The sequence below is a fragment of the Drosophila mojavensis genome, unplaced genomic scaffold (assembly GCF_018153725.1).
Source record: "Drosophila mojavensis isolate 15081-1352.22 unplaced genomic scaffold, ASM1815372v1 contig_136, whole genome shotgun sequence".
Lineage (NCBI taxonomy): Eukaryota > Metazoa > Arthropoda > Insecta > Diptera > Drosophilidae > Drosophila > Drosophila mojavensis.
In genome coordinates this window covers 29784480-29853739 of record NW_025318667.1, presented here as the reverse complement: position 1 = coordinate 29853739, position 69260 = coordinate 29784480, and the positions used below count along the sequence as shown (strand labels likewise).

At 40.4% G+C, this 69260-nt stretch overlaps 4 protein-coding genes and 2 long non-coding RNA genes across 7 annotated transcripts; all 6 read right to left on the bottom strand.

Moving 5' to 3' along the window:
• Positions 1-26644: 26644 nt before the first annotated feature.
• Positions 26645-28176, bottom strand: LOC122757885. 2 transcript variants are annotated; one of them, XR_006358066.1, is made up of 4 exons: positions 27869-28171; positions 27724-27780; positions 26737-26957; positions 26645-26664 (listed from the first exon to the last, which is right to left on the bottom strand). It is a non-coding gene; the product is annotated as an uncharacterized LOC122757885 (long non-coding RNA). The 2 variants fall into 2 exon arrangements; XR_006358065.1 differs by having other exon boundaries at positions 26737-27780; positions 27869-28176.
• Positions 28177-33282: 5106 nt separating this feature from the next.
• LOC122757849 lies at positions 33283-33990 on the bottom strand (the record flags this gene model as incomplete). The annotated part of the gene is made up of 1 exon (XM_044011414.1): positions 33283-33990. A coding segment is annotated over one exon (708 nt), but the record flags the coding sequence as incomplete, so codon positions are not given.
• Positions 33991-37077: 3087 nt separating this feature from the next.
• LOC122757444 lies at positions 37078-37288 on the bottom strand. The gene is made up of 2 exons (XR_006357476.1): positions 37254-37288; positions 37078-37195 (listed from the first exon to the last, which is right to left on the bottom strand). It is a non-coding gene; the product is annotated as an uncharacterized LOC122757444 (long non-coding RNA).
• A 10507-nt stretch (positions 37289-47795) lies between these two features.
• On the bottom strand, positions 47796-61156 carry LOC116804652. The gene is made up of 2 exons (XM_032733225.2): positions 60697-61156; positions 47796-48934 (listed from the first exon to the last, which is right to left on the bottom strand). The coding sequence occupies exon 2, from the start codon at positions 48930-48932 to the stop codon at positions 48066-48068; it is 867 nt and encodes a 288-aa protein (XP_032589116.2). The 5' UTR covers positions 48933-48934; positions 60697-61156; the 3' UTR covers positions 47796-48065.
• On the bottom strand, positions 48992-51439 carry LOC122757848. Its single transcript, XM_044011413.1, has one exon. It carries the CDS (start codon positions 51437-51439, stop codon positions 48992-48994), a length of 2448 nt encoding a protein of 815 aa, XP_043867348.1.
• LOC122757749 lies at positions 51412-54504 on the bottom strand. Its single transcript, XM_044011089.1, has 2 exons — positions 51619-54504; positions 51412-51584 (listed from the first exon to the last, which is right to left on the bottom strand). Exons 1-2 carry the CDS (start codon positions 54335-54337, stop codon positions 51514-51516), a joined length of 2790 nt encoding a protein of 929 aa, XP_043867024.1. The 5' UTR covers positions 54338-54504; the 3' UTR covers positions 51412-51513.
• Positions 61157-69260: the final 8104 nt, after the last annotated feature.

Sequence of the window (69260 nt, the reverse complement as noted above, 5' to 3'; positions counted from 1 at the left end):
AATTTGTGTGGCACTCCAAACATATCTTGAAGTGGTTACAAGGCAGAAGTACCACATCTCTCGGTTTGTCAACACAAATTATGCATTTTAATACATCAGTCATTTGACTGAAGTGCAAATTGCTATCAATATCCTCCTCTTCAGAATCGGAAGATAACTCTTAATTTTCGAAGCTGGTGGCCCACTTAATTGGGTCATTATTTTCGTTTAAGAGACAACTAAAAAATTCTATTTCGGAAATGTTTTTGCTCTCCAAATCCTTGAGAAGGTCTTCAATTTTATTTTCCTTTGCTTTTTGTTTTTTGCGCTTTGTGCTAAGAGCGGTTATATCGCCATCAATAGCACTAGCTAGCATAACGGACGAAGCATAGTCCTCATCTCGAATAACTTCGAGAAATTTGATAAATATATGACACTCTTCAATTGTGTCGTAGCGCCCTCGGGCGCTATTTCGCTTTTGGAGTGGGCGCTAGTTCACTATACTATAATACTGGTATTTTTTTTGGCAATCTGTAGACATAAAAAACCAGTTAAAATAACTTAAATAAATGACTTCCATAAATACCTTTTCTTTAGTGGATTTATCAACTCAATTATAAAGTTGGCACATGCATTTTTTATTACACTTTCTTTTTGCGATTCAACAATAAGTTTCTTTAACCAAATTTTTATTTACATACTCCTCAAAATCCACTTCCAATACATTTATATCCATATCAGGTGGAATTACTTTAAGTGTCTCGCTTGCCAAAATGATGTTGTTTAAAAGTTTTGTTAGATTGGCATCGTTAGCTTAAAGTTTTTTGTTTTATTGCCGCATATCGCCAAATATGGGTGTGAAAAATACCAGAAACAGTTGGTTAACGCCGTCACAATAAAATTCGTAAAGCAATCTTTCATTTGTGCACTTTTCTGAACAAACGTTACACCAAAATGAACTGTCAGTTCCAGCCAGTGATCTAATATCCGTGACACTGCGGTTTCCACAGATAGACATCCGCTCTCGCATGCTCTCTGAGGGAACAATAAATGTTTAATTTAAAATACTGTATTAGTTTCACTCAGATTTCCTAAAACATAGATCCTTAGTAATTATAATACCAAACAAGTTCTTCAATACATCTTGGGTGAGCCAGTCATTCATCGTTTGCGCTCAATGAGAGTCTCAGTGCAGTTATGCGTTCTCGCTGCATTTGCGTGAGTTCTGTTGTGCTTAGTGTCGCTCTGCGCTCTTAACTCTGCTCCGCTGCGTTGAGTCGTATGCGCTTTGCTGTGCGCTCCCTTTGTTTCGGCTGCGCTGCTGTAGAGAGGCGCCATTAGACTTCCAGCGTCGTTTCTGTCGCTAACCGTTTTTGCTGTCAAATGCTGCGCGTTTCGCTTTGTTGCTCGCCGTTGTTGTTGTTTATATGCGCAACTGTGTACATTGTCAGTCGAGTAGTGCAGACTCTTCTACACAGTGATGCTTAGAACTATTATAATATGTGGGGAGTGAAATCCGGTCCTGGGGAGTAATGTGATACTTCACACCTCCCGTTTATTGCCGAAGGGGTTCGTCGTATGCGCTTCGCAGCTCCAGCATCTCGAGCGCCTCGAGGTCTCGGGGCGGACTGGCCTCGTCCGGGAGCCATCCCTCGGGCGCGGCGATCCAGCACTCCGGCAGCGTCCGGCCTGGGGTACTAGGGGGTTGACTGGTTGGCTCCTCTTCCGGCGGGTTAGGGTCCACGAGACGTTCTACCTACTCGTGGCGTCACAGCTATATGTGGTGATCCTCTCCCTGACGGCTACTGGGTCCTCGAGGATGGTTTGTGGGGGGAGGAGGTGTGGGCTGTGGGTGTCCTTTCTTGTCCGGTAAACTCTGCTCTGGTTTTGCCTCCTCACCACCGTCCAGGCCACTGTCGTCAGACTGGGTCCAGACGGGCGTGACTCCTTCGAAAGTGGGTGGGTTGCAGGAACAGGAGCTGCTGTCTTCGGGTCGGTCAGTAATAGGGACGGGCTCTGCAAGGGTTGTGGTTTCCATCGTCGGGGCTTCAAGAATGTGAGTCTTGGGTCGAAGACCGACCGTCTCGTCCGCCTCATATGCCCCAGATACGTGATTTTTCTTTTGAAAAATGCACACTTGTCGGGATTGAGTCTAAGTTTGGACTCTCGGAGGCGACGGAATACCTCCCTCAAGACTCGCATGTGCTGCTAGAGATTCTCTGCCACCACCACGATGTCGTCCAGGTAGGCGAACGCGTAGGGCTCCATCTCTGGCCGGATGATGCTGTCCAGCGTTGACCATAGAGAGTTCGTTCTCTAAAAATGTCATCCCTCTTAAAACGGGGGTCCCTGAGTGGTGCTATTTGCGAATTCGAGCGCGACTCGTATTTAAGTAGTCTGTCTGTCCCTCCTCTGTAGCTAGCTTGCATTTGAGATTTTCAAGATTATGAAGACGGCCACAGCATATAGGAATGACCATCGACACGGTAACCCAGTTGCTCGATGATGTGGTCCCAGTCTCATGTTCAAAAGGAGACATAACCTTTTCCAGGTCTTCCAGAATGGCAATTTCATCAGCAGATAAGGGCGATAATGCCTTTGGAGTTTTGAGTAAAAACTTACAAATGAAATCTTTGGTTTGCAAAAATCTTTGCAACATGTGATACGCACAGTTCCATATTGTTGGGGATTCCTGTTTTAAGCTTAGTGGGTTATCCCTGAATTTAGTATAAGCAATGGTACTGCTCTTAAAAGAAGCCACAATTTTTTGCATTTTCCCAATAAAAGCTTTATAGGCTTTAATAATTCATTTGCCATCTCAAACTCGTCAGTATGAAATGGCAAGTGTTTGTTATATAACCTTTACTCGCTCTTGAGGTCTAGTTATCAGTTATAATAGCGCAGAGCTCAATCCGTCAAGGATCTCGCGTAATTTCTGCTTCATTCCCATAAACAATGTTCTTCGCGATGGTAACTGGTAGCGTGGATCTTGTTCTCATCTACACAATATGGACGAAGATCTGATGTTATGCAGAATCCATGCGCACTGTCCAGTGATTTTTTTCTGGCTGATGAGGCACCATATTTTTTTTTGTTTTTAAAAAAGCGTTAGGATAGGGCCTGCAGCCTTCGGCTCCTCAGTGGGGCTCAAATTTGGATGCTTTCGTTTCAAGTGAGCAGACAAATTTGTAATATTTCCACTTGTTTGGCATATTTCACCACATTGGCAGAAATGCCATCCGCAGACTTCTTAAAATAATCCCACACATACCATATTTTGTCTCTTACATTAGATTAAAACTCAAAAGCTGCATCTTACTTGTGTGGCCACAAGCAGTGGAATAATATTTACTTTCGCCATTGCCCTTTAAAAACTTCTTCATTTCCACAGCACTGCTAACACCAAAATCCTAAATGAAAGATGAGTTATATTAGTATTTTATTTATATTGTTAAAGTGAATTTGCAAGTTACCTTACAGCTTTATCCCGCGCTTTTATTTCAAATGATGTGAAAATATTGATCTAGTGATGGCGATATATGGAGTATCGAAGTTAGCAACACTAAGGAAAACAAGTAAGAAGGCTCCAGCCGAGACTGCTCGACTGGGAGATACCCTGAGCCCTCCAAGCTGATATTCTAATCATTCTGCACTTCTTTTATGCACACATGCATACACACGAATCCACACGCACGTATATCACACGCTCTGCTGACTGCGCAGTTAGCAGCGACAGCGCTGCAGTGTGGGCAATATTATGAGAACTTATTAGTTGAATAATTTATCTTTCAGGGCGTGTTCATATGGTTAAGTCTCCAGTACTTGAAATGCGTTTTTTACAAATGGGTGGCGAAGGGGGCGTGGTATCAAAAATCTGTAAATTACAAGATCTTTGTATCTATTAACTTTATATACAACGCAAATTTGAAGTCTCCAGGTCTAAAAGTGCTCAAATTATGCTGAAAAAACTATGTCGATCTTTCGATTATTCTCGATAAAAAGTTATCGGATGAGTTATCGAAAAAATAAGATAAACTTGCACTGCCTATGGTATACACGAGTATGGCTGCCAAATTTCAGCTCTCTAGCTCGTATATCTTCTGATATCGGTTTGCTCAACGGACGGACAGACGGACAGGGCTATATCGACTCAGCTCGTCGTCCTAATCAAGAATATATATACTTTATGGGGTCTGCGATGATTCCTTCTGCCTGTTACATACATTTCACAAAACCATTATACCCTGATTTCCCATTTTCAATGGGTTCAGGGTATAACAAGTAAAAAAAACTCTAGTCGAGAGTGCTTGACTAGATACTGCCCTTAACCAAACTAATAAAAATGCACACGGGCGTTACCGACTGCGGAATACTCATTCACATCCTATCAGCAATTTAATAGTTAAGTTTCGCTCTAACAATGTAGAAAATACAGCTTTTCAGGATTTGCCACGGCCCTACTGGGCGTAGACACCTCATTTTTGGTCAGTTCTTAGAACGTGATAACGGTATCGGAAAATGCATTTTCCGATTTGCCACGCTCCTAGTGGGCGGATCGGGAAAATTTTAATACTTCATAAATCGGAGATATACACGAGTATATGTTCCAAATTTCAAGTCTCTAGCTTCAATAGCGCCGAAATAGATTGCGTTCATACGGACAGACGGACAGACGGACGGACAGCAAGACGGACATTGCACAAAACCAATATACTGATTCACTTTCGTGAATGAGTATAACAATGAATGGAAGCTGGCTCATATTTCCTATATTGGAAGTTTCGAACTATTTTCTGAATTGGGGTCCATGAAGGTTCTGTACGATGTGTACACTTTAAGCGAGCAAGAACTCCTACACTATCCTCTGCAAATTTCATCCATAAAACATTCCTGCCTCCCCATTAACTAACCCATCCTCAGTATCTACGTTGACCGTAATTTATAGTATTATATGTATCTGTCGCCGCATTTGTGCTAAACAGATGAATTGCATCGACGGGAACATCCGATGGCTGACAAATGCGGGATCGGATAAGGGTAATATCATCGGGTGTCATATTTCCCGATGCCATATTATTTAAAGCCGAAAACTTTGATCCTCCCGTTGTCGCATTATTTCTGTGAGCTCAAAATACTTAAAGGGATCCCAGAGCGAAGAAGCGTATATTGCACTGTAAGGATCATGGGAGTTGGATTCGAAAATCCAACGATCGCCTACTGGTGACAACTCTCGTAGATCCCCAAACACTATGACAGATATACCACCAAATGGAGAAGTATTTTTGAAAGTTTGTTACAGACGGGACTCTAGCTGGGAAAACATTTTGGAGCCTACCATAGATATTTCATCTATTATAAGTTTAAGGTCTATTAACCTAGAATATAAGCTATTGACTAAGTCATAAAGCTCTCAAATCAGAACCAGATTGGTTAACTGGTAGAGAGAACATGGAATGTAGTGTCGAACCACTAATTCCGATTGCAGCTTTACCTGTTTAGGCACAGAGTAAAATTTTTGCTGAATCATTATTCCCAGGCCTACTATTAAACATTTGGGATAATGCTTGAAAAATGTAGGTGATCAGTCGGGTCTTTCCGTCACCAGAACCACCTCCAACGAATTCGTAAAATGTTGACTTACTTTTCACTTTGTGCAGTACATGTGTAAAGCAAGTCTTCTGCTTTAAATTTAAAGATCTGACTAGATCTTGGATTCTATCGGACGAAAACAAAGGTGGAAGATTAATTAGACGGATATTGTTATTATCTACATCCTGATTCTCATCCCTGCCATTGATGTTTAAGACATTCAATCTTGAATCTATTTCTGGCAATCCTAACACTCTAAAGCTATCATCTACTACCTCTCCATATTCAATATTGCCCTCATTCTCTTCCTGAACTGCGTCGTTAAGAGCATTCTGAAGCTCACTATCATCTAAGCTATTATACTTCCTATGGTTTGTTTCGACTAACTCCTGATTATGGCTACAAAACAATTCTCTCTTCTCACTAGTTCTACCTCCTCGTCTCTCCACGGAACATATAACATTACTAATTCACTAAAATATTGGCTTCTCCCAGTATTAATATTAAATCTTCTATATCTAATAATACTGGGAGAGTGTCTTTTCCTAAAAAACCACTACCATTGCGAAGTGCAGAAACTATTGAATCGGATGTTGGTGCTTCTGAGTCATCCAGATCTACTGACTCTTGGCGGGCTCCACCTTGCTGTTTGCTAAAACTATAAAAAGCAGCAAAATCAGCTAGACATATATTATCTAAAGCGTCTGGGCGCTGAACATAATGCTCTAAGAGCCCTAATAAAAATATGTCTGTAGAGCCATCGGGTAAATTTTCTAACTGCTGTCTAGATTTAAGCATCCTAACCCGATGCTCTAGCAAGAAAGTATTGATATATACTTCAGCGTTACTGCTTTCGGACAAATGCATACCGAAACAGCAGTAAACGGTTTGCTGGGCAGATATATCAGTGCCCGAAATGAATTTGTGGCCTATGTGATTTAACTTTTGTTTGATGGTTACATTGCCCCTACTAATCTCACTAACTGCTTCACGCATTAATTTTGAAATTCCTCTCTGGGACTTGTTAACAAGTCACAGGATCGGCTCTAATAAGACGGGCTTTATCGTCAAAACTTAAGCAGCCTGCTGCTTCCTCTGAAATTTCTGCTTTATCTACATTTCTAGAAAGTATAACTAATAGCTCCGTCCACCTAGTTTCTGCTGCCGAAAATGTGATAAAAAAAGGTCGGAAGACCAAACTTTTTTTTTTCTCTGCTTCCCAGTGAGCAGGCGAAGTCCTAATGCCTTTTAAAACTCTATAGGCATCATCGTGGCGAACTAATTGATCTATATGCTCTTCATTAAGAGCGTTGGCTGCAGTGATACCGTGAGTGGCGCTGTGCTTACGTAAGCAAATAGAAGTATTGTTTCTAATATTAATCATTTCTAATTTCTTATAGTTAAGAAATAATTTGTCTGTTCTACAACCTCTTCTATCAAAATTCCTAAGCTCTGATCCAACAATGGTTGTAAAACTTTCCTTACATTTTCTTTTTACGCCTGCAAAGATAGTTGGGAAGGCCAGCCCTCTGAGTCACAATCTTCGATCATATCTAATGAACGCTGACCTTTTCCTAGAGCTATAACTATTCTTTTCATCGCAATATTTTCTATAGGGACATTTTTTAAAAGTATTTCCTGGCCTCCTGGGTTGATTTTTTCTGACTCTACTGTTCTGCTCGTTTGTTGAGGCTTGAGCAGATCTTTGTACTAATTCGAATACTAAGTCCCTTAAGCCTAAGTCTTCAGCTGACGCAACGAATGCAATTTCGTCAGACGAAAAGGAAGACAGCCACTGTTCATTAACAGTAACCTGGTGCTTCCTGTAAAGCTCAGTGTCGACTAAAAATCGAATTGCATCAGCCACTTTTGAGGGCCTAATGATTTCAGACAGGAAATCATGACTGTATTCCATCATACGCTTCAGGTGAATCTGTACTACCTCAGCATCGCTAAAGGCCCTTGGAAGGGATGTTACAACATTGGCCACAGGAATAGGTACATTGATCACAGCTCCTTTTATAGCATTTTGGCGACCATAACCTAAAGACTTAATTATCATAAAAGGAAGGCGTGGAGAGATAAGCCTTACCACAAGCGGCGTTAGGCCCTTTAAGCTATTAGGAAGCTCTGGAAAATCTAAGCCATTTGTAATGGAAGCTTTAGGTTTTTTACCTAACTTGATACTATACTACATGTCTTGCAAAAGTTATATTTATCGTTTTCGGTTGGAAAACGAGATGAAAGATATAAAATATCTGAAGCAACTTCTGTACTACGCTTGCTTTCAATGTGTGGTAACCATAAACCTTTGCAACAAATGCAGACCTGATCAGGTCCCTGTTTCACTGTACTTTTAAAAGCTGTTATGAGATCCAGAGGAGTAATACTATTATATTGAGATTTACTTGCTGTAAAGGCATTAGAGCGTTCTATCCTGTTCCTAGCTGCGTTACGCCTATTCTCAATATTTGGATCTAAAGGTTCTTGATCTACAGTTGAATTCGTGGCACACTGCTCGTGAAATACTGATAGGTTAGATCCGCTATCCTTTATTATATTAGCTAACATGAGATCTTCATCTGGAATACAATTTCCAGATAAAGAAGCAGATGTCAAAATTTTCATTGAAAGCATTTTAGATATAATAGTATTAAATTCAAAAACTGTTGGGTTAGTATTGGTTGCTCCTCGACTTCTAATTAAATAAAATAAATTTTCTAAAGGGTCTTGGTTTAGCTTGGATGTGGGAGCAAAGAAAGTATCACTGCTGTTATTCCAAATGTTTTCCGCTAAAGCAATTATAGATGAGATTGTAATAATCATCCCATCAATACAATATACTTTTTGTGGATACTTCAGGTCATGAAAATAATCTCTCATTTCCTGAAGATACTCATGGACATTATTGTTTTTCCTAAGTGCGCATCTATATGGATTACTATCAAATAGTACATGACTGTTTAAACAATCAAAAAGGTTATTAATTTTTTCAATAAAGATAGCTGCTGCAAGAGCACTATCTTTACAATCAGTAGACCTGAATCTACAACTGTGCGTATCGCAGCAGCTACACTGTGGCTAAAAACTTGGGTGGCAAATTTGACTTTCATTTTCTCAAAACAATTTGGACTGACATGTTTTGGAGTCAATTTCGGACATAAGCGCGTCAAATTTTTAGTTTCAATTTCATATAATTTTCTTATTATACTCCATGAAACTGTGCCCTGAGGTGTGGAAATATTATGTTTTAAGAGAATATTTCTTAGCGATTTAACAAGATGTGGTACATCGAATATCGCAAATATTTCTTTATCGTTAACAGAAAAACTAGGATTGTTGATGCCTATGCCCCATCTATCAAAAACGGCCCTATTATTGGATCCCTGATCGCAAACAACGGCTTTGACATTAAGCTCCAATGCTTGCGATAGTCCAATATTTTCTTCAAATTTTTTTTTTTAGGTCAGTATGATTTATGCCACGAGCTGAAATCGTATAGCTTAAAACATACTTCCAGTTGTCAAACAGCCCCCTAACAAGGAAAACACAGACTTGCTGTCGTAAAAATGTAGTTCTTTTTATGCCATCGTTTTCAGATCCCTGTATCTCGTCAAGAGATGAATTATACTGAACACCTCTCTTTACTTTCATTTCATCGCAAACTAATACGGTATATTTTTCTTTGGCGTTCATTTTGTCGACAATGCCCTTCAAGTTTTCTAATAGCTCTGGATTAAATCCAGGAACTAAATTTTTTAAAATCGCCTAGCGATTTAATTGTTTCTTACATGGGAGTCTTAAATTAAAAACATCCCTAAGGTAATCATATGTCCTAGCTGAGTAGAAATGAATATTTTGCGAAATAACTCTTTCAGCGCTGCTATAAACCTGTTTTTTTTAAAGCATTTTAAATAAGACCTTTGATTGGTCTGAAACGTGAGGTAAATTGTTAATTGTCGTGAAGATATTAACATGCCTTTTATCCTTTCTGGTAAATGTTTCTTTGCCTATGAGCATTTCTTAAAGATGAATACCCTTTTTTTCAAATTAGAGTTCTCTTTCTGTACATTCTGAAGAGCTTTCATTTCATAATATTTTTTCCGATAATATACCTCGTTTTGCTCTCTTTTTAAACAATTTGAACAAAACGAAGACCCAGCGGAGCTTCAATCTTGCCACAATTGATTTTTTAAGCTATTGTCAAAGCACAAAAAATTCTCCAAACTTTCTTCCTCGTCACTTTGATTTTGAATGTTGCTTATCTGATGCTGCTGTTCTGGGTCAGATGGCTTCGCAAAGTCATCCCCTAATTTGTCTGAACTTTTCCTTGGATAGCTATAAGGAGTAATATATTCTTCCTGAATGTCTATCGTATAAATGTCATCACTTACGTGAGCATTATTTTTTGAAAGAAAATTTGACTTGCACAAATTTAAGGTTGGGACTGCATTAACGCCTAATTTAAATTTACCAACGTATTTCCTTCCGAAATGCTTGTTGCAAATTTTAGCTTTTTTCCAGTCGATATTACTGGGTAAATTACAAGCTTTGATCCACTTTTTTAAATTAATCTCCTTTGATGGAAATGAAAATAATCCAACCGGAAAATTAATAGAGCTTTTTCTATAGCTCGCACCACACGTTTCAATAATGCATTTATCTCCACGTGATTTCTTTAAAATATTTGTTTTAGCCATAGTTTTGTAAAAAAAAAACTTATATAAATATTGGCACGATTCTTAACAATAGTAAAATCACTTAAATAATAATTAAATACCGTTTAACACTCCCTTCTGCTCGCACAATTAAAGGCCCGGTGCAGTTACAAGCCAATATTCACGTATTATGAGCATACACACTTACAAAATTCCTAAGGCAGCAAGAATAGTTTCCCATACTAGCACATAATAGTTCAGAATTGACTTTCGCGCCGCAAGCACACAAAAGCCCATAAAAGCCCATAGCAAGGGACTGTAAATGTGTGTGTACATGCTCGTCGCGAAGATGTATTCCTTATGTGCACTACAGCCTGTGCGTGCAAACATAAATTATAAATTTATTATACCCTGAACCCATTTTCAATGGGAAATCAGGGTATAATGGTTTTGTTGAAATGTATGTAACAGGCAGAAGGAGGCGTGGCAGACCCCACAAAGTACATATATTCTTGATCAGGGCGACGAGCTGAGTTGATATGGATTCAATAACATTGGAAAATAAATTTATAAATGTAATGCGTACAAAAATTAAAGTTTCTTGGCGACGAATCCATTTCCCTTCATTGCACTTCTTCTTGAAGAGTACATATACCAGACTGTTGAAAGAGTTTACAATGATAATGTAAGATTTTAAGATTATTGTTATTATTTGTATGAAGGATATACGAATGTTCCGTGCTTAATGAACATGTGTTTACTTACATGTATACATATCTAATTACATATGTACATATCTGAGAATCGCTATGCTGCTTGAAATATTCCTATGAAATATTGTAAGTACGTATATATGTATGTACATGCATATATACATATGTATGTATATACATATATATACGTACTTTCTTACATACATATGTATGTATGTTTATAATAAGGTTTGTACCTGCCAAGGGCTTTAAATTGTGCAAACGATTTTGGATTAAATTTGCAGAGGGAGTGTTAACGACCTTTCATTAAAACCTCACTGGTTTCTACTTGAGAATTGTGCCAAAATTAATATAAAGTCAAGTTCCCTATTGATGTATTATTTTTAATTTCATTTTACTTATGCTGGTTTTACCAACAATTTTCTCAGTTTGCCATTTACAATTCTTCCTAATTAGAATTAAGACAAACTGATTAAGAACCAATTTCCTATGCTCAAAACAAGGGTGGGTGGGAGAAAACCATTCAGTATCTAAAGAGGATTCTGCTGTAGCGTGCATGCAGTACAGAACAATTATCATATTATAAAAAAGGTCAGAAAGGGCTTTCAACTTAAGATATTTATTTATATAATGATAATATTTATTGAGTATTAAATACTCAGAAGAACACTGCATTTCATCTGATGACTTTAAAAGATTTGTACATACTTCACAATCTGTTTTTTGCAACAGCTTGTGTAGAAGATAGCCAGCAAAATATCGCAATGCATATATATTAGCAATCGTGGCATCTAATGACAGTTCTATTTCTAAATCAGCATCAGGTTCAATATCTGTAGCAATATGACGTGAATTACATTGGGCATGAAATACAGATAGTTGAGACCCACTATCTTCTAGGATATTGGCCAACATGAGATCTTCATCTGGAATGCAATTTCCAGACACAGATGCTGATGTTAACATTTTCATAGATAACATTTTTGATATTATAGAATTAAATTCATAAATGGTGGGATTGGTATTTGTCGCTCCCCGACTTCTAATTAAATAAAATAAATTTTCTAATGGGTCTTGGTTCAATTTGGATGTGGCAACAAGAACAGATAATTGTTGTCACTCCAAATATTTTCTGCCAAAGCAATTACCGATGAGATTGTAATTATCATCCCATCAATGCAATACACTTTGTGTGGATAATGCAGATTTTGGAAATAATCACACATTTCCAGAAGGTATTCGTTAATATTATTTTTCTCCCTAAGCGCACATCTATAAGGATTGCTATCAAATAGCACATGACTATTTAAGCAATCAAAGAGGTTATTAATTATTTCAATAAATATTGCCGTTGCAACTGCACTGTCTTTGCAATCAGCAAACCCACCTGAATCTACAACAGTGCGTATCGCAGAAGCTGCACTGCAATGTGGCTAAGGCTTTGTTTGGCAAATTTAACTTTCATTTTTTCAAAACAATTCGGACTGACATGTTTTAAGGTTAATTTCGGACATAAACAAGTTACATTTTTGGTTTCAGTTTCATATAATTTTCTAATTATTCCCCATGAAACGGTGACATCAGGTGTTAAAATATTATTCTTTAAAAGAATATTTCGAAGAGATTTTATTAGATGCGGTGCATCAAGTATTGCAAAAATGTCTACGCCATTAACTTCAAATGTAGAATTATTTAAATTAATACCCCATCTATTGAAAACTGCTCTATTATTGGATCCCTGATCGCAAACAACGGCTTTGACATTAAGCCCCAATGCTTGCGATAGTCCAATATTTTCTTCTACTTTATTTTTCAGGTCAGTATGATTTATGCCACGGGCTGAAACCGTATAGCTTAAAACATACTTCCGGTTATCAAAAAGACCCCTAACAAGAAAAACACAGACTTGCTGTCCTAAAAACTTACTCCTTTTAACACCATCGTCCTCAAATCCCTGTATCTCGTCAAGAGATTAATTGTATTGAAGACCTTTTTATACCCTGAACCCATTTTCAATGGGAAATCAGGGTATAATGGTTTTGTTGAAATGTATGTAACAGGCAGAAGGAGGCGTGGCAGACCCCACAAAGTATATATATTCTTGATCAGGGTGACGAGCTGAGTTGATTTGGCCCTGTCCGTCTGTCTGTCCGTCTCTCCGTCTGTCCGTCTGTCCGTATGTATGAACGCGTCGATTTCAGAAGATATAAGAGCTAGAGACTTCAAATTTTTTTTAAAATGTCCGTAATTACAGCGCGCATATCAAGTTTATCATTAAAAATCGATAACTCATTTCGATCTTTTTTTATCGATAAAAAACCTTATCGAAACCCAGTTATAAAATTATATCTTCTACACCTTTATTGCTAGAGTCTCCAAATTTTTAATGTATGCTTATATGCAATTTATACAATTTCGGTTTTTGTTAAAATTTACCCCCCACCTCTAAATTCACCCCCCTCACCCTCACTTTTGTAAAAAGCGTATTTCAAATACTAGAGACTTGTGCTTTGGCAATTACATGCATATTCATGTTATAATCATAATCTAAAAGTTTCATGAAGGTCGTACGTCCATAAAAAAAGTTATTAAACAATTAAGTTCTCATAGTAAGCGCACACTGCAGCCCATGCGTGTTTATGCGTGGTTGCTTGTGTGTGTATGTGTTTGTGTATGTGTGTGTGTATGTGTGTGTGTGTGATGCGTTTGTGTATGTATGCCTGTGTGTGCGTACGTGCGTGTGTGTGTGTGTGCGTGTTTCTTGGGTAAGCTGAAAGTCGCGAGAAAGTATTGAAATATCTATTGCTCCAAGGGTTCAGGGGATCTCGTAGTCGAGCAGTCTCGACTAGAGCTTTCTTACTTGTTTTATTTTGAGCTCATCGCAAACTAATACGGCATATTTTCCTTGGCGCTCATTTTTGCAACAATGCCCTGCAGATTTTCTAATAACTCTTGATTAAATCCAGGAACTAAATTTTTCAAAATCGCCCATCGATTTAATGATTTCTTAAATTAAGAACATCTCTAAGATAATCATATGTCCTAGCTGAATAAAAATTAATATTTTGGGCAACTGCGCTTTCAGCACAATTATAGACATGATTATTTTTCAAAAGCATTCTACATAATACTTTTGAATTTTTAGAAACATGAGGTAAATTGTTAATTGTCGTGAAGACATTAACATGCTTTTTTACCTTTCTAATTCTATAATAAATGTTTCTGTGTCTAGAGGCATTTTTTAAAGCTAAATATTTCTTCTTTAATTTAAGGAATTCTTGCTAAGATTTTTTGAGGTCTACTCCCATATCATAGTATTTGTTCCTATAATATAGCTCATTTTGCTCTCTTTTTAAACAATTTGAGCAAAAAGAAGACCTACCGGCACTTAAACCTTGCCACAATTGATTTTTTAAGCTATTGTCAAAGCTCAAAAAATTCTCTAAATTTCCTTTCTCGTCACTTGGATTTGGAATGTTGCTGATCTGATGCTGCTGTTCTGTGTCAGATGGCTTCACAAAGCCATCCACTACTTTGTCTAAACTTTTCTTTGTATAGCTATAAGGAATAATATCTTCTTCCTGAAAGTCTATTGAATAAATGTCATCACTTACGTCAGCATTATTACTTGAGAGCAAATTTGAACTGCCCAAATGTAAAGTTGGAACTGCATTAACTCTTAAAAAACGTTTACCAATATATTTCCGTTCAAAATGCCTGTTACATATTCTAGACCTTTTTGGGTCGAAATTATTTGGTACTTGTTTAACTTGTTTAACTGAAATTCTTTAGACGGAAACGAAAATAATCTAACCGGAAAATTAATGGAACTTTGCCTGTAACTCGCACCACACGTTTCAATTATGCATTTCCCGCCATTTCTTCGTGAACATTTTTTGACACCATCAGTTGATTTTTTTATAACACTTGTCTCAGCCATAGTTTTAAAAAAAAACTTTAATAATTTTGGCACGATTCTTAGCAATAAAAAGCACACAAAGTAATAAAAAAGGTCGTTTAACACTCCCTTCTGCAGATTTAATTCGAAATCGCTCACACAATTAAAAGCCCGGGGCAGGCACAAGCCAATTATTTATTATTATTTTTCTCCCTAAGCGCACATCTATAAGGATTGCTATCAAATAGCACATGACTATTTAAGCAATCAAAGAGGTTATTAATTATTTCAATAAATATTGCCGTTGCAACTGCACTGTCTTTGCAATCAGCAAACCCACCTGAATCTACAACAGTGCGTATCGCAGAAGCTGCACTGCAATGTGGCTAAGGCTTTGTTTGGCAAATTTAACTTTCATTTTTTCAAAACAATTCGGACTGACATGTTTTAAGGTTAATTTCGGACATAAACAAGTTACATTTTTGGTTTCAGTTTCATATAATTTTCTAATTATTCCCCATGAAACGGTGACATCAGGTGTTAAAATATTATTCTTTAAAAGAATATTTCGAAGAGATTTTATTAGATGCGGTGCATCAAGTATTGCAAAAATTTCTACGCCATTAACTTCAAATGTAGAATTATTTAAATTAATACCCCATCTATTGAAAACTGCTCTATTATTGGATCCCTGATCGCAAACAACGGCTTTGACATTAAGCCCCAATGCTTGCGATAGTCCAATATTTTCTTCTACTTTATTTTTCAGGTCAGTATGATTTATGCCACGGGCTGAAACCGTATAGCTTAAAACATACTTCCGGTTATCAAAAAGACCCCTAACAAGAAAAACACAGACTTGCTGTCCTAAAAACTTACTCCTTTTAACACCATCGTCCTCAAATCCCTGTATCTCGTCAAGAGATTAATTGTATTGAAGACCTTTTTTTATTTTGAGCTCATCGCAAACTAATACGGCATATTTTCCCTTGGCGCTCATTTTCTCAACAATGCCCTGCAGATTTTCTAATAACTCTTGATTAAATCCAGGAACTACATTTTTCAAAATCGCCCATCGATTTAATGATTTTTTAAATTAAGAACATCCCTAAGATAATCATATGTCCTAGCTGAATAAAAATTAATATTTTGGGCAATTGCCCTTTCAGCACTATTATAGACATGATTATTTTTCAAAAGCATTCTACATAATACTTTTGAATTTTTAGAAACATGAGGTAAATTGTTAATTGTCGTGAAGACATTAACATGCTTTTTTACCTTTCTAATTCTATAATAAATGTTTCTGTGTCTAGAGGCATTTTTTAAAGCTAAATATTTCTTCTTTAATTTAAGGAATTCTTGCTAAGATTTTTTGAGGTCTACTCCCATATCATAGTATTTGTTCCTATAATATAGCTCATTTTGCTCTCTTTTTAAACAATTTGAGCAAAAAGAAGACCTACCGGCACTTAAACCTTGCCACAATTGATTTTTTAAGCTATTGTCAAAGCTCAAAAAATTCTCTAAATTTCCTTCCTCGTCACTTGGATTTGGAATGTTGCTGATCTGATGCTGCTGTTCTGTGTCAGATGGCTTCACAAAGCCATCCACTACTTTGTCTAAACTTTTCTTTGTATAGCTATAAGGAGTAATATCTTCTTCCTGAAAGTCTATTGAATAATGTCATCACTTACGTTAGCATTATTATTTGAGAGCAAATTTGAACTGCCCAAATGTAAAGTTGGAACTGCATTAACTCTTAAAAAACGTTTACCAATATATTTCCGTTCAAAATGCCTGTTACATATTCTAGACCTTTTTGGGTCGAAATTATTTGGTACTTGTTTAACTTGTTTAACTGAAATTCTTTAGACGGAAACGAAAATAATCTAACCGGAAAATTAATGGAACTTTGCCTATAACACGCACCAGTTTTTTTAAAAAAAACTTTAATAATTTTGGCACGATTCTTAGCAATAAAAAGCACACAAAGTAATAAAAAAGGTCGTTTAACACTCCCTTCTGCAGATTTAATTCGAAATCGCTCACACAATTAAAAGCCCGGGGCAGGCACAAGCCAATGTTCACGTATTATGAACACACATACATACAATATTCCACAGGCAGCAAGAATAGTTTCCCATACTAACACATAAGGGCTCATACATGCATGTAAAACGGGACTGTAACTGATGATTGACGAAAATACTGAGTTTCGCGACGCACGCACACAAAAGCACATACACGTAGCAAGGATGTAAATGTGTGTGTGCATGCTCGTCGCGAAAATGTATTCTTTCTGTGCACAACAGCCTGTGCAAATTGTAAAGCCCAAAATTTGCCGTTGGTCTGCCTTGTGAAGTGAGCACATGCATACATACATTTGTGTATGTGTATGCTTGTATGGGATGGCAAGCTAATTGTCTCTGATTTAGTAGTTTGTAAATTTTGTATGATTTGAATTAGAGGTGGGCACGGGCCGACTTTTTTGCACCCGGCCCGATCCGCCCACGGTCAGAATTTCAAAATTTTATCCGCACCCATTTTGAATCGTAGGGTGACTATCAAATGGGCCATTATGACTTAATTAGAAATTTTTGACAATAATGAGTAAAGCTTGAGTATAATATGACATGTGTATTTCATATATTGCAAAGCATTTAATAAAGTTAGTAGTGTTTTACGATATTTTTTTCGGTTGAAAATGTGTATAAAATAATTTTAATTATATATAATTATTTACGGATATAAACACATTTGTAAACATTGTTTTGTCGCGTAGCGTCCAGTTTAGTAAAGAAAACACAATGTCGTAAAAAATATGTGTGATATATTTTATTAGAACAATGATGGCGGTATAAAGTTCACTTGGAAGGTAGAAAAAAGAGAGTGAGAGTCAGTCGGTCCTTGGCGGAGCGCCAAGCACCGCGAGCAAGCGGCTATGCTATTAACAGAAGTTTGTTAATAGCATAATCAGGCTATGTGGGGGAGGAGCAATCCTGTTAACGGGATCTGGCATTAACAAACATGATTAGCAATAATAATATATAAAAATACTTATGTACATATGTATGTTCATACATAGTACATCTGTGTAAAGTGGTTATGACAGTTCGTAAGACCGACCAAATGCAAATGCTGGTCTTTAAAAGCAAGAGTAACGCACGCAGGTCACAAATGCTCATACATGTAGCAAGGAACTACAAGTGTGTGTGTGCATGCCCGTCGCGAGATCATAATCTTTATGCGCCACAACGCATTCATACCCTTCCCATAAATATATATCATAACGCTAACATTTTGTTTGCATGAATGTCGCAAATGATTTTAAGATTTCGGTATACTCTTCACTCAAAACGAAAGAGCTGGGAAACTTTCTGGAAGACTCGACAGCAAAATAATACTGCGCAATTCGTCGCATAGCTCAATTCCTACTGTCCCAAGGGCATCCAGAATTCCCATAAATTCATTTATGTAACTCGAAATGCTTTGCCCTTGCTCCATGCGCTTGAAAAGCAATTTCTTGTAGAGCTTACGTGTTGCTCCAGTTGGCTGATGGACATCTTTCAACCGATTCCATGCCTCGGACGACGTCTTGCAATCCTTCAAATAGCCCAATTGTGAAGCCTTCACACTCAATGTGATCACTGCCAGCGCCTTCTCATCTATGGCCTGCCAACTCACATTCTCCGGGGCATCCGTTGGTAGCACTTCACCTGATGCTACACTCCATAGCTCCTGGTGTACCAACACACTCCGCATTTGCACGCGCCAAGTGTCATAATTGCCTTCGTCCAACTTTTCTATTTGATAAATCCCGCTCATAGCTTATTATCAATTAGTTCTGACTCAAACCGATGTCAATAGCTAATATCTAACAAGTAAGAAAACTCTAGTCGAGAGTGCTCGACTAGATACTACCCTGAATCCAACTAATAAAAATGCCCATTTAGTATGGCTAAAATTTCAATTTCGATGTATTTAAATATATAAATGAAGTACAAACCTCATTTAATAAAATATAAAAATATTTTGAAACAATTTAAACAAGTAAGAACGTTGTAGTCGGGCGTTACCGACTGCGGAATACTCATTCACATCCCATCAACAATTTAGTAGTTAAGTTTCGCTCTAATACTGTAGAATATACAGGTTTTTCCGACTTGCCACGCCGCAACTGGGCGTAGACACCTCATTTTTGGTCAGTGTTTAGAAAGAGATAACGGTATCCTAACTGCAAAGTTTGAATGCTTACCCTCAAAAAATGTGAAAATTACAGGGTATTTTTCGATATGCCACGCCCCTAAAGAGGCGTAAAAATTATTTTTGGGGAATCGATAGAGGAGGCTACCAGTAACTCAACTATCCAAATTTGAAGCTTCTAGCTATTATACTTTAGGAGATATAAACTTTTGCGGTTTGCCACGCCCCCTGTGGGCGGACATATATCCGACAAAACTTTTTGGTCTTGGGTGATCAGTCCGAGTATATATACAAAATTTGAGGTTTCTGCCATCAATAGTGTCCAACATATAGGAGAATTTTAAAAATCACTATATCTTCAGGTCCGATTTGCCACGCCCCTAATGGGCGTAGACTTATAATTTATCTTCAGACTTTATAGAATCATACCATTAGCTGACGTGCAAAATTTCAGCATTCTAGGTTTACAACTTTAGGAGATACAGTTTTATCCGATTTGCCACGCCCCCAATGAGCGTAGATATATCCGCCATAGCTCGTGATCTTGGGTGGTCAACGCGGACCTACATACAAAATTTCAGCTTTCTAGCTCTTCAACAAACATGATTTCTGGTATATCGGAAAATGCATTTTCCGATTTGCCACGCCCCTAGTGGGCGGAAGTATCGCAATCAGTTTTTTGTAATAATTTGTACAGAAGATACCCCGCAAAATATCGTAATGCATTTTCATTAAAAACATTTTGAATATTTGCAATGGTTGCATCTAATGACAATTCAACCTCAACGTCTGGATCTAAGGGTTCTTGCTCTACAGATGAATTTGTGGCACACTGCTCGTGAAATACTGATAGGTTAGATCCACTATCCTTTATTATATTCGCTAACATTAGATCTTCATCTGGAATACAATTTCCAGAAATAGAAGCCGATGTTAAATTTTTCATTGAGAGCATTTTAGACAAAATAGTATTAAATTCAAAAACAGTTGGATTTGTATTCGTTGCTCCCCGACTTCTAATTAAATAAAATAAATTTTCTAAAGGGTCTTGGTTTAATTTGGATGTGGCAACAAAGAAATTATCACTGCTTTCATTCCAAATACTTTCCGCTAAAGCAATTACAGATGAGATTGTAATAATCATCCCATCAATGCAATATACTTTTTGTGGATACTTCAGGTTATGAAAATAATCTCTCATTTCCTGAAGATATTCATGGACATTATTGTTTTTCCTTAATGCGCATCTATAAGGATTACTATCAAATAGTACATGACTGTTTAAACAATCGAAAAGGTTATTAATTTTTTCAATAAAGATAGCTGCTGCAAGAGTACTATCTTTACAATCAGTAGACCTGAATCTACAACTGTGCGTATCGCAGCAGCTACACTGTGACTAAAAACTTGGGTGGCAAATTTGACCTTCATTTTCTCAAAACAATTTGGACTGACATGTTTTGGAGTCAATTTCGGACAAAGGCGCGTTAAATTTTTGGTTTCAATTTCATATAATTTTCTAATTATATTCCATGAAACTGTGCCCTGAGGTGTGGATATATTATGTCTTAAAAGAATATTTCTTAGCGATTTTACAAGATGTGGTGCATCGAATATCGCAAATATTTCTTTCTCATTAATAGAAAAACTAGGGTTGTTGCTGCCTATGCCCCATCTATCAAAAACGGCCCTATTATTGGAACCCTGATCACAAACAATGGCTTTGACCTTAAGCCCCAATGCTTGTGACAGTCCAATGTTTGCCTCAACTTTAGACTTAAGGTCAGAGTGTTTTATGCCATTAGCTGAAACAGTATAGCTTAAAACATACTTCCAATTTTCAAAGAGACCCCTAATAAGGAAAACACAAACCTGCTGACCTAAAAACCTACTTCTCTTCTCGCCATCATTTTCAAACCCTTGTATCTCGTCAAGAGATGAATTATACTGCAGTCCTTTCTTAATTTTGACTTCATCAAAAACTAAAACTGCGTGTTTTCCTTTATCACTCATTTTTTCAACTATGCTCTGCAGATTCTCTAATAACTCTGGATTAAATCCAGGTGTTAAGTTGTTAAATAGTGCCCATCGATTTAACGATTTCTTAGATGGGAGTCTTAAATGAAGAACGTCTCTAAGATAATCGTATGCTCTGGCAGAGTAAAAATTAATATTTTGTGCGAGAACCCTTTCAGCACTATTATAAAAATGGCTATTCTTCAAAAGCATTTTGCATAATACTTTTGATTGTTCAGAAATATGGGACACATTGTTAATTACCGTGAAGACATTTGCAGGTTTCTTGACCTTGCGAATTCTACGTGAAACCCGCCTGTATGCAGAAGCCCGCCTAAACGCAATAAACCTTTTCTTTAACTTAATATACCTTTCCTGTACTTTTTTCAGATCTATTCCACTATCATAACATTTTTTCCTATAATATACTTCATTTTGTTCCCTCTTTATACAATTTAAACAGAAGGAACTCCTATTTACGGCTAAATCGTGCCACAATTCGTTTCTTAAATTGTTGTTGAAGCTCAAGAAATTCTCTACATTTTCTTCCTCGTCAGACTCGTAAGTTATAATTTCATTCTGTTGTTCTACTTCTTCACTGTCAATTAATTCAATCTGATCATTGAAAGCTGCACTATTTAAAAGGAAGTTTGGGTCACCCAAATGTAAGGAAGGGACAGCGTTGGCTTTTAATTTACGCTTACCAATATAGTTTTCTTCGAAATGCCTGTTACATATTTTTGCTCTTTTCCGGTTGACGTTATTGGGTAAATTGCATGCTTTTATCCATTTGTTAAAAAGAATTTCATTTGATGGAAACGAAAATAACTTAACTGGAAAATTTACTGAACTTTTTCTATAACTCGCACCACACGTTTGTATTATACATTTTTCACTACCTCTTCGTAAATCTTTTGCGCCTAAATTTTGTATAGCAACACTGGAATTCATTGTAGCACTTGTTTCAGCCATAGTCTTAAAAAAAACTTTTATAAATTTTGGCTCTTTTCGCAACAATATAATAAACACTGAAGATAGCACCGATTGTTTCGGAAGTTGAGTGTCAACTAAAGTGACAAGTGCACTTCCCACTACTTTTTATAGGTATTTGGAAATCTTACGACATCTAACGGATGCCTCTTTTTAAAAAGGGTCAATTTGGGCTGTATACGTATGCAATTTTAGTAAAAAGGGTCAATTTGACCTGCTTACGTATTCATATTTTTAAAAATTGATAATATTTACCTGCATATGTATGCACAAGTGCAAGTGTTAAAAAAAAAAAAACATATCCCATTTCGCCCACTGGGTTTGATCAGGTACTATATTTAAAAAAAAATGCATTCTGATAGGCAAGCCCAAGATCATTGAAATAAAATCAGGTACTTAAATATAAGGGCGCCTTTGCAATTCGAACCCAAAATCGTTCACATAATTCTAAGTTGTGGTAGGCACACGCCAATGTTCATCTCCCATTCATACAAACAAAGCATACACACACGCACACACACAAAGGCAGGCACACAGGCATACAAATGCTTCTACAAGTGATATCCCATAATTGTGAGCATCGCCTCCCATGCGTACACACAATCAAACGCATATATGTATGTAAGTGTGAGCAGCTCACAAGATCGACCAAATGCAAATGCTGGGCTTTAAAATTGCTACAGGCAGCTAGAGCTTCAAACCCACGCATACAAATAATGCTCACACATGTAGCAAGGGGTTGTAGTGTGTGTATGTGCACGGTCGTTGTGAAAACATTGCCAATATGCGCACCAACGCATACCCTTCCCAAAAATAATCATGAAAAAGCTAACATTTTGCATGAGCATGTCAAACGGTTTGAAGAGTCCGGTATACTCTTCACACAGAAGGGAAGACATTTGGTTCTTGCTGCGAAGAAATTTCAATTTTTGTGGGCTGCTGCTTGTGCTCACATGCACACATACATATATACATTTGAGAGAGTAAAAAGCAGAGAGAGAGAGAGAGAGCAAGAAAAAAAATTGAGCATAGACGGTTCTTTTGTTCAATAGTCGACCATCTCGGTCGAGCGCATGAAGACGAATGATTTTGACCTCCCATATTTTCGTAGCCTGAACCCTAAAAGCGAAGAGCCGAGCAAATACGAAGTGTCTGGGAGATTACGCTCGAAAATAAGTGTGCAAAACGCTTTACACTAGTTGTCTCATCTATGTGCTCTCTGGTTAGTGATAGCGCGTACGTTCCCCTACTATCATATTTTTATGTTCATGCATGTTCATGAACATTCTGCGGGGGGCCAGAGAAGGTTATAGCTAACAATTGCTGTCTCTGGTTTCTCTTCTTGATTAGATACACGACAAATAGCGATATTATAATTATAACTAGTCCCAACGAAATATGTCCATTCATTGTGTGGAAGACAAGATCTTCAATATGTACCTTTTGCCGGTGCAGGTCTTCTATGCTTTGTTGAACTCGTTGTAGCTCTGCTGAGTTAGTTACGACAATGTGTTGAAGTGGTGTTGAATCCCATGTTACGTTCTGGTCGATTATTTTGAGGAAAAGTGGCGAGTACCTTGCAGTATTTGTAGATACTAGATCCTGCGGAGTAATAATGTTAATTTTATCTATTCTGGCTGAGCATCCAGCATATAGCTCGATTATGCCTTAGTTTGGTAGCTGGACTATCTCCTCGTAGTTTCCGCATATAATGTGGGCAGACTTCTCCTTAAATACTTTAAAGAGCCATCGGTTTTTTCCATTGAGTTTCTTGACGAACGTATCTCCCTCGTATTCCATCATCTTGCATTCTTTATGTTCGTGCCTGAACATTCTGCAGGGCCCAGAGAATGTGACATCCAGATAAACCGAGTATGCCACAATCACCTTGGTCTTTTGCTCAGGTGGCGGTTCCCATGCCAAGTGAAGTCGTGCCTCTTTAAAGAACTTCTGCGGCTTATAGATGTCATCGTTTGTTGCATTAATACAGCTGATTGCATCTGTTGAGGAAGTTGTCGATCGCTTCATTATTGCTGAGGCCAAAGCCTCCAAGTGATAGACGTCCTTCTGTTGATTCAGATGCCTTATTGTGCTTATTGTTTCGCTTGTAGATGTTATTGTTGTTTCCTTTAATATGTTGCTGCTACTTCCAATTGACTCCTTTTCTGATGTAATTGTACTTGTAGCTTTAGTTTCCGTTGTTGGTGGCGCTGCTGTGGTCACCACTGAAGAGTTTGAGTCGGTATTGTCGCTTTTCTCTTCAGCTGCACTTCCAGTCGCTGTTGCAGTCTCCGCAGAAGTTTGCTCTTCCGTCGTGCTGCCAACTGTGCAAATATCATCCATTGGTCGAACTTCCAATTGGATATCTGTTGATGTATCTTCAGTGATACTCAACGTTGATGTCAAAGTTGTGGCAGAAATTCCATTCTCGTCCGCATCTTCTATGTGCTCCGGATCCTTTGTCGGAGTTGGTGGAGCCCAGATCTTTTTTATCGATCTCTTGTCTTCACCTATATTTGGTTTTGTTGTTACCACTTGAACCTTATTACGTTGTTCAGTAGCTTTATTTATATTTCCTCCCACGTGGAGGCTTGCTGGCGGGTTGTAATCCCACTTTTTGAACACTATTGCATCCAAAGCAGCCTAATATGCGGTCATCTCATCAGCTGTGACGTTGTCACTGTTATCAGAGGTGCTCACGCAATTGCGGATACTGCCTTCATCGTTATCCTTCAGCAGTTCCATGTCCACAGGCAAATAACGTTTGTAGCGTTTGCATAAATAGTCCCACGCTGAACTGTAGTTACCCACTCCAATTGAGAAATGGCTTATAACTCGTTGACCTTCTCCTTTGAGATACATTTTGATGTATATCAGTTTCGTCTTGTCGCTGATATCCTTTCTGTTGTGAATTATTTTGGTGAACTGCTCGAAGAACGTTGGCCACGCCTTAGGACTTCCATTAAAGTGAGGAAGTGTCGGTTTCGGTCGCTTTGGAGTGTCTTCTTTTACGATTTGCAGTGCACTTATTTTCCTTTCCAGTTTTTTCGACACTGTGTACACTTTGACTTCCAGTTCGTCTATGTACTCGATTTCGTAAGCATATATTTAATATTTTACCTCCAAATCTTTCAGTGTTGACTAGACTTTCTTCCAGAGGAAATCTAGCGTATCTTTGTAGCTATCGATTTCATCCTGGTTGCTGAGCTCAATGTTGGCCAGCACCTCTTCAATGTGCAGCCTTACTATTTGAGCTCTTTCGTCCACAAGGCTTACCAACTTCTCTATTGGGCTCGACCAACCAAATGAAAACATCTCTTTCGTTCGTCTATGTACTCGATTTCGTAAGCATATATTTCATATTTTACCTCCAAATCTTTCAGTGTTGACTAGACTTTCTTCCAGAGGAAATCTAGCATATCTTTGTAGCTAACGATTTCATCCTGGTTGCTGAGCTCAATGTTGGCCAGCACCTCTTCAATGTGCAGCCTTACTCTTTGAGCTCTTTCGTCCACAAGGCTTACCAACTTCTCTATTGGGCTCGACCAACCAAATGAAAACATCTCTTTCGTTCGTCTATGTACTCGATTTCGTAAGCATATATTTCATATTTTACCTCCAAATCTTTCAGTGTTGACTAGACTTTCTTCCAGAGGAAATCTAGCGTAAATTTGTAGCTAACGATTTCATCCTGGTTGCCGAGCTCAATGTTGGCCAGCACCTCTTCAATGTGCAGCCTTACTCTTTGAGCTCTTTCGTCCACAAGGCTTACCAACTTCTCTATTGGGCTCGACCAACCAAATGAAAACATCTCTTGCTTTGATGTTTCTGGTCTCGTTTCCCAACTATAAAAATGTTTTGTGTCTATGGCGTGGTCGGCAACTTCGACTTTCATGAACTCTTTATTGGTTATGATTTCTGTCATTATGCCACCATATTTCTCTTTAAATATTGATGGTTGACGACACAGTTGTTTGTTTATTGTAGATCCATTGGCTTATCCCGTTGGAGGTTTTTTTGTTTTGATCACCAGGTTGATCTTGCTGTACCTCGACTCACAGCTTGGGATGGAAAGCCAATGCACAAATCTATAATACTAGCACTTCACTTTGTACTAATCACAAACATTTTTCCTTGTGGATGAAATTGAAGTAATCAAAATACTTCATCCGGTTCGAAGGACCATGAACGAATACACTTTACTATGTTGGTGTTTGCTTGATGGACGAATTATGCCAAGTTGTAGAAGTTCCTTAAATTCTGATTTGATGACTTCTAATTTTTCTCCAGTGTGTCGACGTTTAGGTTCAGCTACAGGTTGACCAGTGCACTATGGGTAAAAACCCCGATATTTTGGCATAAATTGTCCCTGTTGAGATAGAAGGTTGAAATTTTGTATACATACTAATATGTATTTTGTTTAATTTTGGATTTTTTTTTTTTTTCAAAATTTAGCCACGCCTACATCCCCTCCCCCTCCATACAAATTTATAAAGTATACAAATTAAGACTTTTCCTTATATACAAGTGTAAATTAAATACTATTTATATTTTATATATATTTTTAATATGTTTTACATATATTTAATATATATTTTTGGATCCGCCCCATTCGCTGTAAGAAAAACAAAAGAAATATCATAAATAAGCATGAGTCAATTAATTTTTTTAAATTTGCTTTCAATACCTGAACAAAAATTTTAATCACTTTCTTCTCCTTCCAACTCAATACAATTGTCATCATAAGTGTCCTCATCTGTGCCATCAGAATCATCTTCCTCATCTTGGCTTTCGGTTGAGCCGGTGTGCTGGTTTGAAGTATTGTGAGAACAATCCTCTAAGAGTTCAACAACTTCTGATGGCAAATTCTTTCTCCTATTTCGCCGCGCTCGTTCTTTTAAGCTAAGGCTAGAAATAAGTGGATCAGATGAGTCAAGTGCTCTGTTAAACACATCACTTATATTCTCTAGCCGACTGCTCTTTCTAGCATGGGATTTCCGATCGTTCTTGTAGATTTTGTTTCGCGCTTCAGACGCATTTTCTCCCAAAACGCCAACTGGAACTATACAATTGTCCATTATTTGATGTCCATGCACCAAAATTTTGTGGACAGTTGGAGACATTGGATACCAAATGTATTTTGCCGTGTACATATAAAAGGTTTTCTCGCATAGATCTTTAAATTTCCAGGAGTTTACCTTATACTCGCAAGAAATAGTAATTAATATTGTATTTTCGTTTTAATCGAGGTCCAGCATCGTTATAGCTTAATTGCTTCCGACCTACTTTTTCAAGTGATCTGCCGTATGAAATCACTTTTATGCTCGACTCTAGCCAACGCGGGTGCTTTGCTTTTAGCCGTTCCAGCATTCGATTGCATTTAGGCAAATTATAATTTACAAATCGCACAAATTGTTTAACTTTAAGCTCAATGGCGTTTAGTTGATCGTCTGAAATATTTGCTTTGCCTATTTTCTGTACGATATAATCTACAACAGCGCTTTCTTGTCGCTTGTTGCTGCTCCACACTTCCAGCAGCATGGAATTGCAGAACTCATGTGTAACTGCAACATGCCGATTATTTTTTGAAGGGGCAAATATGAGCAAGAAGTCTTTTTATTATTGGGTTCAGCAAATATTAACACAGATTTTCTCATTTAAACATTTTAAATACCTTTCTCGCCTCAAAAATTACAACTCACGAAACGCACAAATAAGTTTTAATTTTTATCTAAAAATACACAACAACAACACATTGCACAATTGGACGATAAATCACAGAACTACCAAAATTAATATAATGATCTTATTTGACATACCTTCCTGAATCTTTTCCATAACAAATATTTTTCACTATCTCAAACACCCAAAGATTTACACACATTGAAAGTAGAGAATGATTTCCCGCACTTTTTTCAATTTACCATGCAACCCTGAATCAGCTGACTTTGACGAAGCTTAAAACATTATGGGTAGTCCCCAAAATTTTATAAAAATTGTTTTTAAGTCGGCTGGAGTTTTCTAAATGAGAATATAAAAAAAGTTGGCGAGTACTGAAAATTTTTTTTTTTGGATTTATGCCAAAAAATCGGACTTTTTACCCATAGTGCAGTGGTGATAATGTGATGAGAAATTTCACCTGACTCTGGTCGATTGTAGGTGCTGATGTTCGTTAAATTTACATATTTATTGATAATATGGTAAAATTTAGACGAAGGGTCGAGCGTGAGGACATTTTGTTGGTAATTTCTACGGGCTTCTCCATTGATTTGCCGTTGAGCGAGTGGATCGATGAGTCGTTTTGTTTTTAAACCCACTGTCAATCCAAAATGAGCCAAAAAGTCAGCGCCTATGATTGCTGATTTAACGTTGGATATGATGAATTTCCATTGAAAGATCGACGTAGGCCCAGATGAACTTCAAGCTGCCTGGTACCATATGTGTGAATGATCGTGTTGTTCGCTGCGAACAGATTGAGATCGTTTGTAGTTGAGTTTTGGTTGTTTGTAGCAAACTTTTTGGGTAAGACTGAATCGATAGAACCGAAGTCGATTAAAAATGTTGTTCGATTCTTAGAATAAAAAATGTGCAGTCTTTTTTCAGCATACGAAACGCATGATTGGCTGCCGTCAGCTGCACTTAGTGGCGACAGCTGATTTAGTTTTCCGATTGTTGATTAGTTGTGCATCCGAACTCGCACGACTGTACACATCTCTTTGCCGTTCGTCCGAAACGGATGTGATATGTGCAAACTTTTTGCTGGTAGGTAGGGGTTGAAGATGCGGATTGGTTGTAGTTATTGTTATTCCGTCTGTGGTTGCTGCTTAAGGGTGATGATAGAGCTTGGTTCAACTGTTGGGTTATTGTTTTTATAGACGTCTCTAAGGCACTCATCCTGGTTTCGATAGAGTTTGGCTTCGTGCTTTGGACAGCTTCACAATAGTTTGTTTCTATAACTTTCTATATCCTCAGCATTGCGTGCGCACAGGATGGTTCGGATGCTGCTTGGAAGGCGTTGCATCCACAGTGTCGCAATTCCCTCGCACGATAACGAATCGTCGGCCAAGTCGCGCATTTCCCGAAGTAGTTGACTCGGTTTTTTGTCAGACAATTCAATTTCTGTTAAGAGTTTGACTAGCATCTTTTCACGGGACACACCAAATCTTAAGATGAGTTATTTTTTGAGTTTGTCGTACTTTCCAGATTCTGGTGGTTTCTTTGCGATGCCGGAAATCTGGCGTAGAGTGTCTGCATCCAATGAAGTTATTATAGTGAAGAACTTGGCTTGATCCGATTTTATGTTATGTATATGCAGCAATGCATCAATCTGTGTGAACCACATTTCTGGGTCTGTGGCCATGAATTGTGGGAAGCGAATTGTGTGGATGGCGTTCACAGCATGTGAAGTAGTTGTTACATGCGTTTCTCCGCTGTCGTTTTCAGCTTGATCGTGCATGACGCCGTCTGTTGAGACTTCTTGGGCGGCTGTGGCTGTGTTGGTGGCGGCAGCAGCAGATTTTGTAAAAATTAAAGTTCTTTCTAAATCGGGGTCACCATATGTGGCTACGCCACATTTAAAACACAATTTGTATTTAAATGTATTCAAAATAGGTATATATTTTATTGGCGCGTTGGAGTGAGTCATTTATACATCTTTTTTAAGAGAAGGGAAAACTCTCGATTACCACTATCGATAAAGACTATCGTTAAACTAACTATAACATAGGCTGTGGTTTGAACCGCCACAGATTCACTGCTGCAGCGTCATCTACCAAAACTAAACGAACCTAACAGCTGATGTGATTCAAAGAATGTTCTAGAAGAAGTTGAATGTATGTGTGCACACGCATACGATACTGTTGTAGCTCCTGCACGTGCGTTTGTTAATTGGCCAAATATTTGATTATTTTTTATTAACTTTTGACTGAACGGAATTGAATGAAACTTTCAGCATATGATCTACATATTATATTGAATATTTTAGAAATTTAAAAAAATGAAAAATCATTCACAATTAGCTATAGTGGCATCTGACTTGAACTTGAATGTTTTTACTCGATAAAAACATAACGGGATGATTTATCGAATTTTAAAAGCTAACTCGACGTCCGCGCTGTATATACGGTCATTTAAAAAAAAATTGAAGTATCTAGCTCTTATATCTTCGAAAATCGTCGCGTTCAAACATACGGACAGACGGACAGGCAGACAGACGGACAGGGCCAAATCGACTCAGCTCGTCGCCCTGATCAAGAATATACATATATACTTTGTGGGGTCTGCCACGCCCCCTTCTGCCTGTTACATACATTTTAACAAAACCATTATACCCTGATTTCTAATTGAAAGTGTACTTGGGATCCAACTTAGTTTGATGTCTCTCTTGGGCCTTAAGTAGGACATGATCTCCTATCTTAAACTTTACGATTTTAGCCTTATCTTTATCATATCTAGTTTTATCATATTGAGCATTGCGTCTCATATTATCTTTAGCTTGTACCCTGACTTGCTCTAAATCTACGTGATGCTCCTTATCGTCAATAGGCAAGAGACCAAGCGGTCGAGATACCTTTCCAATCAACAATTCTAACGGGCTATACTTAGTGACACGATTGTTTGTGCTATTTATAGCTAATTGTATCTCTCCTAAAGCGTATTGCCAGGAACGCTGACTAGTTTCCACTGCTGTAAGCATGTTCTTTAGTACACTCATGATGCGCTCTACTTGTCCATTAGCTTGACTGGCACCGGTCGCTACCAAATGTAAATTTATTTTCTGGCCGTTACAAAACTCACGAAAGTTAGAGCTTGTAAAGCATCGGCCCTGATCTGCTATCAAGCGACTTGGTACTCCAAACAGCGATACAGCAAACTTCATGGCCTTTATACAATTCTGTGAGTCAATATTGGTGGAATGATATAACAAAACATATTTAGTGAACGAATCAATTAAGACGATTACATATTCCTTAACCTCGCTTTTCCCACTTAACTTTCCCGTTATATCAATATGTAGGGTTTGCCACGGAATCTCTATTTTCGGTATAGAATGTAGTTCCGATTGAATTTTGCCAGACTTTGATTTGGATAATTTGCAAGTAATACAATTTTCAAAAAATTTTCGGACGTATTTTGACATATTGTTAACCAATAATGGCAATAAGTCTTCTCTAGTGTCTTCTGCCAACCCAAATGCATAATCGCTTCATGTACGTGGTTTATGACCGACCACCTAAATGCTCTGGGTATTATCGGTAAACATAGATTTCTGCCATTCCTTTGAGTTTTTCTGAACATGACACCCGCTCTAATTTCATAGGTATTTTCTCCCACGCCCATATCTCCCTCACGTATCTTTGCTACAATAGCGGACAGCTCCTGATCACGCTGCTGTTCCGCTAGGAGCCAATGTTCAGATATCTCTGTCCGATTAATTCGTTTTTCTATAACTCTCTCAAAAGACTGAGAGCTATCTGGAACCAAATTTCGAGAGAAGAAATCTACGTGAGACATGCGCTCTCCTTTTCGGTATTCAATTTCGAACTGGAAAGCTTGCAGATATGCCCACCACCTATGGACTCTTGGAGAAAGATTAACTTTCTTGCTTGCCTTTAACGAATTGCAGTCCGTGAATAGTACGAAATCATTGCCAAGTAAATAATGGCGGAAATGTTTCACTGCATTAAAAACTGCCAATGTCTCTAACTCGTAAGAGTGATACTTTGATTCAGCAGGAGAAGTTCTTTTGCTGAAATACTCGACCACATGTCGCATATTTTCAATTTTATGCAGTAGAATTGCTTCATACTCATCAATACTGGCGTCTGTATGCAATTCAATAGGTTGATGAGGGTCGAAAATAGTTAGACAGGCTTACTTGTTAAGATTGCTATGACTTGCGTCTGATTTCTTCATGTTGTTCCTTCCAAACAAATTCACTATTTTTAGTGAGAAGTTGGAACAAGGGCTCCATTATTTCTGAAAACTTTAGTCCTATAAACTGTCTCACTTGTGTAACTGATTGCGGTGGAGGTAACCCCCAAGTGCTGCTATCTTTCGTTCATTGGGCCTAATCTGTCCACATAACCTACTTAGGTAATAGTGGTTCTCAAGAACGAACACTTAGATATGTTGAAAGTGAACCCCATTTTCGACAAAATTTGCAACCGTTTGCAACCTTTCGTATGCCTCTTTTTTTGTCTGTGCGACGATCAAAATATCATCAATATAAACGATGACGTATGAATAAGCTAGGTCACCTAATGCCGTAATGACGGCACGTTGAAACGCTGACGGAGCATTCTTTAATCCGAATGGCATCACCAAAAACTCATATTGCTCATCCGGTGTTACAAAGGCTGTTCGCTCTATTGAGTCTGGATGTACAGGTATTTGGTAAAATCCACTTGCCATATCTAAGCAAGAAAAGTACATTGACCCATTTAATCTAGAAATCTGATCCGCAATTACTTATCGGAAACAGTATTCGAGTTCAATTCTCGGTAATCTACGCACAAACGGTCAGTACCGTTTTTCTTTCGCACCAGCAACATTGGGCTTGCAAATGGAGAGCAACTTGGACGTATTATATTTTTTTCTAACAGCGCACTGATTTTGGAACGCACCAGCTCCTTTTCTGTCGGCCCAAGTCTATATGGCCGCCTTTGTACAATTTTATTCGCATCAATCAAACGAATCTCCATTTGGCCCGATGCTGCTTGCTTCTTTGGAATCCCATCTATAAACCAGTCTGAATATTGTCGTAAGATTGTTAATAAGCGCTCCTTATCAGCATTACATAATACATTATCATTGTTAATATATGTCTCATAATTACTATGGTTAGTTAGACTATTAATAGTTTTAACTTTGTACATTTTGAGCTCATTTGGTTGAATTGATACTCCAAGTCCCTAACTTAATATCCCTCGGCCAAGCATTATATCGTGTTTCAGATAAGCATCATTAACAAGGTGAAACAATATTTCGATTGAGTATTCTTCAATCATAACCATAGATAGAATCAGAGTTGTACTACAGATGGAACTATTTCCAATGCCTTTTAAAACTACCATATTACAAAATCTTTTCCCTGCAAACTTTATGCCTACGGAGTCGTTTACCAAAGTGCACTCGGCACCAGAATCGAAACAAAATGGCACAGTCTCACCAGATACTCTTAATTGTCCAAGAGGCTCTACCACCGAACAGACAGCCATATGCTTCTCACGAGCGCATGAAGTTCTCCTCTGGTTTTAATCTCTTTGGTAAATAGCAGCTTACTTAATTTCTTGTCGATTTGTGCAAGATGAGCCAAAACAACAGAAACTGCAATTTCTTCAACATCCGTAGATCTCCATTTGGTTAACAGCGAAGTGACCAAACGACTGCTGTAAACGCACAAGTTTTCACCCTCCTTGGGAGCGCCACTGAAGAGATTCACCAGTGTTGTAGCTTTTGTCTCCAATCCTTCGAAGCGCAGAATGAACAATTCCTGAAATTGCGCCCACGTCATGCCAGCAAAGCTTACTTGTTCCAGCCACTGCGAAGCGCTGCCTTCCAGAGCTCGACTAAGCGACATAACGAGATCGCTACCTTGTAGAGCATTATCTGCAATAATTAAGCCAACCGTCGTGCGCCAGGAGAAGGCATCTGCACTAGGTGTATCTGGATTAAATTTTGGCAGACAAACTTGTTTTGCATTAGATGGTGCCCGCAATGGAGTACTTAGCATTGCGACCATTTCCTTGAGATCTCTGATTTGCTTTTCTAAATCGACGCAACATGAGTCAGCATTAGTGTTAGGCTGGACTAATCCCACTTCTGATGTCGGGTCTTCGTTATCATGTTCGTAGTTAACTATTTCATCATCGGATGGAATAGTCGTCACTTTCCTATCAGCCCTTCTTCTTAACGCTGTAGCTGCGTGAATTCCGTGTACGTGTGTTCATATTTTCAAAATGCAAGTCATCTGCCCCGAGTCGTGTTCTGACAATCTGGCAATCCTACACGTTGCCACCTCATAACACTACGTGACACGGACCACCCTCAGCAATCGGGAAGTTTAGTAATCCTGATTGCTACTCACAGCATATAACTATCGATATTACCAATCGATATCTACCGTCATTCTCCGACACATACATATATAATTTATACAATTTTAATTTGTATTATATATTTATATCCATACATTGGATACCGGCTTCAAGCTAGCAGCAGATCAGCGCGATTTTCCTATGCATGTGCACACACTCTCTCTATTATTCTATTTTAGCGCTTATCAAGCAAAGCAGTAGCGCGTGTGCCAAAGGCGACGCAAGTTATGTTAGAGTAGGGGAGGTTCGAAACCTCTTCGATGTTATTTCTTTTCTTTAAATGCGGGCTTTTGTTTATATGGAAAAAATCAAGCAAATGTCCTAGCGGAAATGACCTCACTGCTAAGATTTGAAAACGCCCAATCGATATGTGAATCGGAATTGGTTGTAGTTCAAATCTATGAGGCTCCTAAAGCTTTTTCTAATCAAATTATTATAAAAGGTTCTAGATGTTTCAAACCTGCTGAAACATAAGTTCAAATCTCCCACAATTACACAATTTTCAGTCAGAAATGAATGTTAATGGAACAGTTCCTCAAACTCAGTTCTAAACTGTGGTAATGAATAAGAAGGACTTTTGTAAGCTAAAATAAAGCTTAACGACTTATATCGAAACACTGCATACTCAAAAACTTCTGCGCCGCATATTTTTCACCCGCATATGCAGCTTATAATATTATTTAAAATTTCATTTCTAACATAAATAATTATACCCCTCTTGGTTCGAACAGCATTCGGTACTACGTCGCAATCAACCCGAACTATAATACTAAATCCTGGAATGTCCACATTTTCATTTGGATATGTGGACGTGTCTACGAAATATCAAATTGACGACTTAACCATTAGTATGTCGGACCGAATGTCTTGAATATGACAATGAATGTTATCAGTATTATGAAAGAATATGTCAAGAGTGGAACTATTAACTAAGTGATCATAATGCTATCGAAGCTGCTTCACACTCCGCAGTTGCATGATTTGATTTTGCACCTTATAAATAGCCCCAATGCAGTTGTTGCTCTACTACATGCTACGTAATTTGAAGCGAGCTGCATTCGAGGGCAAGTGTGGACCACCACTTTGCTATATACAGCTCCCTGACTTTCATAGATTGTTATTCCTTCTGCTGGTATAACTGGAAACTGCTTGCGGTCAATAAAAACTTGCTCGTTTCGTTGATACTGAAAGCTTTTAACTACTTTTTGAATAGGAGTCCATAAGCTTTCAGTACGATGTGTTAACTTTGATCGAGCAACTATCCCTATATTATCGTCAGCAAATTTCATCCATAACGTATTTGGAATATTGGAAGAATCCAAATCAATTTGCATTAACATGCCTGTTGCTCCGTTAACTAAACCATCTGCAGTATCTATATTAACTGTAATCATATATTTTGCAGTAGTTTTTAAATGAAGAGACATACACAATCCCTGTGTTTCCAAGCACCTAAAACTACTAGCGACGTCTAGAATTCATTGCCTATTAGCATTTGTTAAGTGGTATGCTTTTACAAAATCAACAGCGGTAGGAAAAAACGGATCAGTCGGAATCATATTGAGTTTTGTAATAGAGCGTTAAATGAAACAACTCCACATTTGCTGAATTCAAGATTGAAACTGAACTGTTTATTGCTTAAAATCCTAGTTCTTATTAGACGTCTGCATGAATGGCAAAAAAAGCACATTCAACTGTACAAAGTCATCATTGAATTGAGTGAAAACTTGTACAAAACGAAATGAGAATGAGTGAGCGACTGAAGTCGTGTTTCTCTCGGCAGCACAAAAATATAGCCGAAAAGAAATGAAGTGAGTGAGTGAGCAGCAGAAGCTATTAAATGTTGTATATTGAATACATTCGAATATTGTCAGCTGTTTTCTGCTGTGTGTATCTGTTAAAAGAAAGAGGAAAAAATAAAGAAATATGTGTGCAATGTATTTTTTGTTGTGGAATTTTTAACTTATATATTTATTTCAAATAATTAACTAATAATAATCGAATTTAAAAACATAATTTTATTAATTCTATCAGGGTTGGAAGCTATTGAACATCGCTTTTCAGTAATTAAATTTCTTGCAATTGAAAACGTTCTCTCAGAAGCTGCGCTGCTGGCTGAAATACAAAATATTTGGCAGCTTGTTTTATGCAGTATTGGGAAAAAATGTTTGTGCATTTTCCACCATGCCAAAACGTCAAAATTGGTTGAGTATGGAACATTTATATTTGTATAGCCTGCTATTTCCATTTCAATCTGATCTTTATTGGAGTCAACCTGGGCAGCTTCTATGAACTCATCAAATTCATCGCTAGCTGTTTGAGTTTCAAAAGTTTCACAACTTGAGTCTACTAAAAAATGCTTCATAATAGTTTTACAGTCATTTATTGTTGTTTCCTTTTCATTTTGCGAAAATTGTTTTAGCTTATTTGTTGGTGGAAACAAAAACAATGCACAATTTGAGATCGTAGTGAAAACTTCATTGATTCAATTAGTTGAACATCACTGTACTCGAACTGACATTTTTTTTTTTAAATTATATATATTTGGTAGAACCAAATGAATAGTCGGGCGTTTAACTGCTTCTAGTTTTTTGGAAACGTTTTCAAACGCTTCTAAGAGACAGACTATGGCAGCTAAATTATTTTTATTGATTCCTTCTATTCTATATTCTTGTCCTTTTTCTTTCAAAATTGAAATTATTTGCGTCCAATTACTATCTACCGACTTAAGCAAATAGTATACTGTGTTCCATCGTGTTGGGCAAAAGCTTTTTAACGAGAGACCCAAAGAAGAATTAGCTCCTGACTTTTTAAAATACTTCACCAGCTTTGTAGAATGTGATACAATATTTGCAAGCTCAGGAACAGACTCAATTGATTTCTCGACGGCGTTGTTCAATAAATGATTGACACAATTAATTTTTTCTAAGTTGCAGAAGGCTTTAATCATGTTTGACCCACGATCAGTAACAATAACTGGATTGTCATTTTCGAGGTCACATCCAAAATCTCTTAAAACGTCGGCGATTTTTGCATGTACATTTGCACCTAAACAAAGAATAATAAATTTAAAACTTTTACAAATAGATTAAATATCGATACATACCTGTGCAGGAGACTTCCTTCATCGACTTCATGGCTTCATAATCGGTCAACAAGAGCTCCATCCTTAATGTAGTGTATGGTACAGGACAAGTAAGATGATTTTAAAAAATTGTCTGTCCATATGTCACTGGTAATGGCGTATCCGAAACTCTTACATTTTTTAATTTCATCTTGAATCGGGCCAAAGTGTGTGTCGTATATTGCACCTATGTTTCTTGATATAGTTGTTGGATGCGGTAGCAATTTCTCGACGTCGACATTACTACCAAAAATTGCTCCTACTTTAATTAAAAACAAGTAAGAGGACTCTAGTCGAGACTGCTCGACTAGGAGATACCCTAAACCCTCTAATCTGATATTCACTCTGCACTTCTTTTCGGCACACATACATACACACGCACGCATTAGAACGCGCTCTGCTAACTGCGCAGTAAGCAGCGACTGCGCTTGGGCTGCGCTGTAGTGTGGGCAACATTATAAGAATTTCTTTGTTGAATAATTTAATTTCTAGACGTACAATCTTAATGAAATATAATCATAATGTTCAAATGTATGTACATTCCAAAGCACAAGTCTCTAGTATTTGAAATACGTCTTTTACAAAGGTGAGGGTGAGGGGGTGGATATAAGGGTGGGGGGGAAATTACAACAAAAATCGAAATTATATAAAATATATATAAGTCTACATTTAAAATTTGGAAGCTCTAGCTCTAAAGGTGTAGGAGATATAATTAAATAACTAGCATTCGATAAGGTTTTTGATCGATAATAAAATATCGGGAGTAGTTATCGATATTTAAAGAAAAACTTGATATGCGCGTGATATATACGGACCTAGGAAAAAAAATTTCAAGTCTCTAGCTCTTATATCTTCTGAAATCGACGCGTTCATACATACGGACGGACGGACGGACGGACAGACAGACAGACGGACAGGGCCAAATCGACTTAGCTCGTCGCCCTGATCAAGAATATATATACTTTGTGGGGTCTGCCACGCCTCCTTCTGCCTGTTACATACTTTTAACAAAACCATTATACCCTGATTTCCCATTGAAAATGGGTTCAGGGTATAACAAGTAAGAAGGCTCCAGTCGAGACTGCTCGACTGGGAGATACCCTGAACCCTCCAAACTGATATTCTAATCATTCTGGACTTCTTTTATGCACACATACATACACATGCACTTCTAAGCACGCGCTCTGCTAACTGCGCAGTAAGCAGCGGCTGCGCTTGGGCTGCACTGTAGAGTGGGCAATATTATGAGAATTTATTTGTTGAATAATTTCTTTTGTAGACATACGATCTTAATGAAACTTTTAGAGCGTAATCATATGGCTAAAATGTGTGCACATTCCAAAGCACAAGTCTCTAGTACTTGAAATACGTTTTTTACAAATTGGGGGCGAAGGGGGCGTGGTATCCAAAATCTGTAAATTACAAAATCTTTGTATCTATTAACTTTATATACAACGCAAATTTGAAGTCTCCAGGTCTAAAAGTGTTCAAATTAGGCTGAAAAAAACAATGTAAAATTTTCGATTATTCCCGATAAAAAAGTTATCGGACGAGTTATCGAAAAAATAATGCAAACTTGTACTGTATGTACACGAGTATGCATGCCAAATTTCAGCTCTCTAGCTCTTATATCTTCTGAGATCCTTTTGCTCATACGGACGGACGGACGGACGGACGGACAGACGGACAGGGCTATATCGACTCAGCTCGTCGTCCTGATCAAGAATATATATACTTTATGGGATCTGCGATGATTCCTTCTGCCTGTTACATACTTTTCACAAAACCATTATACCCTGATTTCCCATTTTCAATGGGTTCAGGGTATAATGATGCAAAGTTTTTGAGTCCGGAATCTTCGACAATTTTAAACGGGCGACAGTTTTTTATTACCCATTCGGTAACAACATTAACAGCTTCATGCTTTGTTGCAGAATTTGTTTCGATTAGTAAAGTTTTCTCTGTTTTACAGTTCACATTGTAGCATTTGTGCTTCACCAAATTTGATGTGCTACCTGAAAACTTCAAAACCGAGAACACATTTTGCAAGAAAGAAGGCCATCGAACTCGATTCCACATTCGTTTTTATACCCTGAACCCATTGAAAATGGGAAATCAGGGTATAATCGTTTTGTTAAAAGTATGTAACAGACAGAAGGAGGCGTGGCAGACCCCACAAAGTATATATATTCTTGATCAGGGCGACGAGCTAAGTCGATTTGGCCCTGTCCGTCTGTCTGTCCGTCCGTCCGTCCGTCCGTCCGTATGTATGAACGCGTCGATTTCAGAAGATATAAGAGCTAGAGACTTGAAATTTTTTCCTAGGTCCGTGTATATCACGCGCATATCAAGTTTTTCTTTTTATATCGATAACTACTCCCGATAATTTATTATCGATCAAAAACCTTATCGAAAGCTAGTTATTTAATTATACCTCCTACACCTTTAGAGCTAGAGCTTCCAAATTTTATATGTAGACTTATATGCATTTTATACAATTTCGATTTTTGTTAAAATTTACCCCCCGGCCTTAAATTCACCCCCTCACCTTCACTTTTGTAAAAAGCGTATTTCAAATACTAGAGACTTGTGCTTTGGCAATTACATGCATATCCATGTCATAATCATAATCTAAAAGTTTCATGAAGATCGTACGTCCACAAAAAAGTTATTAAGCAATTAAGTTCTCATAGTAAGCGCTCACTGCCGCCCATGCGTGTTTATGCTTGTGTGTGTATATGTATGTAATTGTTTGTGTATGTGTGTGTGTGCGTATGTGTGTGTATGTGTGTATGTGTGTGTGTATGTGTGTATGTATGTGTGTGTATGTATGCCTGTGTGTGCGTGTTTCTTGCGTAAGCTGAAAGACGCGAAAAATTATTGAAATAGCTATTACTCCAAGGGTTCAGGGGATCTCGTAGTCGAGTAGTCTCGACTAGAGCTTTCTTACTTGTTATTATTATGTATGTTCATGTCTGAACAATGCATTAGTGTTAAATAAATGAATTGCATCTTTGGGCACCTCTGCTGCCTGACATATGCGAGAGCGAACTAAACTAATATCTTCGGTTGTCATGGTTCCCGATACCATATTATTCGAGGCAGTTGCGAAAAATTGGTCTCATAATTTCTGTAAGTTCAAAATATTTGAAAAGGTCCCATAGGTCCCATTTTGAACCCCACCATTGAAATTTCATTAATAATAATAATTTTGAGGTCTATCAACCTTGATTGTAATGTGTTCACTAGATCGCGACTTAAGGGTCTTAAGCTTGAACCAGATTGATTAATTGGAAGTGAAAACATGGAATGCGAAGTTGATCCGCCTGATCCAATAAAATCTTAGTTGTTGGATTATTTCCTGGCTTGCTATTGTACATTACTGATAATAACTAATATATAGCTGATATAAGCCGACTTTTTCCGACACCTGCATCACCTCCAACAAATTCATAAAACACAGAATTGTTTTTGGCATTGTGCAAAACATGGGAAAAATATGTCCTTTGCTTCAAATTAAGCGACCTGACAATATCGACCAGTCCATCAGGCGAAACTAGAGGTGGAAGTTTAATGATCCGTAAATTATTATCTCCTAAGTCTGTACTTTCATCACTTTCATTAATGTTTAGAACATTTAATTGTGGATTAATTTCGGGCAATCCCAATACCCTAAATCTGTCGTCCACGACTTGATTTTCTAAAGTTTCCTCATTTTCGTCCTGAGCTATATTTTTAAGAGCATTTTGTAATTCACTAACATTTACGATTCATATTTTTAGTTTCAAGGTTTTGACAACAAAACGTTTCGCAATCCCTCATAACTAAGTCTATGTGCTCATTTCTCCAAGGAAAGTATAGCATTACGACTTCTCTAAAGTAATTACATCTATCAATATTTATATTAAATCTTCTATATCTAATTGTGCTTTGACTTTGTCTTTTTCTAAGAAAGCCACAGCCATCGCGTAGCATGAGATTTGGTGTTTGTGAAATACTGGGTATATCAAGATGATCCAAATCAAGTCTATTTTGTCGAGCTCCAGTTTGTTGTTTGCTAAGTGTATAAAAAGCCGCAAAATTAGCTAAGCATACATTTTCTAGAACGTCAGGTCGTTGAACATAATGTTCTATAAGACTCAATAGAAATATATCAGTTTAATCATCGGGCAAATTTTGCAACTGTTGTCTAGACTTAAGTATTCTAACCCGATGTTCTGGCCATGAAGTATTAATATATACTTCAGCGTTACTGCTTTCGGATAAGTGCATACCTCTCTGCTGAAACTCAACCCGCCAGTAAAACCTAATGACGTAGTGGCGACCGAAAATACCACCCTCCATTTTCATTAATTTTAAAATCTGCCTATAGCAAAAATAAAAATATCTAGCGCAAATAACCGGGTCGGACCTAATGAGTTGAGCTTTATCGTCAAAGCTTAAATTAGCAGCTTGCTCTTCAGATATTATTAAACTGTCTAAATATTTAGACAATAAGACAATTCTGTCCATCTCGTCTCAGCTGCTGAAAAAGTTATGAAAAATGTTGGTAGGCCAAACTGCCTTATCATCGCCATAACTTTCTTTTTTTCCGCTTCCCAATATAGCCATCATCGTGGCGAATTAAATTATTTAAATGGTCCTCATTGAAGCAGAAATACCTCCATTTGAGCTATGCTTACGTAAGCAGTCCTACAGCCTCTTCTATCATTTTCTAAGCTCAGACCTCTAAAAATCTCCTTACATTTCCTTATTATACCAGCAAAGATTGTTGGGAAAGATAGCTCTTCAGAATAACTATCCTGATTCATATCTATAGGTCGTTGACCTTCCCCAGGTGCGATAACAATTCTCTGCAGCGCAATATTTTCAACAGGAATATTTTCTAACAATGTTTCCTGGCCTCCAGGATTTAACAATTCCTCTTAAAAATCATTTTGCCCTTGTACACCAGCTTGATTTGTCTGCTCTAGAAGTTGTGAAACTAAATCTCTATCATCAGTTGATGCTACAAATGGTACATTATCCGAAGAAAATGAGGCCATCCACTGCTCGTTGACAGTAATTTGACCTATAATTTTAGAAGGCCCTCCCTTGGAAGGGATGTCACCATATTGCCTACCGGTATAGATACATTAACCACAGCTCCTGTAATTGCAGTTTGACGACCATACCCTAATGACTTGATTATCATGAAAGAAAGGCGGGGAGCAATAAAGCATTTAGGTAGCTCTGGAAAATCTAGACCATTCGAAATAGCTGACTTTGGTTTTTTGCCCAATTTTGCACTTGAACTACATGTTTTGCAAAAAGTGCATTTATTATTTGAAAATTGAAGATAAACTTAAAATACCTTCTTTGTCTTCAACACTACATTTACTTTCAACAAAATTTCTACTAATTTTGACGACTTGGTGTGGAACCCACTAGCCTTTACAGCAAACGCAAACCTGATCTGGACCCTGCTTAACAAGTATATTATAATTGTTTATGCATTCAGATAAACTATTATTTAATCTTCTACGTTCCCTATTCTCTGGAAGATTCTCTGCGCGAGCCTGGCTATTACGGATAGCATTTCGTCGATTTTCTTCTATTCTATTTTCTATTATATTCCTAAAGTGTCTAACTCTTTGGGACACGATTCTATTGGCATCAAATGCCTCTTGACGGGCTTGTAATCGCGCACTTCGCCTTGCACTTGTATTTCGAGCCTGATCTATATGTCGACGAGTAGCGTTATGTCTAACACGAGACCGTAACAGCCTGTGCCTTCACCTTTTTAAAAGTCGTCGACCAAAATTTTGTCTGTTTTGAAAGTGCAGGACAGTATTGTGTAATTGCTCTGTCGCTCTGTATATAGGATTTTGCCTGCGTCTCGCTCGTCGCGAAGTATCGGCAATTTGTTCTATCGCCCTATAGTCAGGATCTTGCCTACGTCTTGATCGACGCGAAGTATTTGCAAGTTGTTCCTGTTCTCTAACTATAGGATTGCTTCGACGGCTTGAATGCTGTTTGGTATTCTGCTCTTGCTCTATCGCCCTGTATTCAGGATCTTGCCTACGCCTCGCTCGACGCGAAGTATAGGCAAGTTGTTCTTGCTCCTTAATTTGCAAATCTAATTGATGCATGGCACGATTATCAGTGTTTTCTGTCTGCTCCAAGTTTCTAACCCTTAAATTATTCCTACGAGTATGACGACGCGACGTTCACTATCGTTAATCTGCTCAACTTGACGATATTCTAAGTTTCCCCTTATTAACGTATATTACAGTGCTATAAACCTATCTGCCGTAAAAGTAAATGAATATTAGTATGTACATATTTCATTCATAAACGCAACAGTCATTAACAGTATAATTGGGTAAAGGGTATAAAAACGGAACTAAAGGGGCGTGCTTTCAAGATATTTTCGCTACCTACTGACCCTTTTAAAAGATGCTACAAGTTATAAAAAAGGCTTCGTTGGAATTTCATAGACCTGCCCAAAGGGCATTTCTTAAAGACGCTAATTATTATTGCCCAAAATATGAATAATTTTGACTGGTTCATCGATATGTACATATATTAACTGTGCAGTAAGCAGCGACTGCGCTTGGACTGCGGTGCAATGTGGACAATAATATGAGAATTTATTTGTTGAATAATTTCTTTTGTACAATCTTAATGAAACTCTCAGAACGTAATCATTATGTGTAACTGAAGTCTCCAGGCTTAATAGTGTTCAAATTAGGCTGAATAACAATATCCATTTATCGATTATCCTCGATAAAAAGATATCGGATAAGTTATCGAAAAAATATGATAAACTCGTACTGCGTATGGTATACACGGGTATGCATGCAAAATTTCACCTCTCTACCTCTTATATCTTCTGAGGTCGACGCACTCACACAGACGGACAGACGGACTGGGCCAAATCGACTCAGCTCGTCGCCCTGATCAAGAATATATATACTTTATTTGGCCTGCCACGCCTCCTTCTGCCCGTTACATACATTTTCACAAAAACATTTAACACTAAATTCCCATTTTTAATGGGATCAGGGTATGATTATGATTTATGTAGATTTGTCTGAATTTTATACAATTTCGATTTTTGTTATAAGGGAAATGGGTTACCATATAAAAATTTGGAATAGTCTTTTAGGTTTTGATTTGGTTTATAATATGTATACAATATTTATTAATCACGACATGTGTAAGTGAGTATCATAATGCCATTAACAATACTATATGGTTAGTGATAATGCGCAAATCTTAAAAATAAAGATGACAACTCTTATTGTCTATTGATTATTATCTATCGAGTATATCGATTAGAAGCAATATAAGTACCAGATAGCCACAAGAAAATTTATAATAGTATATATACTTTATGGGGTCTGCCACGCCTCCTTCTGCCTGCTACATACATTTCAACAAAACCATTATACCCTGATTTCCAATTGAAAATGGGTTCAGGGTATAAAAACAGAGACGGCATTAATACAAACACATAAACCGGAACTGAAACAAACACGGACAGTTAGATAGACGCGAAAGCTAGGGTGGTGTTGGCCTCTCGCTGTCTTCACCCAACTCTACAATGGTCTTCGTTTAAATATTTCATTGAAGATCCCCATACCAAAATGCTTCGACTTACTCTGTCTTCTATGCCATAATGCTATAGGCCTAGCCTATCATATTTATTTGCTACTATCTATCAAGTAAACTCAAAAAATTTCATGATTTTTACATTTATTCATTATTTTACAATTTGCTTATATACAAAAAAAAAAAAATTAATCTATTTACTATTTCATGGCTAATATAACCACTTATTTTACTAATATTATTTATTAATTCTTTGTTTTTGTTGTCGCAATTACCTGGTTAAGGCAGAACCGCCCCAACTACAAGGATATTTCTGATAGATGAAAGCGATTATATGCGGTGAGCAGGGGTGGTTCCTCCAAATAAGTGAAAACGTTGTGGGTGGGTTTAATCGTCTTTATTTTATTTCTTCACTAAATAAGGTTAAGTTGCTTTCACAAGTAGTTGCATACAATGAGTACTCAAAAACCCAGGAGAGGTAATTCACGAGACCGCGAGGTTATGCTATTGACAGTATTCTGTTAATAGCAATTAACAGTACTCTGTCAATAGCATAGCCGGCTATGTGGGGGAGGAGCAAGTCCTGTTAATGGGATCTGGCATTAACATTGAGCTGGGGGTCCATTTGGAGGATAGCGTCAATGTTGAAGTCCGATGTTCTCGAACGGATGGTCACTGTGCAGACCTCTCCCGGACACACGCTAGTGGCGGAAAGACCCATGGCCCTTGCCAATGAAGCATGGATCCGAGTTGTAGGGCTACACGGATCGATCAACGCCCTGACATCGAAGTCCTTGACATCCGTTTGCAGCGTTATGATTGCCGTGGGGAGGATGCTAGCGGCCTTGTGCTGCATAAGCGTGCTCAGCGGCGGCGTGACCTCTCTCGTGGAATTGGAGGCCGCTTGACGGCGACGTCGTTTCCGTGATCCACCTTGAGGCGTGGTTGTCACGGCGAGGGCGGAGGTAGAGTGCCCACTGGTAGGAGCCGCGGCGGGACGACGTCGCTGTCGGCGACGAGCTCCTGGCAGGTGCAGTAATAAGTGGTGGCTCTGGCCACACGCCTTGCACCCAACCTTGCTGCGGCAGGATTGCCCTGAATGCTGAAGCGCCAGACAATTCGCGCAGTATTTATTGATTAATACTGCGCGAAGACGTTTTTTGGCCGGAAGGCCCAGAAAACGCCGGCACTTCCGCAGAGCATGGATTTCTCTGCACACGCGGCATCGGAAAGAGTTGATGCCGGGTGTCTGCACAAGATGAGTGGCTGGTGTCATAGTTATCTGAGAATCCTGAGAATCGCTGGTGAATATGGAATGTAAAATAATGATAGAGAGCTATCCGGCTCGGAGGACCAAAATGTGCAGGGGTGGTTTCTCCAGATAAGTGAACACGTTGTGGATGGGTTTAAAGATCTTTATTTTATTTCTTCACTAAAATCGGTTAAGTTGCTTTCACAAGTAGTTGCATAGAATGAGTAGTCAAAAGCTCAGGAGAAGCAATTTACGAGAGCGCGCGGTTATGCTATTGACAGCATTCTGTTAATAGCAAGTAACAACACTCTGTCAATAGCATAGCCGGGCTATGTGGTGGAGGAGCAAGTCCTGTTAATGGGATCTGGCATTAACATGCGGAATTCCTTTATATCTTTTTAAAATGTTATGCCAAGGTAGCAGGCTTTGATAAGGAATCTTAAAATAGAGCTAAGTTATGCCACTATGGTAACTCCAGGTACCCCGCCAGTTAAATATAGGGGATACAACTTCGATTACACCTCTTGATAGATAGACCGCAAAGTAGTCCGTAAGTCCTGTCTGTCGTAGATCTCAACTTTGCTTTTATGAGCTCTGTCAAGATCAAGTCCGCCGGTCACAACCTAAGCGTCGAGCACAATCGTGCTATCGTGTCGGAATGCTAACAGATCGGGTTTATAAAAACTGTCTTAGCCGTCCAGGCTCTGTTCTGAATAGACGAAGTAATCTCTTTTCTCAAGCCCCGTCTTGAGATAGGAAGCCACTCCATTGTGCCTATACACACGAGTGTTCTATGACATTTCTGCAGAACGTGAATTAATGACTCAGGAGAATCACATCCTGCTCGGCACTGTCTATTCAGTTCGTGCCTTCCCCGCGTGGTCCGAGACCTCGTGGGAAGAGCATTTATGCGCAATTTGATCCCAGACCGATAAGCTTGACCGCTCATCAGCCTTGTGGGTTGACATACCCATCCGTGTTGCGGAGCATAACGTCCAGCTTCACGGAGACCATTACCATCAACAGTCATGTACAATCTAGTCGCCTAGTGCGAATCAATCTTTGATCGTGATAACAGCTCTTCAATTCCTGCCTTTGCTCTATCTCGGAACCTGCAGAGCTCGCCACTGAGAAAGCTACTGGCCGCCCCTGATTGTTCGAGTTGAGGTCATTTGACATTGAGCAATCTCTTAGTGCGTAGCATAGGAGCTAACCAGCGTACCGAGGGAATCCCGAGACCCCCACAACTATGAGGGGCATGGAAGAACGCAACTGACACGTCCAACGGAAGATCGACTACCTTCCTGACGAAAGACCGTACCAGCTTGTCAGTGAAAAAGTCTCAGAACGCCCAATGCAACACTACCAAGTGTAAGCATATGATAAAGCTGAGGAATAAGGACAGTTCTGAGGGCGAACAACTTCTGTTGTGGTTTGAGGGGGGGCTCATATCAATCTCTCCATCTTTGGAATTAACTCCTCCGAAGGATTGTATCGAGCCCTCCCACCGGCAGTAAATTTGATGCCAAGATACTTCCATTCCTCTGAACGCTTCAGGCTTGGGCACGAACTAGGACTTACACGGAAGCTCCGTGCTTCGACCACGGTATACTTTTGTTTCGGTTGCCCCTTAATACTAATAGTGAAACACTTATCAGCATTAAGGGTTAGCCCCACGATTGATAGAAACACAACCGTAGTGTCCAAGAGCTCCTGAAGGCCCTTAGGGGTGGAAGCAAACAGCACCAAATCATCTGCGAAGGCTGCAGCATTAGTTTTGGCATTTCCGACACTGACACCGATGTCGTTGGATAGAGACCTGAGCAACCGGTCAATGACCAAATTGAACAGTACGGGGGCTTATGAAGATCCCTCAAGACTAAATCGACTTTGGTCGCGTTATCGGCACATCCGTCCGTGGGTAGAAAGCCTCGCTGTCTTGGGTCCTAGTTAACGGAGTCCGCTAACCTTGACGCCAATATAGCATTCAGTTGTCTCACCACGACCAAAGGCACCGATATCGGACGAAAGTCTTGCGGTCTTGTCACTCTAACTGTTTTCGGAATGAAAATAGTTCGAGCAATTCGGAAGCGGACGGGCAAATCTCCGCACCAAAGAATCAAGTTCATAATGCGAAGCATTATGCCGACTATTTGCAGGATAGCGTCAATGTGAAAATCTGATGTTTTTGAGCAGATGGTCGCCGTGCACACCTCTCCCGGACCCACGCTAGTGGCGGAAAGACCCATGGCCCTTGCCAATGAAGCATTGATCCGAGTAGTAGGGCTACACGGATCGATCAACACCCTCACATCGAAATCTTTCTGGCCTGTTTGCACAACGACAATTGCCGTGGGCAGGATGCTGACGGCCTTGTGCTGCATCAGCGTGCTCAGCGGCGGCGTGGCTTCCTTCGTGGCCCTGGATGCTGCCTGGTGGCGTCGTCCTTTGCGGGATCCTTTTTGGGGTGTAGGTGTCCCGGCGAAGGCGGAGGAGGTGGGCCCGCTGATAGGGGCTGCAGCGGGACGACGTCGCTGTCGGCGACGAGCTCCAGGCAAATGCAGCAGCGTGTGATGGCTCTGGCCACACGTCTTACATTTCGCTTTGCTTCGGCAGGATTGCCCGGAGTGTTGGTGCGCCAGACAATTCGCGCAGTACTTGTTGATGAGTACGGCGCGAAGACGTTTTTCGGCCGGAAGGCCCAGGAAACGCCTGCACTTCCGCAGAGCGTGGACCCCTCTACACACGCGGCATCGGAAGGAATTGATGCCAGGTGTCTCCACGGATTGAATCGAATGATTGGCTGATGACATAGCTGAAAAGGAGAGATGTGCGGGGGTGGTGAGTGACGGAATAAGAGGCACATACATTGTTAGTTGGACATCACAGCGGTGTTATCGTCCGTTGGTAGGATGACCAACTTATGGACGGGTCTACGGACAATGCCCCGGGAGGTGAGAATGTCCGCCACTCGGACCTTCCCATCATCTCCTGGGTGCGTGAGGTGGACACGGCCGAGCCGCCACTCGTTGATGGCGACATTGTCGTCTTTCACGATGACCATGTCGCCGACCTTCAAGTCACGTTGTGCGAATTGCCATTTATTACGTTTATGCAGCTCCTTAAGATACTCTTCTTTCCAACGGAAACAGAATTGTTGGTGAAGAGCCTTAAGTCGCTGCCAGCGATTCAGGATAGACATCGCATCTTGCGTAATTCTGGGCTCAGTAATAGTTATAAGAGGCCCACCGACTAGAAAGTGTCCTGGAGTAAGGGCTTGAAAATCGGTGGAATCCTCGGACATGGGTGCTATCGGTCTCGAGTTGAGGCAGGCTTCTATTCTTGCCAAGAGGGTCGAAAGCTCTTCGAAAGTATATTTCGACGTGGCAGTGGATTTGTAGAATAGGGCCTTGAAACTCTTCACCCCTGATTCCCACAAGCCGCCCATGTGTGGTGCGCTCGGTGGGTTGAAATGCCAGGATAGGCTATGGAGAGAGTGCTTTGCAAGCACCTCGGATCGGAGTGATTCCACAAAGTCTCGTGATAAAGTCTTTGCGGCTCCGACAAACGTTTTCCCGTTGTCGGAGTAAATCTTCTGCGGACATCCACGCCGAGCCACCAAGCGGGAGAACGCCGCTAAGAATTTTTCGGTGGTTAAGTCGGACGTGGCCTCGAGATGGATAGCCTTGGTGCTGAAACACACAAACACACAGACGTAACCCTTTGTGATGAGGCAGGCTCGTCCGGCGTAATTCTTCACATCGAAGGGGCCTGCAAAGTCGACGCCTACGACGGTGAAGGGCCTGGTGAAGGTTGTGCGATCAGCTGGCAGATCGCCCATCATTTGCGTTTGGAGACGCTTGCGGTAAACTACGCAGGACTTGCATGAGTTTATCACCGATTTGATGAGGACCTTCAGCTTAGGGATCCAGAATTGTGAACGGATGAGTCTCACAATTAATTGGTTCCCGCCATGCAAGGATATGCGATGGGTGAAGCGGACCAGCAGCTTTGTGAAAGAGCACGAAGAAGGGAGGATGATGGGGTGGCGCTCGTCATAGCTTAAGGAGGCGGATGTCCTTATGCGTCCGCATGCTCTCAGGATACCTTTACTATCCAGGAAAGGATTAAGATTGCGGAGTGAACTTGAGGCCGGAAGTTGTTTCTGTGCACGTAAGCAGCTGATCTCGTTTGAGTAGATTCTGTTTTGGCTCAAGGAGATGAACCTGGACTGAATAAAGTGCAATTCATCAGCACTGAGCTCTTGCGATGGAGGGGGAGCGGATCTCCTGCACCGGTTGATGAAACGAAACATCCAAGCGGTGACACGGAGGGCTCGATGAAGTTCTGAAAACCTGCTTATGAATTCAGCTGGAGGAGTCAAGGTGGCAGCATGACTTTTAGATGCCTTTTTCTCTAGAGCAATCTCCAAGCTAAGAACAGGAATGATTGGCCAGTGAGACTGGGAAAGTCGAAGCCAATCTGGGCCATGGAACCATAGCGGATTTGAAAGAAGTTCTTGAGGATGAGCTCCTCTGCTAGCTAGATCCGCAGGATTATGCTCTGAGCTGACATGATGCCAGTCACCAGGATTGGTGAGCTCAGTTATTTTACTGATCCGATTTGCGACGAAGGTTGTCCAATTGCAGGCAGGCTTGTTTAGCCAGGCTAAGACAATAGTCGAATCGGTCCAGTAAAAGGACTGAAAACTGACTGCCGGGGATGCCGGGAGCAGTACTGAGCATAAGTCGGTCAGAAGGACAGCACCGCAAAGCTCCAAGCGGGGTATAGAAATGGATTTGATCGGAGCGACTCTCGTTTTGGCGGAGAGCAGATTGACGAAGATCTGGTTGCCAAGTTCTACACGGAGATAGACAGCCGCTCCGTAAGCACGCTCCGATGCGTCACAAAACCCATGAAATTGGATAGTGGCTCGAGGTTGGAAATGTACCCATCGAGGCACACGAATGTCCCGAAGGCTGGAGAAGCTGAGGAGAAACTCTTGCCATTGGGTGAGGAGATCACCCGGCAGAGGTTGGTCCCAATCTAAATCGCGTAGCCAGAGCGCTTGCATAAATATTTTTGCTCGGATGACAAAAGGTGCCAACCACCCTGCGGGGTCGAACAACTTGGCGATCTGTGAAAGGACCGACCTCTTTGTGTAGGTCTCCTGGAGAGGAATGTTGGGGGGCGAAAAAAGAAACAGATCGGCTTGCGCTTGCCAACGTAGGCCTAGAGTCTTTGCTGTGCTTGAATCTTCTAGCTCTAAGAAGTCCTCGCACAGCCGATGACTCTTTGGAATAGCCCTTAGACAATCCATGGAATTGGATGTCCACTTCCTTAATGGAAACCCCGCACTCTCCAGAGCTTCTATGAGTTCGGCGATGGTTGCGATCACCTCTTCTTTGGAATGTGCTCCTGCAAGTACGTCATCGACGTACATGCACTCGGAGATGACCTTGCTGGCGAGAGGCAAACGGGATCTCACGTCATTTGCGAGCTGTTTGAGAACTCTCAAAGCCAGGAAGGGAGCACAGTTTACTCCAAAAGTGACGGTGCTTAGCTCGAAGTCCCCGATGTTGCCGTCTGGCTTACGGAACAGGATTCGTTGGAAAGGGGTGTGTTTTGGATCAACACGAATTTGGCGATACATTTTAGTGATATCTGCATTGAACACGTATCGATAGTATCGCCATTGGAGGATTTGCATCGTGAGGTCGGACTGAAGGACCGGGCCTGGATGAAGAATATCATTCAGGCTCTTCCCATTGGAAGATGGGCACGATGCATTGAACACCACCCTCACTTTGGTGGTGGTGCTGTCGGGCTTAAACACTGCGTGGTGAGGCAGGTAAAAGTTACTCATTGCAGGATTGCAATGTGAAAACACTGGCCTCATATGACCCAAGTCGAGATACTCTTGCAGGATAGCTTCGTATTCGGCCTTGAGTATCGGATTCTTGGACAACCTGCTCTCATTTTTGAGAAACTGCCCCAGAGCGATGGATCGCGAATGACCTAAGTCAGGGTGATCCGGATTTTTAAACGGAAGAGTCACGACGTAGGAGCCAGACTTGTCTCTCCGTGTGGTTCGGACAAAATTGTCCTCACACGCAGAGTCCGGCTCACTGGCTACCTTGGGGAGATTCTCCACCTCCCAAAATTTGGTGATGAGATGGTCGAGTTTCTCATCGTGGAGAATGGTAACCCTAGTCGTGAAAGCGGAAATTGACTCTTGAGGCTTCTTTGTGACTGGACCCGTAAGAATCCAGCCAAAGATTGTTTCTTGGCCCATTAGTGATCCGCAGAGGTTAGGGCGGAAGCCCCCCTGAACGATCGACGGAAGGATATCCGCGCCTAAAAGAACGTCAATTTGAGCGCTCTTGAAGAAAAGTGGATCAGCTAATGGGATGTCGGGCAGATTGTTCAAGAGATTTTGTGGAATGGGGTACGATGGCAGATTGCCGGAGAGCCGTGGGATGACTAAAGCTGAGGCCTCAATTCGAAGTCGGGGTTTCAGCGGAGTGCCGATATGGAAATCACAAAGCTTCGTTGATTTGGCTGCCACGGAGTGGCCTAGACCGGACACCTGCGTTTGCACGGATCGGAATGGTAGCTTCATCAGACGGAATAATCGTTCGGAAATGAACGTTGCTTCGGACCCCGAGTCGATTAGAGCCCTGGCTGGATATGTGACCCCCAAATGACACACATCAATTACGGCCGTTCCAAGTAGGACCCCTGGAGTATCGGCCGTGAAATACGACTGCACGTTACGAGGTACTTCGGACGTACCTGGAGTCGCAGCGGCTCCGGATGAGGAGCTGTTTGCTGTGGAGCCTTCCCGGTGAAGCAGTGTATTGTGCCTCCCCTTGCACTTGGCGCAATTGTGAATACTAGTGCAGTCGCGCAGTTGGTGCCCTTGAGCAAAACAGTTCAGGCAAAGTTGCCTTCGCTTTATGTATGCTTCGCGCGCTGCCAAGGACATTTGGCTGAAGCGAGGACACAGACGAACCGGATGGTTCTCTTTAGCACACAAATCGCACTTTTTGGATTTGGGCTGAACTTGTGTCTCGAAGGCATGGACCTTTTTATTAGAGGTGCTGGCCGTGGATTTCGGGTCTGCACCTGGGACTTTGGGGAGGGACCTATCACCTTCCATAGCTTCAAGCGCGCGAGCATGTTCGCTGATGAACAGACTCACGTCTTTCCAGGCTGGGATGTCTGATTTTCGCGTTAATGAGTGCTCCCAGAGAGATCGAGTGTGTTCAGGTAACTTGGAAGTACACAAGAACACAAGGATACAATCCCAGTTCTCCGTAGAGATCTGAGCTTGCTCGATGGCAGTGACACACCGATGGATGGTGCCATGCAACTCTCTGAGAGCCGCGCCTGATTCTTTGGTGACCTTGGGGAGATTGAGAAGGATCTTAAGCTGACTGTTCACTAACAGTCGCTTGTTCTCGTACCGGTCACACAAGGCGTCCCAGGCCGATGCAAAGCCATCGTTCGTGAGCGGGCACTCAGCGACTAAGGCATTTGCATCACCTGCTGTTTTTGAATTTAGGTGGAATAACTTTTCCACCGGAGTCAGGCGCGGATTTTGGATATATATTGCAGTGAAAAGATCACGGAATGTTGGCCAGCGCAGGTAGTCGCCATGGAAAACTTCCGTATCAACGGGTGGCAGGCGACAGCCTCCAGACGAGGCGAAAGGAGCGGACATAGGAGCGGGCGGTATACTCGATGCGGAAAGTGCATCGATTTGCACCCCCAGGTGCGTCGTACACCGTTCATACACAGTATAGCAATGGTCGAATTTAGCCTCCATGGCTTCAACTTCGCCACTGCTCGCCCCTTGGCTCAACGCTCTGGCACAGACCTTGTACTGCTGTTCAGCATCATCCCATAATGCCTTGACACGATCTCGGCGGATCTCGAAGGCCCGGAGCTGAGCCGCATGAGTGGCGTTAGAATCTCCGGGACCGTCGATGCGGGCCTCGAATTTGATGAGCCTATCCGCAGCAGCGATGAAATCGGACAGAGACATTTTAGACGGACTTGCGGGCTTTGGACTGGATCGGGTGACGACCGGACTACGCTTGAAAGTGCTGCTTGTCTGCGGTTTCCCGGACGGAATGGGTGATGCAGAAGCACTGCGCTTAATGAGACGTGAAGCGGGGACACTCAGCTGCGCTCGGCTAGAACGATCGGACATGGAGGCTTACTCGGACACCGGTTAAGCAAAGCCTGGAGAGTCGGCAATGAAGGCGGAGTTTGATCACCGAATCGAAATTTATCAGACCAAACAAACGTTTTGTTTGGGAAATAATGAATACAAACACAAAAGAAGGAGAAAAAATAACAAAAACCAAACGGGAAGAATATTAACTAAATCCTCAAAGAGAAACAAAAAAAAAAAAAAAAATGCAAATCGAAGAATATAAAAAAATAGTAAAAATTAAAAAAAATAAAAATGTATATGTATCAAAATATTTAAAAAATTAAAATTATTAAAATGTACGATTTTATATGTATTTGCTATTTAATTAATTATGTTCCGCTCCGTTTTGATCTAATATTTTTTTTGTGGTTTTATATATTTATTATTATTTCAACTATCGGTATCAAAAAACAATAGTTGCGCGCTGTGATCTCTAAGAACCAAGGTATCGCCACGGAGTTGTGGCGGCTGTCGATAAATCTTGTTATTGGTATATGTGGATATGCAAATTTTTCTAAATGCGATCACTAGCGTTTGCACACGAAGCAACAAGTGGAATATATTTATTATTATTTTCTATTTTTTGCAAGTGTTATGATGTGTGTTTTGTTAATATGTTAATTAATTATGTGTTAATTGTGTTGCTGCTCTATATGTACATTCATATGGATATATGTATGTACATATGTTTACTACCCTCTTATATTTAGATTGCAGAGCACAGCGGAGACACAATTAGCACACACACACGTACAAGGAAAAAAAATGCAAATATAAATATGTGAACATAAATATATAATAAATATGTGATATGTAAATATGAAAATATAAAAATTTAAAATAAATTGTAATAAAACGACAAGGATATGTTTTTTCTGTTTTATCTTTATTTATTTTAATATATATTTATGGTGTGGAATGTACAAACAGATGTGCATATGTATATGTGTATGTATATGCAGTGGGAATCTTGTATGTACGTACATATATTGCAGTGGAATCGCAATTAAATGTGTGCAATCGGACTATTATGATTGGAATTGAATTGCGACAAGACACAAAGGATATTGTGTGTTATGTCTTAGCAAGACGGAAAGATTCGGAATTGAATATACAACGGACTTGAAGGTTAATGTATACATATGTCGCAGCGCGATTTTCATCGCTGATGCCATCCATATTCACAGATTTAAAAGTGTAGCGCGTTTCTGTTATTGCGTGTCGCTGGCGTTCACCATCACCGGAAAAAGAGTGAAGCCACGCTTCCACCACTCGACCGACCACCACAAAACAGAGTCGCACTGGCGATATATCGGTCCATCGACTTACCACCACACTTTCCCGTCCGTACAGCAACCCTGTTACTGTGTTGTACATTGTCTCAAGTGTTATACAACACTGTCTGCCTCTTTAGGCGCCAACTTCAAATTAATAATTCAATCTCCTACACGGCCTACCTGACCAGTCACACGTCCCTGTGTGATTTCGGACACATAGTCACATTTCCATTTATTTTCCCTTTTTTTTTTTTTTTTTTTTTTTTTTTACATTTGTATTTCACATTCTTTTCCTTATAATAGGTTCACAATCTTTAGTTTAGTCCATTAAGCTTATTGTACAATTCGTTTTCTCTTTCTTCGTACTTATTACTTTTCAGACTTTTACAGTTTTCTTTTCACAAAGTTTCATCACATATTCTGACTCCCGCCATAACAAGTCCATCTGTTACAGTGCAGTCTCATATCATTAGACTCCCGCCATAACAAGTCCATCTGTTACAGTGCAGTCTCATATCATTAGACTCCCGCCATAACAAGTCCATCTGTTACAGTGCAGTCTCATATCATTAGACTCCCGCCATAACAAGTCCATCTGTTACAGTGCAGTCTCATAAATTCATTTATTAAGTTTACACATTATTCTATATTATTCTATTAGTCTTCATATAAGTCTCCTGTATTTTGATTATTTGGCAATGCTTTTAAGAATTCGTGTGAATATTTATAAGTTCGCTTATTACTTAAAGATTTTAACAGGTATCGATCCCCTTTTAATACTTCAATTATTTCAAATGGTCCCTTGAATTTTGGATCAAGTTTAGTTTGATGACGTTCTTCGTTTTTAAGCAACACATGATCACCCAAGTTATGCTTAACAATATTCGCTTTGTTTTTATCAAATCTACATTTTTCATAATGTGCATTTTCATCCATGTTTTTCTTAGCATCTTTTCTTATATTATCCCTATCTATATCGTTATCATTTTCTTCAATTATTGGCAACAAACCAAAAGGTCTTGCATCTTTACCAATTAACAATGCCAATGGACTATACTTAGTCACTCGATTTGCCGTGCAATTCATAGCCAATTGAACTTCTGCCAACGCATCCTGCCATGATCTCTGACTAGTTTCAACTGCAGTTAGCATATTTTTCAGTGTGCTCATCACACGTTCTACTTGTCCATTGGCTCTACAAGCCCCCGTTGCAATTAAGTGTAAATTGATTCTTTGAGAGGAACAGAATTCACGAAAACCTGAACTTGCAAAACAACGACCTTGATCTGCTATTATCCTAGTGGGTAAACCAAATATTGATACAACTGATTTCACTGCTTTGATACAATTTTCGGTATCTAAATTCAAAGTATGGTAAAAATACACAAACTTTGTAAAAGCATCTATTAGAACGATTACGTATTCCTTCAAATCACTTTTCCCGCTTAATTTACCAGTTATATCAATATGTATGGTGTGCCACGGGATTTCTATCTTGGGAATTGGATGCAATTCCACTTGCTCTTTTCCTACAGGAGCCTTAGATATTTTACAAGTAATGCAATTGTCCACAAATTGACGCACATACTTTGACATATGTTCAAACCAATAGTAACTATATACTTTATTTAAAGTCTTTTCCCATCCGAGATGCATGATACTTTCGTGTACGTGATTTATTACAGCCCATCTAAAGCCCCTCGGAATTACCGGCAAACATTTTGTTCTTCCATTTCGTTGAATCTTCCTATGCAATATTCCCTTTCGCAATTCATAAGTCCTCCCTAGACTATCTGGCAATTCATTGTTTTTATATTTTGTTATTAGGTCACATATCTCCGGGTCACGCTGTTGTTCAGATAACAACCAATTATCAGTCACCTCTGCCAAATTTACTTGCATTTCTGGTATTTTGATGGCATTTTTAATTTTCTCTGATACTGGATTCCGTGACAAACAATCAACATGCGCCATTCGATCGCCTTTCCTGTACTCTAAATCAAAATCAAAGGATTGCAGAAATGCCCACCATCTATGTACTCTGGGAGTTAAATCCAACTTAGTACGGCTAGATTTCAGAGAATTACAGTCTGTGTAAACGACGAATTTGCGTCCCTGCAAATAATGACGGAAATGTTTAATACCGTTAACTACTGCTAGAGTTTCTAATTCATACGAATGATATCTAGATTCAGCAGGAGAAGTGCATTTACTGTAATACTCAACAACATGAGGGTTATTATCTATCTTATGTAACAATATCGCTCCATAGCCTATTGCACTTGCGTCTGTATGCAATTCTAGTGCATGCTTTGGGTCGAATATGATTAATACTGGTTCTTGCGTTAGGATATTTATTACTCTTAACCGAATTTGTTCATGTTCTGATTTCCAAATGAACTCCGTATTATTCTTTGACGTGAGTTGGTACAAAGGCTTTAACATTTCTGAGAATTTGGGGACGAATTGTCGGAAATATGAAGATAACCCAATAAATTGTCTTAACTGTGTCACGGATTGTGGCGGTGGTAACCCTACCAAAGCTTGGACTTTACGCACATTCGGCCTGATTTTTCCATCACTAATTTCAAACCCAAGATACTCAATACTTGTTCTGAGAAAGGAGCATTTGTTTATGTTAAACGAGAAACCGGCTTTAATTAAAGCTTCCAACACGATCTGCAAACGACTCAATGCTTCTTCCTTAGTTTCGGCTGCAATCAAAACATCATCAATGTAAACAATAGCAATAGTATTTGCTAATGTTCCCAAAGCCTTGATTATAGCCCGCTGAAACACTGACGGTGCATTTTTAAGACCGAAAGGCATTGTCAAAAATTCATATTGCCCTTCAGGCGTTACAAAGGCTGTTCGCTCTATTGAGTCCACATGCACAGGGATTTGATAAAAGCCACTTGCCATATCAACACATGAGAAATATCTTGCACCACGAAGTCTAGCAATCTGGTCTGAAATAAGGGGCAACGGATATTTGTCTGCCACGGTGTTATCATTTAGCATACGATAGTCCACACAAAGACGATCAGTACCGTTTTTCTTTTTAATCAACATCATCGGACTAGCGAAAGGAGAACAACTTGGCTGTATGACATTTGCTTTTAGTAATTCATCAATTTTTTGTCGCACTCGGTCTTTCTCATCTTCACTTAGTCTGTACGGGCGCCGTTGTACTGTCTTTTGCGGGTCAATCAATCTAATCTCCAATTGCCCTGTGGTAACCCGTGTCTTAGGAATTCCGTCAATAAAGGAGTCACTATACAATTTCAAAATATTTATCAGTGTCATCTTATCATGTTCGTTAATATGGCTACTTGAACTTATAATGTCTTCGTATCCTGTTTTATTTACAACCTTCACCTCTTTGGTTTTATACATCTGAAACCTGGCAGCGTCTATTAAAACACCGAAGCCCTGACCAAGAATTTCACGGCCAATCAGCACATCATAATTCAAAAATCTATCCAAAACGACATGTAATAATATCTCAAAGCAATACTGTTCAATGGTTATATTAGCCAAAATTTGCTGGATGCTACATATTGAGTCATTGCCAATTCCATTTAACTTTACAATGTTATTAATACGTTTCCCCTTAAATTTATCAGCTTTGCTCTCCTTCACTAAGGAACATTCTGCACCAGAATCGAAGCAAAACGGAACAGACTCACCGGACAGATTAATAACTCCAGACGGGGGAGCTATTGTGCAAATGTCCACACGCTTCTCATAAACCTGGCCGCTTCCACCAGCTCGGCCCTTTGGTCCAGCCGTAGTGCTTCCATTGTGATTCCTTCCCATGTTCTTGCTCTTCTCCAGTCTGGATCGACATTCGGCGTACTTGTGGCCAACCTTTCCGCAGAAGTTGCACTTCATCTGGTTCAAAAGCTTGGGCTTCTTATGCTCCTGAGTAGCACACGTCTCGCCATCCAAGTTGCGCTTTTTGAAAGCATGCGCATGTAGTTGTTGTTGTAGCTCATTGAGTGACTTGACGTTTTCAGTGAAGATCCAGCGTGACAATTTGTCATCCAGTTGAGCCATGTGTGCCAACGTTAACGACACTGCAATCTCTTCCAGATTTGTAGACTTCCACTTTGACAAGAGCAGCGTGACGATGCGAGTCCCATATTCAGCGGGACCTTCTCCCTTCTTGGGTCGGCCATGTAAGACGTTTAAGAGAACAGCTGCATTGGTCTCAACTCCGATGAATCGTGCAGTGAACAAATCCTTGAACTGCGTCCAAGTAATGCCAGCGTAGCACACTTGTGACAGCCACTGCGAAGCGCTACCTTCCAGAGCCTTGCTCAATGCCATCACTAGTTCGCTGCCTTCGACCGTGTTGTCCGCCATGACCAAATCCACCGTAGTGCACCATGCCGAAGCGTCCGCACCATCGCCATCTGGGTTGAATTTCGGGAGCGTCACTTGTTTTGTTTTTTTTCTCCGCAGAACTTTCAGGTGTCATCAATTTTTTAATTATTTCCATGAGACTCCCGTTCTGCGCTAAAAGCGATGTGATGTCAAGATTGGGAGGCTGAGCAGATCCCACTTCTGATGTCGCAGCGCGATTTTCATCGCTGATGCCATCCATATTCACAGATTTAAAAGTGTAGCGCGGTTCTGTTATTGCGTGTCGCTGGCGTTCACCATCACCGGAAAAAGAGTGAAGCCACGCTTCCACCACTCGACCGACCACCACAAAACAGAGTCGCACTGGCGTCTGTACAGCAACCCTGTTACTGTGTTGTACATTGTCTCAAGTGTTATACAACACTGTCTGCCTCTTTAGGCGCCAACTTCAAATTAATAATTCAATCTCCTACACATACATATATGTATGTATGTATGGCTCTGGACTTCACGTATCTGAATATATAAGAATATATAAGAATATATATATTCAGATTCGTGTCTAATATATAAGAATATATATATTAGTGGGATGCAACTTGCACAACAATGTAAAACATACATATATGGCGGAAATGTCGTATGACAAATGCCGGTATGCACTGATATATGTATGCAAGTTGCAGTGAGAGAAATGTAAGGAATTACTTATCTGACACTCCTAAGAATCGCTGGTGGATCTGTATATATCCGGCTCGAAGGACCAAATGTTGCAGGGTGGAGTCTTCAAATAAGCAAAGTTGTAGGGATGTGGTCTTCAATAAGAACACGTGTGTTTATTTTTCTTTAAAAACTTATTTTTATTAAGCACACGCAAAATGGCGGTAATTCAAGTCGTTGTACTCAGTAGTGTGGTAGGAATAATAGTAGTAGTAGTAATAGTACTTGGCGGAGGGCCAAGTACTGAGAGCAAGCGGTTATGCTATTAACAGCAAGCTGTTAATAGCATAATCGGGCTCTGTGGGGGAGGAGCAATCCTGTTAATGGGATCTGGCATTAACAGATGGGTTTAAAGATCTTTATTTTATTTCTTCACTAAAATCGGTTAAGTTGCTTTCACAAGTAGTTGCATAGAATGAGTAGTCAAAAGCTCAGGAGAAGCAATTTACGAGAGCGCGCGGCATAGCCGGCCGGACTGGCAAATAAAATACCCCCATCGGGTTGGTGTTACTATTGAAATTATATCGTGTACTTTGTATAGGCTTTTTTAAATTAAAATTGACTCTCATTTTTGTCAATAGCTTTAAGAAAATAAATAAATAAATAAACACTCTGTCAATAGCATAGCCGGGCTATGTGGTGGAGGAGCAAGTCCTGTTAATGGGATCTGGCATTAACATGCGGAATTCCTTTATATCTTTTTAAAATGTTATGCCAAGGTAGCAGGCTTTGATAAGGAATCTTAAAATAGAGCTAAGTTATGCCACTATGGTAACTCCAGGTACCCCGCCAGTTAAATATAGGGGATACAACTTCGATTACACCTCTTGATAGACAGACCGCAAAGTAGTCCGTAAGTCCTGTCTGTCGTAGATCTCAACTTTGCTCTTATGAGCTCTGTCAAGATCAAGTCCGTCGGTCACAACCTGAGCGTCGAGCACAATAGTGCTATCGTGTCGGAATGCTAACAGATCTGTTCTGAATAGACGAAGTAACCTCTTTTCTCAAGCCCCGCCTTGAGATAGGAAGCCACTCCATTGTGCCTATACACACGAGCACCGTGTGTTATATGACATTTCTGCAGGACGTGATTTAATGACTCAGGAGAATCACATCCTGCTCGGCACTGTCTATTCAGTTCGTGCCTTCCCCGCGTGGTCCGAGACCTCGTAGGAAGGGCATTTATGCGCAATTTGATCCCAGACCGATAAGCTTTACCGCTCATCAGCCTTGTGGGTTGACATACCCATCCGTGTTGCGGAGCATAGCGCCCAGCTTCACGGAGACCATTACCATCAACAGACATGTACAATCTAGTCGCCCAGTACGAATCAATCTTTGAACGTGATAGCAGCTCTTCAATTCCTGCCTTTGATCTATCTCGGGCCCTACGGAGCTCGTCGCTGAGAAAGCTACTGGCCGCCCCTGATTGTTCGAGGTGAGGCCATTTGACATTGAGCAATCTCTTAGTGCGTAGCATAGGAGCTAACCAGCGTACCGAGGGAATCCCGAGACCCTCACAACTATGAGGGGCATGGAAGAACGCAACTGACACGTCCAACGGAAGATCTACTACCTTCCTGACGAAAGATCGTACCAGCTTGTCACACTTTCTCAGAACGCCCAATGCAACACTACCAAGTGTAAGCTTATGATAAAGCTGAGGAATAAGGACAGTTCTGAGGGCGAACAACTTCTGTTGTGGTTTGAGGGGGGCTCGTATCAATCTCTCCATCTTTGGAATTAAGTCCTCCGAAGGATTGTATCGAGCTCTCCCATCGGCAGTAAATTTGATGCCAAGATACTTCCATTCCTCCGAACGCTTCAGGCTTGGGCACGAGCTAGGACCTACACGGAAGCTCCGTGCTTCGACAACGGTATACTTTTGTTTCGGTTGCCCCTTAATACTAATAGTGAAACACTTATCAGCATTAAGGGTTAGCCCCACGATTGATAGAAACACAACCGTAGTGTCCAAGAGCTCCTGAAGGCCCTTAGGGGTGGAAGCAAACAGCACCAAATCATCTGCGAAGGCTGCAGCATTAGTTTTTGCATTACCGACACTGACACCGATGTCGTTGGATAGAGACCTGAGCAACCGGTCAATGACCAAATTGAACAGTACGGGGGCTTATGAAGATCCCTCAAGACTAAATCGACTTTGGTCGCGTTATCGGCACATCCGTCCGTGGGTAGAAAGCCTCGCTGTCTTGGGTCCTAGTTAACGGAGTCCGCTAACCTTGACGCCAATATAGCATTCAGTTGTCTCACCACGACCAAAGGCACCGATATCGGACGAAAGTCTTGCGGTCTTGTCACTCTAACTGTTTTCGGAATGAAAATAGTTCGAGCAATTCGGAAGCGGACGGGCAAATCTCCGCACCAAAGAATCAAGTTCATAATGCGAAGCATTATGCCGACGGGAACACTCCTGGCAGTTTTTGGAGTTATACCATCCGGCCCCGGAGACGAAGTCGACACTTTGTGTACTTAGAGGTCCCGTGACGTAATCGGGCCCCATACCCCCTCTCGTATGCACCCTATATGGGGTACGGTGTTACTGCAAGAGGCTAGGCTCGGCTGTGTCATGACTCGCTTCCAGTAAGGCTCCATGACCCTCTGACTTGGCATTGCCGACTCGTTGGTTCCTGCTAGCTAGGATTTTATGCATCGACCTCTGTGTTTGTCCCAGTTACGCTGAACCCTGGCGTACTGCTGCCTTCTACTAATATCGTTCGAATGAATCAGTGGCGAAGTGGCTGGAAATGAAGATGATATTGAGGGAGTTACATCAAGCTCACTTAAACTAGGGCGGCGCTGTATGGTCGGCGGTTCATTCGCTTGTGAGATATGAGCTGCTTGCCCTCTTAGCTTCTCTATTTTTGCCTTATAAATATATCTCTATCGACACTTTTTAATGGCATCGACGCTGCGGCTTTAAAATATCTTTGCTAGCTTTTTATTAATAAGCCTCTCACTATTTGCTGTGAGCTCTAGTTCCTTCCTCGCCACCATCAACAATTCTTCATCACTCCACCTTGTATTGACATCGACACGGATGCGCACTGCATCTTGCGCATCTCTGTGACAATGTCTCATGTGAACACCCAAGCCGATCTTCGTTTTAAACGACCGTTCACATTCTGTACATGGAAACATAGCTTCTACCAAAGCGTCTACGTTCCGCTCCTGATGGTCCCCTAGGCGACGAGCCGTAGAGGTAAAATTCACTGAGTTATGTCAGCTATCCGAGGCTCGTTGTAATTATTTGTACCATCAGTTGTCGATCCTTAGGGCTGGTAACCCGTCAGGACCCTTTCGTCGCTCAAATTAGCTTACTGCCCAGCTGTTACACTGGTCCAGTAGTCCGGAGGATACCACGAGGAGGCCACATTCAACTGGTGGGGCACTTTGTGCCTCTGAGTCGACTGAAAATTTACAAGTAAATTAACTGCCCATTTATCCTACTGTCGCAATAATTTGGTTAGTCCAGCACCGCCCCAACTACCAGGATATTTCTGATAGATGGAAGCGATTGAATGCGTCTGAACCAGTCGGTATTGCTTTGTATTTTTTTAAGATGTTATGCCAAGGTAGCAGGCTTATGATACGGAATCGTAAAATAGAGCTAAGTTATGCCACTATGGTACCCTGCCCAAAACATAAACGTTTTAAAACAGCATACTCCGCAAGACACCACCCTAGAGCTGATAACATTGCTGTCACCAGCATTGAGGACACCCAGAGCTCTTAACCGTTTTACGGATTGATGGCTCCAAATGCCCCGCCAGTTTAATGTAGCGGAGACGACCTCGATGTCACTTCTCGCCTGATAGATAGACCGCAAAATAATCCGTAAGTCCTGTCTGTCATAGATCTCAACTTTGTCGGTCACAACCTGAGCGTCGAGCTCAATCGTGCTATCGTGTCGGAATGCTAACAGATCTGTTCTGAATAGACGAAGTAACCTCTTTTCTCAAGCCCCGTCTTGAGATAGGAAGCCACTCCATTGTACCTATACACACGAGCACCGTGTGTTCTATGACATTTCTGCAGAATGTGAATTAATGACTCAGGAGAATCACATCCTGCTCGGCACTGTCTATTCAGTTCGTGCCTTCTCCGCGTGTTCCGAGACCTCGTAGGAAGAGCATTTATGCGCAATTTGATCCCAGACCGATAAGCTTTACCGCTCATCAGCCTTGTGGGTTGACATACCCATCCGTGTTGCGGAACATAACGTCCAGCTTCACGGAGACCATTACCATCAACAGATATGTACAATCCAGTCGCCCAGTACGAATCGATCTTTGAACGTGATAACAGCTCATCAATTCCTGCCTTTACTCTATCTCGGGCCCTGCAGAGCTCGTCACTGAGAAAACTACTGGCCGCCCCTGATTGTTCGAGTTGAGGCCATTTGACATTGAGCAATCTCTTAGTGCGTAGCATAGGAGCTAACCAGCGTACCGAGGGAATTCCGAGACCCCCACAACTGGGGGCAGGAACGCAACTGACACGTCCAACGGAAGATCGAATACCTTCCTGTCGAAAGACCGTACCAGCTTGTCAGTGAAAAAGTCTCAGAACGCCCAATGCAACACTACCAAGTGTAAGCTTATGATAAAGCTGAGGAATAAGGACAGTTCTGAGGGCGAACAACTTCTGTTGTGGTTTGAGGGGGGCTCGTATCAATCTCTCCATCTTTGGAATTAAGTCCTCCGAAGGATTGTATCGAGCCCTCACACCGGCAGTAAATTTGATGCCAAGATACTTCCATTCCTCTGAACGCTTCAGGCTTGGGCACGAACTAGGACCTACACGGAAGCTCCGTGGTTCGACCACAGTATACTTTTGTTTCGGTTGCCCCTTAATACTGATAATGAAACACTTATCAGCATTAGTGTCCAAGAGCTCCTGAAGGCCCTTAGGGGTGGAAGCAAACAGCACCAAATCATCTGCGAAGGCTGCAGCATTAGTTTTGGCATTTCCGACACTGACACCGATGTCGTTGGATAGAGACCTGAGCAACCGGTCAATGAACAAATTGAACAGTACGGGGGAAAGTCGGTCACCCTGCTTAACACCTCGAGCAGGGACGAATTCCTCCGACCTCCAATCTCCACTATTGAAGTAGGTGCCACCTCCCCTGTTGAATACCGCATTGTGAGCTACAGAGTCAAACACCTACTCACATCGAGTGTAGCGATGTAGCTCGATGCAAACCGCTTATGAAGATCCCTCAAGACTAAATCGACTTTGGTCGCGTTATTGGCACATCCGTCCGTGGGTAGAAAGCCTCGCTGTCTTGGGTCCTAGTTAACGGAGTCCGCTAACCTTGACGCCAATATAGCATTCAGCTGTCTTACCACGACCAAAGGCACCGACATCGGACGAAAGTCTTGCGGTCTTGTCAATCTAACTGTTTTCGGAATAAAAATAGCTGCGGTTTAAAAAGGTATCCGCTAGCATTTTATTAATTAACCTCTCTACATTTGCTGTGAGCTCTAGCTCCTTCCTCGCCATCATCGACAATTCTTCATCACCCCACCTTGTATTGACATCGACACGTATGCGCACTGCATCTTGCGCATCTCTGTGACAATGTCTCATGTGAACACCCAAGCCGATCTTCGTTTTAAACGACCGTTCACATTCTGTACATGGAAACATAGCTTCTACCAAAGCGTCTACGTTCCGCTCCTGATGGTCCCCTAGGCGTTGAGCCGTAGAGGTAATATTCACTGAGTTAATGTCAGCTATCCGAGGCTCCTGGGCTGGTAACCCATGAGGATCCTTTCGCCGCTCAAATTAGCTTACTGCCCAGCTGTTACACTGGTCCAGTAACCCGGAGGATACCACAAGGAGGCCACATTCCAACTGGTGGGGCACATTGTGCCTATGAGTCGACTTGGCTGAAAATCTACAAGTAAATTAACTGCCCATTTATCCTACTGTCGCAATAATTTGGTTAGTCCAGAACCGCCCCAACTACCAGGATATTTCTGATAGATGGAAGCGATTGAATGCGTCCGAACCAGTCGGTATTGCTTTGTACTTTTTTAAGATGGTATGCCAAGGTAGCAGGCTTATGATACGGAATCGTAAAATAGAGCTAAGGTTTGCCACTATGGTACCCTGCCCAAAACATAAACGTTTTAAAACAGCATACTCCGCCAGACACCACCCTGGAGCTGATAACATTGCTGTCACCAGCATTGAGGACACCCAGAGCTCTTAACCGCTTTACGGATTGATGGCTCCAAATGCCCAGCCAGTTTAATGTAGCGGAGACGACCTCGATGTCACCTCTCGCCTGATAGATAGACCGCAAAATAATCCGTAAGTCCTGTCTGTCATAGATCTCAACTTTGTCGGTCACAACCTGAGCGTCGAGCTCAATCGTGCTATCGTGTCGGAATGCTAACAGATCGGGTTTATAAACCGTGCAGGCTCTGTTCTGAATAGACGAAGTAACCTCTTTTCTCAAGCCCCGTCTTGAGATAGGAAGCCACTCCATTGTACCTATACACACGAGCACCGTGTGTTCTATGACATTTCTGCAGAACGTGAATTAATGACTCAGGAGAATCACATCCTGCTCGGCACTGTCTATTCAGTTCGTGCCTTCCCCGCGTGTTCCGAGACCTTGTAAGGTAGTAAATTTAAGCCGGGGACAGACTCAGTCTGCCCAGGGTGTACTCACAAGAAATTTATTTGAATCGTGGGATACCAGGGGGGGATGTTAGTAATATGACCGGGAACATGGAAAGAGGGGGGGAAATTCACTATGAGAACCGCCACTCACGTGCACCGCTTGCTTTGTAGTCCAGCCTTACACTCGCCGTCGCCTCGCCGCCGTCCGATCCTCTGCCAACTCCGCCGTCGCCTCTCTTGATGAAAACACTTCTTCGTTTTATTTGTTTTCCACTGAGTCGCTTTATTTTTCACTTTTTGCCTAGCTTAACCGCACTTAAAGATAACGTAACTTTCACAATTCAGTCTTAACTTTTTCCTCCATCCGACGGCTTCCACGGCTCGATCCCGACTCCCTAACTCTCGCTTTTTCTTCGCTCGCCCAAAGCGCTCGGCGTCAGCGACGCAACTCTCCGCCCAAAACTCTCCACGCAGGGTTGCGCCGCCGATCGCCGATAAATCACCAGCGCTTTGGGCGGCATTTTCAAATATAAATTTAAATGACAATTCAAACTTAAACCCTAATCGCCCCACCTAAATCTTAACTTTAACCTTATTTAACTAAAAACTATATATACATCAAATTCAATATTAACTAAATGCTAAACAATTCAACTAAAAATCAAATTCAATATTAACTTAATACTAGCCTGTTAGAGCGTTAAAATAAAACAACTCCACATTTGCCGAATTCAAGATGAAAACTGAACTCCTTATTGCTTAAAATCCTAGTTCTTATATACCTAACAGAGACTCTTAAAACTACTTCCAGTCACTGGAAGGGTGAATTTTCTCACACAAACAAGTGCACAGATGTTTACTTAAGTGTCCCTTTTTTTGAATCGTTGGGCCCAGGCTCACGTTACATTTACATATATTAGACGCTGCATTGGTCGCTGCAACTAAGGGATGACATATTTATTACTTTGTGTCGGATAACGCGCAGGTTATTCGAGTACTGTCTCTATTTTTATACCCTGAACCCATTTTCAATGGGAAATCAGGGTATAATGGTTTTGTTGAAATGTATGTAACAGGGAGAAGGAGGCGTGGCAGACCCCACAAAGTATATATATTCTTGATCAGGGCGACGAGCTAAGTCGATTTGGCCCTGTCCGTCTGTCTGTCCGTATGTATGAACGCGTCGATTTCAGAAGATATAAGAGCTACAGACTTGAAATTTTTTTTCCTAGGTCCGTGTATATCACGCGCAAATCAAGTTTTTCTTTATATATCGATAACTACTCCCGATATTTTATTATCGATCAAAAACCTTATCGAAAGCTAGTTATTTAATTATATCTCCTACACCTTTAGAGCTAGAGCTTGCAAATTTTAAATGTAGACTAATATGTTTTTTATATAATTTCGATTTTTGTTGTAATTTACCCCCCACCCCTATATGCACCCCCTCACCCTCACCTTTTTAAAAGGCGTATTTCAAGTACTAGAGACATGTGCTTTGGAATGTACATACATTTTCACCATATAATTACGCCCTGAAACTTTCATTAAGATTGTACGTATAGAAATTAAATTATTCAACAAATAAATTCTTATAATGTTACCTACACTACAGCGCTGCCCAAGCGCAGTTAGCAGAGCGCATTCTAATACGTGTGTGTATGTATGTGTGTCGAAAAGAAGTGCAGACTGATTAGAATATCAGATTAGAGGGTTCAGGGTATCTCCTAGTCGAGCAGTCTCGACTGGAGTCTTCTTACTTGTTATTATTATGTATGTTCATGTTTGCCAGGGGCCCAAAAATGTTATGGCTGTAAAAAATTTTTATTTTTTGTTCGATGACTCGCAGGTCATCCAGTATTGACATGTTTTCAAACATTCTTCCAGAGGGG

What these genes read in the sequence shown, in the direction of transcription:
- LOC116804652 (XM_032733225.2), bottom strand. Translation starts at nt 48,932, where the DNA reads ATGTCATCAGCCAATCATTCGATTCAATCCGTGGAGACACCTGGCATC.
- LOC122757848 (XM_044011413.1), bottom strand. Translation starts at nt 51,439, where the DNA reads ATGGATTGTCTAAGGGCTATTCCAAAGAGTCATCGGCTGTGCGAGGAC.
- LOC122757749 (XM_044011089.1), bottom strand. Translation starts at nt 54,337, where the DNA reads ATGTCCGATCGTTCTAGCCGAGCGCAGCTGAGTGTCCCCGCTTCACGT. An exon ending in TTTGAGAGTTCTCAAACAGC is followed by an intron (nt 51,585 to 51,618) that starts TCGCAAATGACG and finishes TTTGCCTCTCGC; the next exon opens with CAGCAAGGTCATCTCCGAGT.